The 72,089-nt window shown below is 38.3% G+C and overlaps 1 protein-coding gene across 1 annotated transcript; it reads left to right on the top strand.

The window, feature by feature from the left end:
• Positions 1-28,355: 28,355 nt before the first annotated feature.
• On the top strand, positions 28,356-68,773 carry LOC101743039 (protein patched). The gene is made up of 16 exons (XM_004930019.5): positions 28,356-28,820; positions 37,877-38,069; positions 53,456-53,601; positions 55,624-55,835; positions 55,958-56,165; positions 57,755-58,024; positions 59,299-59,439; positions 60,440-60,569; positions 61,003-61,250; positions 62,209-62,391; positions 62,727-62,867; positions 63,483-64,364; positions 65,028-65,210; positions 65,829-66,071; positions 66,958-67,284; positions 67,406-68,773. Exons 1-16 carry the CDS (start codon positions 28,668-28,670, stop codon positions 67,670-67,672), a joined length of 3,927 nt encoding a protein of 1,308 aa, XP_004930076.2. The 5' UTR covers positions 28,356-28,667; the 3' UTR covers positions 67,673-68,773.
• The last annotated feature ends 3,316 nt before the right edge of the window (positions 68,774-72,089 follow it).

The following is a 72,089-nucleotide window of genomic DNA, read 5'->3' as shown; positions in this document are numbered from 1 at the left end:
TCTAGTGACGGAATAAAGTATCGCTGGTTGATGATTGTGTTTATTTGCGCGGCGGGTGTGTGTGTCGGGCGGCGCGCGTGTGTGCATGCGTGCGAGCGGTAGTAGTGGGCCACCCAGCGCGAGGCCACACGCAGCGCCCACCCACGTGGCAGGGGCGCCGGGCCCGCGGCCCGCGCCCTCTTCATCTACGGCCTACTCGCCCTCGCGCCCGACCTGCTACCGATCGCGCCTAGCCACCGATACGCCAACTTGATTGACATCTGACAATCATTTGTGTGATCGATCGCGGCTTCCGGTCAAAGGAACATGACAATATCAATCAAAGCAGATAAAATAAAATAATTCTGTTTTTTTTTATTTACCAACATAAAATATCATCATTCTATCTCAACTGTACAACTAATTTAAAAAAAATATCCTCGTAAAGTTATAAATTAGAGAACCAGTTGCATAACAACTTACCACGTTACGCGCACTCGTCTCGCGCCGAAATCGCCAGCCTGTTCCAACATTCATATAAAAATCATTCAACTTTAAAAAGCTACTTATAACAGTGAATATTCAGTTACTCCCGGCACTATATAAGCCGCAGTGCTTATCAAATTGAGCGGATGATTTGATTAGCATCCCGCTTACGCGAAATATTTGAGCCGTAATAATGATTTTCAGATGTCTCACTTGTTCCGCGATCGATCGTAAATTGTTTTCTTTATCGCGAGTAAGACGCAATTTACATAAATTTCGAATTCATAGAGGTGCAATTTAGATACGAAATGAACATTAAATTGTTGCTTATTAACTACAGCGTAAATAGTGGTCTTTTGAAACAGCATTAATTCTTGTTATAATACGGTAAAAATGAAAAGAAAAAAAGAAAATCGAAATACTACAGAATTATAATGTGGAAATTTCTGACAGTAGGTACAAAAGAGTTATGTGTTTAGGACATCACCATGTAGTTTTATAGCGTCTTGTGTAAGCAAAATAAATTTATTCTTTATCTAAACGCAAAGTTTTTTAATTTATTTATGATGAGAACATAATTTACGTAGCTTCACATTTTAATTGTTATTAACTGGATGTTAAAATTCAAAGACACGTTTTTATTCCCTAATATTGCGAGGCATATTACTCTTAAGAGTGTATTCGAAAGCTGAATTCAAAGGTTGGTTTAAATGTTCTAAACAAAATTCGATTCAGCATATAGGACTGTCTATATGATTTGCATTAGACGGGGGACGAGCTCACACTCAACTAGTTTTAGGGCGATTTACGGAGCTCATGAACATTACGCAACGGGAATACAGTCTTGAGATATGAACCGGAATCAAATCAGAAATTTTCGCTTCATAACATCCACATAAGTAGTAAGCATTCTAAGTACTTCATCGTTCATGTATTACGAATTTAGAGTTGTTCTTTATTGGTGGAGAGCCTCGTGAGCCCGGACGGTACCACCACCCCGCCTATTTCTGTCGCATACAGTAATGCGTTCTGATTTGAAGAGCTTGTACTATAGAACTGAAACTTAGAACTTTTATCTTAGGGTGGGTAACGACGGTTATGTTGTTGATGTCTATTGACTCCGGTTACCACGTTATACTGAGTGGGCTCATTCACACATCTAAGCATTAATAAAAAAACCATAGTATCTTCGTCATCTTCTTTGTACTAACTTCTTGGTATCATGATTTTTCTAACTATTCATTACTAATTACATGTCGTGCGTGGTGTTATTACCCGCATTCTCCTCCGTACGTCATATTCCTCAGTGCTGAGGGTCGTGACCTTTACGGAGCACTTTTGTTAGGACTATGTTCCTCTATTCACTCCTGTCCTCCGCGCAGTGGATAGCGATATTGATGCTGGATTCCAAAGTCGTCTTAATTTGATTGATTTGATCGGACCAGCGCATGAGATTACGTCCCCTAGGTCTCTTTCCTTCCACTTTAATTTAACCAATAAATAGACGATGTTCCGATACTGTTCGAATAACGGCACAGTGCCTCAATTTGTGCCACTGCTACATTCACGCTGCAGTCTATGGGCTCTGAAGACCATACAATAATTGGCACATGCCAGCTGGACCTCAGTTTGGACATAGCGGCATCTCCCACGAACCTAAAACTCAACGCCTGTATGCTATCAACATGTAGTTCCGCTATAAACATTTAAAATGAACTTAAACACAGCTTAAAGTTTAACGTTTAATCTTAAAGAGGCTAGAAGACAATGTTGCGCTAATAAAATATTTAATTGAATTAAGCTCATTTGCAATATTTCATATTGGCCTTCTAAACAGTACTTTTTTATTGTCTTTGTAAGCAGTCGAGCGTACGGTCCACCTGATGATGAGTGGTTATCGTCGCCCATGGACTTCAGCAATGCCAGGGGCAGAGCCAAGCCACTGCAAATTTTGTGAGAAACTGTACTGTTTTTTGTGAGCTTCGTTCTGAAATTAAAGTATTTAGTATTTTCTTCGGTTTTTGCGAGTCGTACACATAGTTAACATTACTTTTAATCGCGCGTTTTTGAGTCAAAATTTAAAAAATAATATACTGTCATCAAAAGAGCGAGAATAAATAGTAAAAGTAATTTAATTTTTTGTACTGTATTTATTTACGTATTACGTATTTATGAAGGAAATAGTAATGCTCTGTAAGCGTAGGATTGCTTCTTTTAAATATCTTTAGTGCGTCCGGATCGGGTAGTTAATTGAGGGTTCTACCCCGCTTTCGTAGGGGCAGCGCCGCATTATCGTCACAAAGATAGGACCGGACATTTCGCTACCGACCTTTGTGACTGCGATGCTCGGAAGGAGCGAGTCCTGGCAGGCGACGCTTGATCTCCGTGAAGCAGTCGTGCTTTCCGGTTTGAAGGGTCTGTCGTTAGGCATTAAAAATTAAATTTCGCCCTCTGTTCCAAGATGACATTATCATTTTCATTTCCATTTGCTATTGCAGAACGACTGTGATTTCTTCTGGTCATACGAAAAAAAAACAACAATAGGACTACTTTCATCCAGTGGGGTATTCCGGGACACCAATAGCAGTGTCTGGGCGGCCTGACGGGCTGCCGTACCGAGACAGCTGACGTTTCAGAGCCTTCGATTCGCATTGGCGTGAGCTGCGCCGTCTGGTTGTAGTGTTGACCGCGGTAACCCCTTACCTCATCCGGGTTCTGACCTTCGAGGGGATCGGACGCTTGAGCGAAGAGTGCAGGGGAGTCGTTTTGTGGGTAGGGCCCGGAAAACATCCTTGGGCCCGCGGTCGCAGTCGGAGACCAGTCCCGAGGTCCGGCCCTCGGTCCGAAAAAAAAGAAAATAAATCTATTTTCATCGGCATTTACAAAGTGGGTCTACTTCAATGTGATAATGACTATAATATTAGTTTCTCTTTCTTTTTTTTTGTGTATCAGTTGAATCGTTTCGAGGAAGATAACATAATAGAAGCTGTCGCCAAGCTGATAATCATATCCACCAATTTTAAGTAGTAGCACAGAGTAACAGAGTTTTGTAGAGGTGACATTTGTAGGAATTTGTGGCGTGTCGTCAATTGTTTTCCCTTTGCTTTTGCTATGGGCTTAAATCTTAGCCTACTGTTATAATTAAGCAATAAACATAGCTTATGGTAGTGCTAGTAGGTTGCGAGTATAAGACTAGAAAAATACGTTTTTTTTTTTTTCATTTTACAAATTTATTTTACATGCGCGTTTCGTTAGATTATAATTGAAAACGAACTGACGCATGGGACATGCGTTCATGAAAGAACCTTTCCTTTCCATTGCCGGTTCACTAACTAATGTTTAGCTCAATCGGTCTCACTTATTTTAGGCGTTTAGCTTATGCCCTTTTTGGCTTCCTCTTTTTCGGAAATACATATTCATGTAATTTATGTATCTATTACAAACAGCTATCTTTATATGTGTTTGATGTCCTCTGCGTAGTTATTAAACCGATAATTTAAACAGAGATCATTTTTTCAAAACTTAATGTTCCGAATAAATATTTGTTTTTACGACCGTTGTAGAGAAAGTCACAAACAAACACCTGCATATTCGCAACCTAACGAAGTAACAGTAAGTAATTTTTATTTTATTTTAATGTAGCGTCTACAAAAAAAAAATCCGAACGAAAAACGTTTGGAAAAAATAAACATCACCATAGTCCCAAATTCTTTCTGTTATTGTCTCGAGTCTGTGACGTGACGATGTGCTGAACGTCCTTAGGGCTTTTAATGTCGCCGCTTGCTACCAAGAAGCGAGCCTGGGCGTGTCCAATCATGACCATCAATCCTCCCGAACCTATAGAGACATTAGCCTGAACACGACGTTTCTGACCCACGATTACATCGGAAAGCATTTCCGGCAATTTTTACGTTTTTTTTTTTTTCATGTCGTCACTTAATTGACCATCTTGTCTGTGTTTTGTATTACTCTAGGTGAGTATGGGAGCTCACGACACCGTTGTTGTTAAGTAGTTCCCGATGTCCATAGGCATAGCAAATTCACTGATGCTGCCCGTCGAGTCAGCAGTCTCACATAATAATAAGTGTTATTGGGTATTAAAATAGGCAAGGCCACCTATCCGTATAGGTTCCGCACACAGTGATTTTGCAAACTAATAAATGCTGTAAAAAAATTACTCTTCGTGTTTGTAGCATTTGGAGCACAAAATAATGGTGTCGAAATAAATAACGAAAAGCAACATTAATAATGATGAGATTATTTTGAATTTTCTTACAAAAGATTTCAACGAACTTTGCAGCATAATAAATGCATTCATCACAGATCCGTTATTTTTAATTTTTAAAAAGTGAGTTCACATCTAGCATGCTTAATTACTAAACAGCATTCAAAGATAAGAAAGACAAAGATCTAATTTTAAATGAACGCGAACATCCACGTTGCGTCTATGGACTCTGGTCTGGGGGACCAACCAATCACCAAATTCGTTCGGACATCTATTAAAAATAAAACTCTTATCTCAAGGCGGCATTTACATTGTAGATGTCTATAGGTTTCGGTAACCACTTACTTACTTCGTCTTTTTTTTTTTTTTTTTTTTTTTATTGCCCTTGTAGGCAGACGAGCATACGGCCCACCTGATGGTGAGTGGTTACCGTCGCCCATGGACTTCAGCAATGCCAGGGGCAGAGCCAAGCCGCTGCCTACCGTAAAAGCAATGCCGTCTTCCCATCAAAGCAATAAAAAAGAAGGGAAACCGAAGAGAATGGAGTGCCTGTGAAGAGACTTACACTCAGCATTAGGCGGACACGCTACGAAGTAGAAGAGAACTCAGATTCAGACTCAAAGAATATACAAATGGAACATTTTAACGCTTCCACCCAGGTATTCGGCGTAAGGATGTTCCCTTACACACCGGTACGTCTCTAAATTCATGAATAAAATTGATAGGACACGATACCGCTTTCAAACCTTTAGATAGTCGAATGAATACGTCTATGTATTTATTACGTCATGCTTTAATTTTCTTGTGCGAGTCTACATTAAAGTATTAACAAAGATAATTAACTAATCTATCGTTCTGGATCGTAATGGTGTTGATCCAGCGAGCGCAAAGGGGCGCATGTGATCACCATGGCAACGTTTCCGCCATCTTGCCAGTGTTTTTTTTAACAGCGGACCACCCACCGCGACTGGCTACATTATTTTATTGTACAATAAATAAATTTATGGCTCCATATGACTATTTATGTTTTTATTTATAAGGGTTTTTGTTACCGAAAGAGTTGTTAGTACTCTTTCGCGGTAATTGTGTTTTAAGCCTCATAGAAAGTTATAGCCAAACTCTAGAGTTATCTTTATGGTCAAATGTGACAGGACAATGTTTTACGTCCGCGGCGTTAAGCTCTCGAACAAGCGGGCTGTAATTTGATTTTTATGACTTCAAAATGAGTTTATGGATTTGTGATGTTGTAAAATTATTTACCATGTTCGTTGGTGTCGTTTTACTGTTTACATGTTTGTGTAGAATATTTAAATAACATAAATAGTGAAAGGTTTATGATTATTTATATTAATATGATTATATAAAGTCCTATAGATATTAAGAATTATTATTAAATATGAGGTTTGTATTGCAAAACATTTAAATATTATTGTTTATTAGTTGCCCAATTGACTGCTTTTAAAGTCACGTGACTAAGTCACGTGACCAGACAAGAGGGATAGCCGGCTGAGACATATTTAAAAGAGAATGCAGGCGGTCAGAGCACAGTAGTTGAATGAGACGCATCAATGTAAAATTGGTAGATTAAATCAGAGTCTGAATAAAGTTAGTCTGTTTAATTTATATGTCGGACACCCAAAAATAGCATTCTCGCTTTATTCGTCATACTTGTAAATTGTTCGTGTGCTTGTAGCATCGAGTTACCAAGGACCATTTAAAAATAATAAAATATTTCGTTTAAAGCAGAATACATTTTATTTATGTATTAATAAGTTTTACAGAGCGACGTAGAGCGATTATTGATCTAATGTTAAGTATTTACTAAACATCACCACGTAACTAAAGCTACCCACCCACCATTCCGCCATACCATCTTAGGACATATTTTTTTTATGATAGAAGCATTACCGGTGTTCCAGCGACCTCTCCAGTTTCACCAGGACAGTGAGGTGAGCAAAGGCTCAGCCAGGACGGTAGGACAAAGTATTAATTTTATGGTATAAAAATATTTGACATACCAATTCGAAGTTTAAATTTTTCTATTTTATGTTACGTAACAGCTGCGTACGTCACCAGACGACTATTCAGACACCACTATTCATCCTACTACCATTTGTATACAGATGGATCAATAGAAAATAATCTAAATATGGGAGCTGCTATATTTGACCCACAAACCGGAAATTGTATGAAATTCAATATTATCTCAGATGTACGAGTGTCAATTATGCACATAGAACTACTAGCCATTTTAGAATCTATATCATATGCTAGCTCAGTGGACTCTGATAAGTTTGTAATACTTACTGATTCTCGTAGTTCGCTGCAACACTTAAACCGATGCGTTTATGGTGTTAGGGGCAATCCAGTTGCTAATACAATTATTGAGCAGATATATAACTTAAAAACGAACGGTAAAGAAGTGATATTGCAATGGATACCTTCTCACATCGGTTTGTGTGGCAACGAAAGGGTGGATAAGTTAGCTAAGGAAGCTTCTAGTGATGGTGTACCATTGAACATAGTTCCTAATTATACCGATTGTGTCAACTTAGTAAGAGAGGAATGTTATCGTCTATGGAAGGTATATTTCGATGAAAGGTCTTTGGAAAAAGGCGTGTGGTACAAAACAATTCAAAGTCTACCATGGAAAACGCCATGGTTTGATTCTTGTAACCTTAATAGAACCACCCTAGTGACTGTTTTCAGACTTCGTTCCGGGCACATCCTACTCAATAAATTTGCTCATTTAATGGGGAAGGCTCCTGATTCCAAATGTTCAGTTTGTGATGTAGTGGAAGACGCTTTTCACATTATGATTGAGTGTGCGCGGAATGATGATTTGAGACAACAATTCTTTGCAAAACATACAGACTTCCGACAAGTTGGAGGTGTAAATTGCGTATTAGCCTTTCCGGAATCCGAAATGGCTAAGTCACTTTATAAAATAGTGTTGGTGGGCCTTCAGAGACGATAACAGTTTTCTTTATTTTTTATATAATTTTTTGTTACTATCTTTTGTTGCACAATGGAGTGACATATTCACTAAGTGAATAATCTCCTTAAATAAAGATTAAAAAAAAAAAAAAAAAATTCTGTATAATGACTGCACCAGCCTTCAAGAACCGAGGACTGATTCGCGGTAGAAATAGTTAGGATAGGATAGTCTCACAATATGACCTACCAATATTTTACACTCATATTGTTGAGTCTAATTAAGAATCTGTAGCTTTTGATTAAATAGTTATACCCACATGGTGAACCTATTGTGAGTGTGTGTGTGAGATTTTTAGGGTCATAATGCGGGGGTTTCAATGCAATTTTGGAGAAATTAATGAAAACAGCAGAACAGAGTCTAAAGCAAAAGAAACATACACATTTAACTTAATTGACTGACCCTTTGCCCTCTTTAATCAGCTTTCTTAATAGCTGTTTCTGTACTTAATACTGTGTTCACGATGCATAGAAAAATAACGTTGAAAAAAAGTTCATCTATCCATATTGCGACTAGTTAGTGCAGATCCAACGATCTGTCACATAAAAAAAAAACTGAGCATTAACGGTAGATAGCAATAAAATCGAAATATCGACGAAACATCATCCGAAACGAAAACTGTAATTTATTTGGAACGTTGAATATAATATTGATATGTTGATTATAAAGAAGGCGAAATTCAACCGTAAAAGTAGTCTTAATTATGTTCGCGAATCGCGAAAACCTAAGAAGATACTGAAATGTTGACTGAATTAATTTATATTTTTCCGTGGGAAGAGTTATAATGGGCTATAAATAAAAGTGATTGCATCAGTGAGAAGTGACAAACAGCCAAGAATGAATATTCTGAATTTAAGCTGCAATCAATATTTTGAAACCTTTCATTCTAAAAGGACGTACAGGCGTATTCGCGAGCACCTAAATCTTAGGCTCAGAACTGTGTAGTGAAAAGAGACGTAAGTAACAAATAAAATATGCATAAGATTAACAACGGAGCTGCTTATCACAGATCAACCAATTAACTCGAAGGCGATGTTAGTTTGTTTACCATCCCATTGTTTGTGAGGAAGACAATAACCCAAAACCATCGGACTCGTAATGAAAAGGTACATCTGTACGAAAGGATTATATCACAGATCAGGCAGGACTTTACTGTCATTGTAAACGCGTTTTTGCTTGTCAGGATTATTTAAAAGCAAAGCCACTAATTAACATTAACAATAAAAAGTAAACAAGACGCCACACAACCGGTTCCCAACTCATCAATAATTTATAAGGTTTTTTTTTGTGAGTTCGTAATTTCTATTCACAATATTCAATGTAGGTAATGATTAAAATAATTAATCTATCAGTGGATACACGTTAAGGGATCATGAACATTCATTAAATATTAATTAAGCTTGTAACCAAAAAAACCCGTTTCTGTAACCATTCATGGAAAACATCGGTTGAACTTGCATTATGGATGTTCTTCGTTAGGGTCGCCATCATTTTGTGGTTTTTCGCGACTTTTCTTAATGATATTATGAGTAGACGGGCTTACAGCTCACGTGACGCTACGTGGAACCGGAGACTATGGATACTGCGACGTTAAAGCCGCAACTTACTTCAAGAATCCGAAAAAGTCTCAATTGTATTATAGTTCCGTCAAGTCTACGTCAAGACTTCTACGATGACGGAATAGCTTGGTGTTATAAAAAAAATCCTAATTATACTGATATAATTTGCGGAATTGCTGGAGGTAGAGCGCAATATGAATCCACATGGGAAGGTACAATCAGCAACTATACTGAGACTTTAGAACTTATATCTCGAGGTGAGTGGCGCATTTACGTTGTAGATGTCTATGGGCTCCAGTAACTACTTAACACCAGGTGGGCTGTGAGCTCGTCCATCCATCTAAGAAATAAAAAAATAAAATAAAAAAATCAGCCTGCTGAGTTTACCGAGAAGCTGTCATACGTTCCATATTTAGAAGGGGGATATCGTATTCATAATATGTACAATTAAACTTTTCAACCGTATGTATAATGAAGAGATTGCGCTGTGGTGTCTACGGGTTTACTTAATGACGGGTTATAGGCTATGAGTTCACATCAACAGCGCTTTTCGCTTAAAAAAAAGACAGAAGCTTTCACGTCAATTGTTAATATGTATATATATATATATTTTTTTTTATTGCTTAGATGGGTGGACGAGCTCACAGCCCACCTGGTGTTAAGTGGTTACTGGAGCCCATAGACATCCACAACGTAAATGCGCCACCCACCTTGAGATACAAGTTCTAAGGTCTCATGTATAGTTACAACGGCTGCCCCACCCTTCAAACCGAAACGCATTACTGCTTCACGGCAGAAATAGGCAGGGTGGTGGTATCCACCCGCGCGGACTCACAAGAGGTCCTACCACCAGTAAAAAGTACATGATTTCAATTGGCAAACATACAAATTACGATAATTAAAGCAAATACCTCACAAGGTAATGCTGTCCAGAATTTATACATTCGATCATTCGTTCGAAACCCAATATGGTAAAACGGTGATATGTCCAGGAAACACGCAACAGCATGGCGACCGTATTACGGGGCAAATGGCAGATGTAGTGAATTATAAGGACATTTAGATGCACGTCCATGGAGCGGCACATAGAGACGTCAGCGGACCACCCACGGAGCGGCGGCGGTCGCTACTAGACATACTTGGAAATCGAGTTCTCGAGTCACCGCTCATACTAAATGATTGTAGCACGTCAGACACGCTCTTATTCATTCGGTACTATTGTCTACGGACTGCTTTTCTATTTAAGCCAATGAAATTTTAGATTTCAGCTTACAAAATAAAAAAAAATACATAATTTTTTAAATCCATAATGATTACTCTCGACGCCAAAAACTCAAAATGTGGTGAAATGATCGTTTCCTATATGACTGTAGAGATCTTTCACCAAGCGTGTCGCTACTCGATTGACGATCCAATGTTATTCTTAGCTGGGGTTCGTTTGACCAAGATTCCTTGAACTAATTAGGCTTTTGTCCGATTTCTTCTATTGACCAAATATAAACTATGACAACAAACTATGACGGGAAATTTTTGACTATGATTGATTTGCTTAGTTTAGGATATAGCTTGCTTAGTGACGTCATAATTCACGATACTAAGACATCTGGCTCTTGCCCTCCATGCCGTATGAGATCGCTGACCCCGTGTCACAGCTTTTTCGAACTAACTGTATTGCGTCCAGCGTAATTACAATAATAATAATAACACCTTTTTATTCCGAAGTCTATTCTCTTTTATAAAAGACTAGCGACCCGCCCTTGCTTCGCTTCGGAAACATTAAAACACACATGAAACCAAAAAATAAAATTTAAAAAAATAAAAAAAAAGTAGCCTATGTTCATCAGGGACAATGTCGGCTTCTAATGGAAAAAGAATTTTTCAAATCGGTCCAGTAGTTTCGGAGCCTATTCGAAACAAACAAACAAACAAATCTTTCCTCTTTATAATATTAGTATAGAAGTATAGATATAGATATAGATTGCACAAAGTGGGAATGAGTTGCTCGCTCCGGGCATTTCAATATTGCAATAATTGTTACGTTATAATAATCCTTGTAAAAATGAATATTTAAAAAAAATCTAATATTTAAAAAAAAGTCATGCCTGCTAAGTTTCTTTCCAGTTCTTCTCAGGACGAAGGCTAGTGTTTGTGAATTGGCGGTTGTATGTACTTTCATTTATGTTGAATAATTTTTTTTTGATTTGATTTGATTTGATAAATACCCTATTTTTGCTTAGTCTGTCTTCTGGCAACGGACTCCTGTAACATTTGCTATGTTTAACACGCTTTTATTATCTTGGTATTTATGCACACTTGTTTGTTTTTAACGGAACGTTTGACTCACTTCCGATTAACTTCAACATTGGAATACGCATCAAGAACCAATGAAAGAGAAATAATTTTGTAAGTTGACTCTAACATCGTGATTAATAACAGGATAAGAGATGAAATAATTGTTTGAAGTGTTAGTCAAATTAAACCACCCGCACAGTTTTTAAAAACACTTTCAGTTTTTATTGTCTTATAATATTATATTAAGAACAAACACATAGAAGGGGAAGCGGAAACAACAATAATAACAATAAACGGACTTCAACTATAAGCTAAAGTTAAGCAAGACTATGTGCAAGCACTGCGAAGCGGGTTAGCAGGTAAAATCATACGAGTATCCGACGGCAAGGCAGTTTACGGACTGCTGGTGAAGTGCGCGCGCGGGGGCCACCCGTAGCGCTTGCGCACGGTGCGTCATTGCTGACTATATACAAAGAATGTTTGTCCCAAAAACTAGACAATATTAAAAATCAACATAATTTTTAAATATAATAATTCTACATCTAATATTATTATAAACAAAGTCAAACTTATAATATAGTAATAATAATAATACATAGTTACACTACATCACCCCCCTCCAGAGACCGGGTTACGGGCGATAATATTGCGGAAACTTCACTCTACGCCCTGATCTAGTTCTCCTGATGACACCTTCATCGGCATCGAGGACAACTGGGTCTGTAGTATCAGGTGAATCTGTGTGAGTGTATGTATGTGTGGGTGATGGTGTATGTGTGGTATCTGAATCGTGCAGTATGTAGGCCGGCTTGATGCGGTCGATAGATACTGCGACGTTTTTACCGTTTAAGATTATCCTAAACACTTTGTCACCACGCTGTAAGACTTCATGAGGTCCAGAATATGCTTGTTTAAGCGAACCTCCCAATGTATCATCCCTCAAAAATATGTGGGATGCTGTTGCTAAGTCTTTGAAGACGAATGTACGCTTACCGCCGTGACGAGAGGCTGGTGTGGGTCGTAGGTCTTTAACAAACTTGCGAAGTCGTGCCATGTACTCTGTTACGTTGACGGTATCGCTTACTTCGGGGTTAAAAAATTCTCCTGGTAAACGTAGTGCTTCTCCGTATAAAAGTTCCGCAGATGATGCTAGGAGGTCGTCTATAACTGCACTACGGATCCCTAACAAAACAAGTGGAAGCGATTCAACCCAACTGTCGTTGGCATGACATATAATAGCAGCTTTAAGCTGTCTGTGGAATCGCTCCACGAGTCCATTGCTTTGGGGATGATAAGCAGTGGTCCGTCGGTGTTGAAATCCGGATAGTTGTGACAAATTTTTGAACAGCTCCGATTGAAACTGACTGCCACGGTCAGAAATAATGTCCGTTGGGCAGCCGAACCGCGATATCCATCCGCTAATTAGTGCTTTTGCAACAGTTTCGGCACTTATGTCTGGCAAGGGTATTGCCTCAGGCCATCGCGTAAATCTATCAATGGCTGTAAGACAATATTTATTGCCGTGTGAAACCGGTAATGGACCGATTAAGTCTATATGGACGAATGTGAACCTAGCTCGTGGTACTTTGAAGGCAGCGATGGGCGAATAAACGTGACGTGTAACTTTAGAGCGCTGGCAAGCTAAGCAGGTACGTACCCACTCTCTGCAGTCTTTCCGAACTCCAGGCCACACGTATCGCTCAGAAACTAGTTTCGCTGTCGCATTGGCGCCAGGGTGACTGAGTGAGTGTAGACTCTGAAAGACCTGTCGTCGAAACTGCTTCGGAATGAAAGGTCTCTGTACTGTCTCACCCACATCACAGTATAATTCTGTGCGTGACCCAGGTAGCTTCACCTTTCTGAGGCAAAGGGAAGAGTTATCCTCCAAAAGGTCTTTTATCTCGTTGTCTCCTTGCTGAGCCTTTGCTACTTGCTCAAGGTCAATGGGTTGTGCGATCTCTTCGATTCGGGATAACGTGTCGGCAACAACATTGTCTTTCCCTGAGATGTGGCGTATGTCTGTAGTAAACTGTGAGACAAAATCAAGGTGTCGGAATTGGCGTGGTGAGCAGTTTTCTTTACGAGAGTGAAAAGCATACGTTAATGGCTTGTGGTCCGTAAAGATGGTAAAATCTCGGGCCTCCAACATGTGACGAAAATATTTCACACTCTCATAAATGGCTAAGAGTTCACGGTCGTAAGGGGAATACTTGAGCTGTGTGGAACTCAACTTTCGTGAAAAGAATGCCAACGGCTGCCACGAATTTTCCTTTTGCTGCTGGAGGACTGCGCCTATTGCCGAATCAGAGGCATCCGTAACTAACGCGAGCTTTGCGTTACATTCCGGATGTGCTAGTATGGCGGCCTTGCATAAGCTTTCTTTGCAGGTTTCAAAGGCTTGATGTTCAATGGCTCCGAAATCAACGGGATGGGACCCTTTGACGGAGCCGGTCAGGAGGAGATTCAAAGGCGCTTGATGGACTGCAGCTTCAGGGATAAATCTGCGGTAAAAGTTTACCATCCCTAGGAACCGCCTGAGCTCTCTGACCGTTTTTGGAACAGGGAAAGTCTTAATGGCTTCCACCTTTGAGGGAAGAGGTTTAGTGCCCTCAGCAGAAATGCTGTAACCTAAAAATGTGATCTTTGGGACACCGAACACACACTTTCCTGTGTTGATAACCATGCCATATTTTTGAAGCCTGGAGAACAGTTGGTGCAGGTGCTTTTTATGAGCCTCTTCATCCTTAGAAAATATTAAAAGATCATCGATATAGGCGTACGTAAAATCTAGGCCCCGAAGCATTTCATCAACAAAACGCTGAAACGTTTGTCCGGCATTACGTAATCCAAACGTCATGTATGGGAATTCGTAAAGACCGAACGGCGTTGTGATGGCAGTTTTCGCGATATCGTCCTGGTGGACGGGCACCTGATTGTAAGCTCTCACTAAATCCAACGATGAAAATACTTTGCAACCAGCGAGACTATGACTGAAATCATGAATATGGCGTATGGGGTATTGGTCTGGTATGGTGCGTGCATTGAGCATCCTATAATCCCCGCAGGGGCGCCATCCATTATCTTTTTTAGGAGCGAGGTGTAGTGGTGAAGACCATGGTGATAATGACGGTCGACAAGTACCATTTTGCAGCATAGTCTCAAATTCAGCCTTTGCGGTTTTTAATTTGTCCGGTGCCAGTCTACGTGGTGTGCTTGCAATCGGTGGTCCAGGTGTGGTGCGAATATAGTGTACAGTGTCATGTTTCGGTGTACTGTGTATGCCTGATGGACGAGTGATGTCAGGGTAGTGTGCTAGTATAGAATGATAAACAGAATCACCTGATACAACCCGCACCGAAGAAATGTCCTCATGAGAATGATCGAGCGAAGCCGCGGTCGCAAGTGAAGTTTCAGCGTCAATTAAGCGTTGCCTGCGAACATCAACAATTAAATTATAAAAAGATAAAAAATCAACGCCTATTATAGCCCTTGTGACATCCGCTACAATAAATCGCCAAGCAAAGTCGCGGCGCAACCCTAGGTTAAGAACTAAGTGAGCGTAGCCGTAGGTATTAATAATTGTACCGTTTGCTGCACAAAGATCATATTTTGTTTTTTGACGGTTGTCTTTTAAAAACTTTCTCGGAAATACACATAAGTCACTACCTGTATCCACTAAAAATTGAATTTTAGTACGTTGGTCTGTAACGAATAAGCGACCAATACCTGGACAGTCGGTGGTCGCTACTACCGAATGCCCGCTGCGTTTCCCGAAAAATCACAAGGTTTCACACATGTCTTAGCCCGATTTCCAAATTTTGAGTGGTACCAACATAACGGGAATTTTCTGTAGTTTGAGTCAGATCTGGTCCTGGACCTGGAAGCGCGTGTGTGGTTCCGATGAAAGGAGTTTGATCTCTGCCTTGAGCGTGACATCCTGTCTAACTTTGTTGACAGTACCTGTACCTGGCGGGTGAGTTCCGCTATCTGAGCGTTAACGGCACTGCTCTCGGGTACTCCCACTGCTGCTACTTGTGGGCTGTTGGATACTACGTCGTGCACTTTATCTGCCAACTGCGACACGTCTTCGAGCGAGGCGTTGCACTGCGATGCTACAATAGCTTGGGTATTTGAGGGTAGACGACTAACCCAAATGGTGCGCACGAAGTCTTCTGGTACGTCTGCCCCGGCGAGGTCCCTTAGATGTCGCAGGAATTGCGAGGGTTTTCTATCACCGAGTTCCTCGTGATGCAGGAGTTGTTGGACTTTCTTTTCACGGGACTTGGAAAGACGGTTAATCAACTCCGACTTTAGTCGCTCGTACTTCCCACTGGCTGGAGGATTGGTGATGATATCCTCCACTGTCGAGGCGTAGGCTTCATCCAACTGGCTGCAGGTATAGTGAAATTTTGTCGAGTCAGCGGTGATGCTCGACAACAGAAACTGGCTCTCCAGCTGTGCAAACCAGAGCGCAGGTTTATCCGGGTAGAACGGTGGTACCCTTACACCCACACGACCAAGGTCACTACTGCCACTTGCAACTGTTTTTTCCACACTCATATTGCGTTCTGTATGAGAGGTCACCAATGAAGTGTTAGTCAAATTAAACCACCCGCACAGTTTTTAAAAACACTTTCAGTTTTTATTGTCTTATAATATTATATTAAGAACAAACACATAGAAGGGGAAGCGGAAACAACAATAATAACAATAAACGGACTTCAACTATAAGCTAAAGTTAAGCAAGACTATGTGCAAGCACTGCGAAGCGGGTTAGCAGGTAAAATCATACGAGTATCCGACGGCAAGGCAGTTTACGGACTGCTGGTGAAGTGCGCGCGCGGGGGCCACCCGTAGCGCTTGCGCACGGTGCGTCATTGCTGACTATATACAAAGAATGTTTGTCCCAAAAACTAGACAATATTAAAAATCAACATAATTTTTAAATATAATAATTCTACATCTAATATTATTATAAACAAAGTCAAACTTATAATATAGTAATAATAATAATACATAGTTACACTACATGTTTGTTTAGTTTATTATAATATATTACTAAAACGAATGCCATTGAAGTAAAATAAAAATAAAAAACTAAATTTAATAGGGAGAATGGATGATTTGTATTTATGACCTGGAATTAAATATATAAAATCCGTCGATACTCAGCACAATATAGAAATTTCGACGAAAAACAGCGAATCATTCGGGACCACGAAAACATTGAATTCTTCGAGAAGTCGTAAATAATAATAAACGCGAGATTAAACCGTAAAACTAGTTTTATTAGTAGTTAATTCTATTCACCTTTTTTTTGTTAAACTATAAAATATCCCAGAGATGCCAACAATCATTAGTATTCCTTTTTTTGTGTACGTGTTTTTAGCAGTTTGTGTGACAGAAAGTTCTTTTTTTTATAGCCCTTGTAGGCAGACGAACCTATGGTCCTTTTTTTATGATTGAAAGTTTACTGGTGGCCCGAAGGCCTTTCCAGTTTCACCAGGACAGGTGGGCGAGCAAAGGCTCAGCCAAGAGGGACGGGATTTGCTAACTACTGCCCGAGCGCCTCCGAAGGAGACCTAACAACTCAAGAGCAATTGCTTCGCGAATGAATCTACTACCGGATCGGAATCGCGGCCCGCTGAGAAGATCCGGGGAGAAACTCAGCGGGCTGATGCATGGGTTAGGTTGCACGTCGACCTCTTTGTCGAGTTCGACGAGTACGGTTACCGGAGTCCCTAAGCCTGCTCCTAGTATTAGAGCTGAAGGCGTCTAATGCAAAAGTTATTGGATCTGATGGATCCGTAAGGACGTGTCTTAGGGCGTCGACGGTGACTGGCTCCTGCATGATCAGGATTCGGGGAGTAGTCAGCGGCGGCAACGATAAGGCGATTATCATGACGCATAGCCTTATCGAACCGTTCCGACGCTGACTTCATGTATTTCCATAATTCCATTCCATATTTATTTTCATAATTGATTCGAGGCCCAGGTCGTTGTGTAGGTCAACGTTCCTCACGAACCACGGAGCCCCGACAGCTAACCTGCAAAAGCGGGATTGTAGGGATTGGAAGGTGTCTATGTGTGTGTGGGCCGCGTGAGCGAACACCACACTCGCGTAAGTCATGACGGGACCTACGGTCCACCTGACGGTGAGTGGTTACCGTCACCCATGGACTTCAGCAATGCCAAGGGCAAAGCCAGACCGCTGCCTACCGCTTAATACTCTCCACAAGCCTAGTTTGAAGGAGGACATGTCATAGCGCTCGGAAAACACCGTGGAGGAGAGCCATTCCAAAGCCTGATGGTACGTGTCAAACATGGTAAATGTACATGGTACGTGTACGTGGTAAATGGCAAAGTTCTAGTACTATACCTTAATTTTCAGAAATAATACACCACAAGCGTTCCCGAAATACTATGACCTCAGGAAAACATACGACATGCGGCATGAATGCGAATCCATTGCTTGTTTAGACTAACAGAATGGATCCCTGTGACTATGAGTGAACTCTCCATTTGCATTTCCATTTAGAGACGGATCGGAGCCTTAAAGCTATCCTGCATATTATTTTTGTTTCAAAAGGCAGTGGTTGACGTAAGTCCGTTGGTAATGATTTAAAAAAAACGCATAATAACTTTTTATTTAAATTTGAATTTTATTTTATTGAATTTGATCTTTATTGAACAAGGATACGAAAATATTCGAAATGTTGAAGATTTATAGTAAATAATTAAATGTAAAGAAATTTTATTACGTAAGAATTTTTTCATAATTTTTCGGCTATCTCATGACTAAATTAAAATCTCTCTAAAAATATTATACTTATGCATACATTATGCTCTTATTCTGGTTTTTAAATGGCATGAAGGATAGACGAATTCAAAGTTCATCCGATGTTAAGTGGTATTTGGAACTCATTTACTTCATAACTTCAACTACGAAATTGAAGTCTAAATTATTGCCCTAAAATAATCTCTTCTATTCAGGAACCTTAAACGCAGTAAAATGCAAGACTTATTATTTTCTCGTAATATTAAAATCGAATAGTTTTATCATAAACTCTAGAAAATACACTTTGTTGGTTATTATAAAAACTTGAATATACTTTTACTGCTAATTCCGGGAGTGTTTATAATTTTAATTTCTAATACTTATATTTTCCGCAAACAAATGAATAAAATCATAATAATTTACATTGAACTCGAGCCCGCGTTTCCCGTTTGTATCAAAATTAGCACGAACAGTGATCACCGCCGCGACATATTACGTAACACGAGACTAAAGCAACAATTTGTTTAAAATCTGTTTATCGTGCGCCTAAGCTCGGCAATTTATCCAATTAACTGTCCGCTGGAGCCGGACCACCCACGACGGCCCGCTATTAAACATAAATTATAAATAATTTGGTAAGTTTATTTTGGATCACGAACCGATTTGATTGCGGTTACCCGACTTAGCTAGCGAGTGGAAACGTAACCATAGTAACTGGGTAATTATGAAGAGATTCCAAACTCATTTCCTTTTGTAAATACGTACACGGTTTACGATGCAATAGCTGTTCGTAATTTAGGAAACCGCAAAACGATTAAGCTTTTATTTGTTTGTTTTTATTTAACGGCTGGTACGTCTATTAACAGTACGCTTATTTCGATTTCAATACAGATTCACATTCAGAAGAATTACATTCAGAAAAACAATTTGTAAGTATGTAAAACTAATTTTTGATGTGAAACATCTATAGCCGCAAGTAAAACCGATTTCTGGCGTTGCGACGCATGCCGTGGCGTCGCCACGCTATATGATGGTATATATATACAGTCTATATGCAGTAGTGTGTACGGTGTGGCGACGCGTCGCCATGCGCAACCGACTGTGCGATTCTCTCCCACTCGATCCGGCGTTAAGCCATCTCTCTCGCTACACTGAGCTCGGATACCTATAGTGTATACTCCGTAGTGTATACAGTGTTGTTTACTACAGTACACATAACCTGTGTTTTACTTGAAAACAAATTATTTTTCTGATAATAAAATGTCTGACCATTGTCAATGAAATGTCTGAATGTAATATTTTCAGATAATAAAAATCGTAATATTTTATTTTACATTTTACATATTTAGTTCCTATCACAATCTGTTCTTTTCTGCATATTACTTTTACAAAATAATGTCGATGTTTCACATCTGCCAGGCGTCCCGTGACGGCTCACATTTTTTATTAATATAAATTTTATTAAACCAATAAATTCGACCCTTAAACGACTTCATCAATGACTTTATTCAAACAAATACTTTAGCCTATATTTTTGTATACTCGAATGTCAGTTTTGTAATTATCTTTTTAATAGCTTCACAGTACATTTCTAAATTTAACTTAAAACGTGAAAGTAGTAATGACTTGCACACTTTTAAGACATATAATTTTGTACATCATTGCGATACATGACAGCCCGAACGTGTTTTGAGTTGAGAGATATTAGTTCCTACATAAAATAGAAATTATTTAAGCAAACACCGCTTATATAAAGATATACGACGTTGAAAAGTGATGACATTTTAAACAAAAAAAAAAAAGTAACCATTGTGAATGTTTAAAAAAAGGATTGTTAATTTGTTTTAATTTCTGAAAAAAATAAAAACATCATAATTATTAATGAAATTTAATCAACGCCCATTACAACGATGTTTTTGAAAATCGTAGTGTGGGGAAGTTATATCATAACATAGATGTCATAGCATAATATTGAGCGCCATTAGAAATGATACAGAAAATTCCTTGTTAGGTTCAGAATATTGGTAACGTTCTCAAAAAAATATACTGCCAATCAAATTGGTAATTAGTCCACAATTAGAAATGTGTTTAATCATAGCGAGACAAAATATACAGTTAAGATTTAATAAAAAAATAGGCAATATCGTGTAGGCAGGTACGTGAAACAGGCATCTACATTCCTATATTTCTCAGAAACTTTATAAGACTAGAACTATACCGTACGTAAAACAATTTACATAGAAAAGTTCCCAGAAGACAAATTAAAAGTTTCCAGCACTAACAGCTATAAATAAAAATAGTACTTTAACGAGTTATTAGGGATTGACCGACGTTGTCCCGCATATCGTTTCAGCAAAGTACAAAACACCGAATAATCGATTCTAAATTAAGTAATTTATTACCATACTTACAACATTATTTTAACGAGCCAATGACACGTTATCAAGATGTCGACAGCAAAAGAGGTGCGAAACCAAAAGGCGTGCAATTAAAATACTCGCCAAATTGATTTATTAAGCGAGGCTCTGACGTTTGACATTTTGTTTCGAATCCCGCGGAGTTTCTTTTTTTTTACTAACCAACGATAATTTAAAGAAAATTCGAATTTGGAATTAGCGTTTTTTTTTAATTCTTAAATGTACAAGTGACTTTTTGGCGGGAACGCGAGGAGTGAAGTTGTGTGATTTGTTTTATTTTGTCTATTTAGTGTTTCTTCAGGTTTAAATATGTAATAACGGTGGTTTATTAACTGTTTAATCTCTGTGAAAGTGCACAAATGTGGGAAAATGAAACAAAGCCGCTGGACGCAACTTCTCGGGATCCTCCAAAAAGTCCACTGAAAAAATCTTAGTAATTGACCACCATTTTACTAAGATTATTTTTCATTCAATATCATCTAGTTTCTAGTTTCATTCCAGTTGATTAATGTCTCAAATTAATTATCTTCAATTCATTTCATTTCACTCCATATTATCATTTTTCATAAAAATAAGAATATAAATTAAAATAAGACATGACTTAAAGGTCTTAGTTACCAGGTCATAAAATCACTTTAAAAAAAAAGTACAAGTCAAAAGTTCTCTATTTTCAAAGCCTTGTTTGCGATGTTTCTTCCCCTTCGCCAATAAGTTTTATTATTGCCTTCGAAGGAATACCCACACACTACCCATCTAATGTTGAGTACTTATAGTTTATTAGGTATATCTTTGGATTAAATAATACGATTCAGTTCACGTATAAATCAAATTAAGAATGCGGTCAACGTTCTAGGCACCACGCCTCGAGAATAGCCGTTTACGACTTAAACCTAATAAGGAGCAATGAGTGTGACTTAGTAACCATAATTTTCTTGTTGCTAATTTAGCGTTAATTTTTGTCACTTAGAGACAAGCGAGTAGTGATAAAGAATGAATGTTAAGTTGTAACATAATTAATTGGTAATTTAACAATATGGCTAACAAAGATACAGAGTAAGAAAAACCTACAGAGTGCACTTTTATTATTTTTAAAGATAAGTTACCAAATATTTTTTTTTGTGTGACTGGACTTATAACCTCAAACTTGGGACATGAGCTTAATTTATCACATATACTACAATGAGATAGCGGTTTCTGCAACCCTCAAACCATGATGCATATATTGCTACCAAATTATTTAAGGAACTGGTACCAGCCTGCTCACGATTTGAATCTTATCTATCTTGAATCTACTAAACCTACTACTAAACCTCACCAGTGGCTGTATTAATGTATATACGTCTTAATATATTTCTTTGTAGACTTTGACAGATATATATTATCTAATATAAATACCAAATAGTAAATAATATATTATAGATGTTAGGAAAGCTGTGACCTATGGTACGGCGTGATAGGTATGGTAAGTATACCATCTTGCCTCTTCCTGTCGCGAAGATATAAACAGGAAGTCGCGAAACGTTCTGCTTAAAAGAGCAGGACAAGCGTTTTACAATACCACTTAGTAACAGATGGGTCGTGTGCTCGTTTGCTCATCTAGAGCAAGAAAAATGAAAATTAATATTATCGAGTTTCATATTCGGGAATGTTATCAATCTCATCACAAATATAACTCTAAAAAGTGCAAACAAAGAAATATGCAAACTCACATAATACCGCTAAACACAATATCCTCACATTCTAAAAATGTAAAAAGTTTTCTAAATTTCAATACATCTCTTCGTGACGAAAAACTAATACCGAACTCGGGGGGACAGGAAAACATTACTAATTAAGTAGGTACTCAACGGCTGACAATCAAATAAACTTCGTCATTTTATTTACGGGGCTGCGCCTAATAACCGGTCTTCGATTCTAAATTCATCACGCGACTTGTTCCTTATTTTACGAGTGTAATAAAATGGTATGGAGACAAGCGCGTCAGATGCGAGCGGCCAAACGCCACATGTCAATGAAGCACCCCGAGGCTCGTAAAATTTTAGCTAGAAACATTCACAATCATATTCGATTTCCAAGTGTATAAATTTCATTTGCGTCATACATTTTAGCAGACGTTCGGTAAAGTTCTTTTAAACTTATATACTTACTTATCTATATATATAAAAATTGCTGTTCGTTAGTCTCGCTAAAACTCGAGAACGGCTAGACCGACTTGGCTAATTTTGGTCTTGAATTATTTGTGGAAATCCAGAGAAGGTTTAAAAGTTAAATAAATATGAAAATGCTCGGAATTAAATAAAAATAACAATTTTGTTTTTCCTTTGATGTGTCTCCCGTAGGACGGATTCCTTTTATTTGAGGCACTACGAAATCAGCCGGGTCAGCTAGTATATTATAATTATAAAATATTATAAAGAGGAAAGATTCATTTGTTTGTTTGTATTGAATAGGCTCCGAAACTACTGAACCGATTTGAAAAATTCTTTCACTGCTTGGAAGCTACACTATCCAGGAGTTACATAGGCTATATTCTTTTTTTTTTAAATTAAAGATCCTTACTAAAACTCTAACAATGTAACCCAAGTTGTAAAGAAATTACCTAAAATATTCTTTACATCGCGTGCGCTGCGAAAACTATTGATGATAGAATAAAATAATGTAAAAATAATGGCTTTGTAGAACACATTATTATTTACAAAAAGCCGGAGCGGGCCGTTAGTTATTACAAAAACGCACTTTTGCGTATTAATTTGAACGTGTGACGACTAAAATCGATTTTATTTTAAATACACTAAAATTAGACTTCATTTTTACATGTAAAATTTTTCCACATTTAAAAGTGATTTTTTTATTTGAATTATAGATAGGCAAATGAGCTCGCAGTCCTTTTGGTAATTGGGGTCGCTTGACACTATGGGAAAATAAGGAGAAGGGATTCACGTTATGTCTATAGCGTCCGGTGTCTCTTTAACACCAGATGGACCATGAGAATGGAATAAGAGTGGCACATCTAGGCTATAAATAAACATTCTAAATGTTGTCTATGTTTTCTTGCCACACAATCTTCAACATCAAAAGCGGAATGCTAACAACAATTAGGTTAGAGTCTTCGCGTTCGACTTGTAATTATGTTTCGTGAATTATAATGTGATTTTTGGGTGGGATTACACAAGGATGTGTCTGTTGCCCGATTTCGTGGTAGACGCAGCGCGACGCAATAAATTCATCAATGTCGCACGGCTCTTGCAAATTCGGACCGTTGCTATTTTTTATTAGTGACTCGTATTCGACGATCCTCGTGTTGAATTATGCATTTTATTGTTTTTAATTTTCTCGCGTTTCGTTTTGTGCAAGACATTAACAACCAATGCAAGGTGGATCAAAAAACTTTTGAAGGTCGCAGGAATCCTCTGGTTGCGGCCAGCGGTGTGGTAAGCTTTAGGCAAAACTGTGTCCATGATCGTGAATTACAATTGGAGAATAAAAGTAAAGGTATTTTACGCTAGTTTTTCTTACATAGTAGCTACGAGTAGCTATATATGTAAAGAAAAACCTTCATAGTCTAAAACTCTTTAGTTTTCTAAAAATGATTTTTCTTATATGTCATTCAGTGAAGTTTGACATTCAGTAAAAAGAAAGTTCAGTTTGTTTAAAAATATAAATTTTATTAGATTTATGAGCTTTAAATGTTGTTTTATAATGATATTGGGTAGGTACTCCAGAATAAATAAACAATAAAATACTTAATTGCGTTTTCTCTTTTTTGTATAATGAGGAAACAACATTTAAAGCCCTTAATCTAATAAAATTAATATTTTTAAACAACCTGAACTTTCTCTTTACTGAATGTCAAACTTCACTGAGTGACATATAAGAAAAATCCTTTTTAGAAAACTAAAGAGTTTTAGACTATGAAGGTTATTCTTTGATATTTTTGATATTTAAATTTCTTACATTAACCGGAAAATATGGTTTAACTTACTGGTTTTTTTTCTCTCGAACAATACGTGTATTTCCTGTAACTGCGATATTTCCTACAACATTATTATTAATATTTAACAATTGAAAAACGTTGCGTTCGTTTCTTAAAATTAAAACGCTTTACATTGTGGTCTCAATCCTGAACGTCTCGGATGATTCTACGAAGATGTATACGAGTAGAACGAGACGCCCCGCTGTGTATTTTAAAGTGTCAAAATGTCTAAAGTTACACCACGTTCTGAGATCGTCATGTTTTCAACGAACACGCAAAATACGACTTTAATCCTGTGATTTTAAATGGGTAGTGTAGTAAAATCGAAAAAGTTGTCATCTAAATTCAGATATTTGCGGTGTATTATAGATCGATCCACGTTGCATTCACGTTTAGAGTGGAATTGATTGAATAGGCCCGTTTACACCTAGCTCGTTTCTCGGAAGGCTGTGGAGATGGTCCGTGAAATCCGAACGCCATCAGGTGTGGCGCGCTGTTGTGATCTTAATCCGATTGCTTCTACTATTTTATTGCAACTTCAACTGTTATCGCAGACCGTTAATTGATACCTGGTCCCACTGAAGTGTGTATCGTGTTTCATTAGAATCGGCAAAAAGCTTACAATGAAATTCCTGTATGGAGAGACTACTTAAATTGTTTAATATCTGAAAAAAAAATTGGTAGAAGATTAAAATTCGAAGTATGATTATAGTGTCTGCCTATTTTATCCATTTGATTTCGTTACTGCACAGCACTATTAAAGAGTTACGTATCAATTAATAGTAAGTACGTACTGACGACTTCTTAGGCTATAGCCTCAAAAGGATGGCAACATTTTTTTCGTATAATCATGTATGTTCTTGTAATTTTATTTGATATGTATTTCTTATCTATGTATTTTGTATGTATGTATCTATGTATTTATTTTGGCAATACAGACTGTTAATCGATACCTGGTTCCACTGAAGTGTGTATCGTGTTCCATTACAATCGGCAAAAAGCTTACAATGAAACTTCTGTATGGAGAGACTACCTATATTGTTTTATATCTGAAAAAATGGTAGAAGATTACCATTCGAAGTATAATTATAGTGTCTGCCTATTTTAGCCATTTGATTTCGTTACTACACAACACTATTAAAGAGTTACGTACCAATTAATAGTAAGTACGTACTGACTTCTTCTTAGGCTGCGGCCTCAAAAAGATGGCAACATTTTTTCGTATAATCATGTATATTCTTGTAATTTTATGTGATATGTATTTCTTATCTATGTATTTTGTATGTATTTTTATGTATGAATCTATCTATTTATTTTGGCAATATAATTATAACTTGGTGTTCATTTTCCTCATGTCTACTATAATTTTTTAAATTATCGCCATGTATTAACTTTATCACAGCTACGCTCTTCTTGAATCTTTCACTTCATCAACGAGGGTTAACTGGAAGAGAATGCCTGCATGGCGTTGAGTTCGCCTTTGTACAATATTTTTTGTGCAATAAAGTTTTTATTTATTGTCTAGATGTGTGGACGAGCTCACAGCCCACCTTGTGTTAAGTTGTTACTGGAACCCATAGACATCTACAACGTAAATACGCCGCACACCTTGAGATATAAGTTCTAAGGTCTCAGTATAGTTACAACGGCTGCCCCACCCTTCAAACCGAAACGCATTACTGCTTCACGGCAGGAATAGGCATGGCGGTGGTACCTACCCGTGCGGACTCACAAGAGGTCCTACCACCAGTAATTACGCAAATTATAATTTTGCGGGTTTGATTTTTATTACACGATGCTATTCCTTCACCGTGGAAGTCAATCGTGAACAATTGTTAAGTACATATTTCATTAGAAAAATTGGTACCCGCCTGCGGGATTCGAACACCGTTGCATCGCTATATACGAATGCACCGGACGTCTTATCCTTTAGGCCACGACAACTTCGTATTTAAATTTTTCATTCATTCATATGTTCAGGTAGGTATGTACTATGTACATGGCTATCTTTCCATATATATTTCTTGGGCATTTTTTTAACCTTGGCTTGATAGATTTTATAAATAAGGCGTCGTTAGATACCAAAATAAATTAAGAGGGAGGAGAAACGAAATACTTACCTAATATAAGAATTAATTAATAGTTAGTAAATAGCTAATCAGAATACATAACCGTAAAAATTTAATCATACATAAATCCAAAAATAAGCTATGTACAATTAATTATTCTTCGAATACGTATAGCCTTATAAATGCATGTGCATATTAACGATCACTAACTTGTCTATTTAAAGATTGCGATCACATAGGAGCTAGATGCCTACCTAGAAACGGTAGGAGTAGTCGCATACTAATAATAAGAAACTTTGAATTTCAGCAAATTAAATTCAGTCAGCGTGCTCCCAAAACTGAGGAACGCATTGTTTTAAATGCAACTAACTTATGCTGCACATTCAAATTGAAACGGGACAAAGTGAGTCCATCGGCTCGGCTATACTTTTTTCTTATAATAAACAAATCGAATGATTTACTGGTGGTAGGACCTCTTGTGAGTCCGCGCGGGTAGGTACCACCACCCTGCCTATTTCTGCCGTGAAGCAGTAATGTGTTTCGGTTTGAAGGGTGGGGCAGCCGGTGAAACTATACTTGAGACTTTAGGAATTTATATCTCAAGGTGGGTGGTGCATTTACGTTGTTGATGTCTATGGGCTCCAGTAACCACTTAACACCAGGTGGGCTGTGAGCTCGTACAATCATCTAAGCAATAAAAAAAATCGAGGGTAGAAAGGTATAGGCATAGGTATAAAGTTATAGGTATCCATAAATCAGCCTGAATTCTGTAAATACAAGAGAAGAGTATTCAATGTGAAATGTTTGTGGTTAGGACTAGAATCTTTGGAATTAGTAATAGCTACTTTGTATCTGATTACGTTTCACGGACGATGAGTTCCAAAGGACAGGGTGGCGATCGCTCAGTTCAATGCGGCCGCTAAATAAATTCATTAGTTAAATCACCGTCGGCGGCGTTTTATGTCGGTAACATCAAAGGGCCGCCCGTGGTACGGTCAGGGTCGCGCTCGTCTAACTTTTTAGTCAGAAAACTCTGTAAACAAAATAATATGGTGCCTTTGAATGTTTGATCCTCTTTATTATCTGTATACCATTGACTGTATATTTAACTAACAAACGTTCTCTTTGTGATAATTGTAGGAACATAATGTTATATAAAATCCAAGTAAACATGAGCTTCAAAGAATTGACGACTTAAATTGACATTTAAGCAGTCTGCAAAATTACACTATCATAACATTTTATTAGGGTATTGTTCTTTATTGTTTCCATTTTTTTTAACTATGTTGTCGATAAAACTAAAATTTGTTGATCAATATCTATTTCAACTGTGAGTACTTAAAGTTAAACATTGAGATCGTTTCTAATGTTTAGATCATTACTTGATGACATGTCAGCTACGGCTTCATTCAATGTTTTTATTTTGCCGGCTTTAACCTCTCACTACAGTCCACTTCTGACCTCCTCCCTCTTGATATACACGAGAGAGAGAGGTATATCACGTGTGTGGTCTTTGATTTGGGAGCTTCGGACTGTTTCGCCAGCTTTCGGTTGCCTTCGTGTCGCAGGACGGCAACATTACGAATCCAACAACCAACAATAATGGCGGCTCGACAAATATTCAGTCCAGTCTACGCATTCGTTCGTAGAGTGAAGTGGCATGATTCAGTGTCGCTCGAGCCGTGCAGCTGGTAACACGCAAGCGCGCTCCGTATTATTTGTAATGAAACTCTGTGTTGTTTTGTGTTCGAATGATTAGTGTTTTGATTTAAAGTGACGTATTCGAGTGTGCAGTGTGTGGTTATGTGGCGGCAAGTGATATGACAGCGTGCGCCGCCAGACGGACTCCGGCCGTCTTCATGAGGATACTGGTGACAAGTTTGGCCCCGAGATCATGGTGGCTCCCAATTCCGAGGCTCCTTCGAATCCTCGGATAGTATCTAGTACACAGGAGAGTCCCTCTGCCGCTGAGGCGCGCCACAGCGCCGATCTCTACATACGCACCAGCTGGATAGACGCTGCCCTAGCACTTTCTGAACTCGAAAAGGTGTTGTGTCAATAAAACTGAATTACTTTGAAATTTTGTGCTGAATTTTACTTGTCATGTTGCACGTGTGATTGTTTTTCTGCGAATACCAATCGCGTTTGAGGAACTATGCAAAGAAACAGCGCCAACTAGTGTCAGTGGTACAAAACCTAAAACGCGCGCATTTTGCAGTAAACTGCAAGTTAATGATAGTTTTCTACAATCAAAAGAATTAAGATTACCAAAGATGTTTTTGATCAATGAGTTCCAAATATCTTATTAATTTATCTATTACATTTGAAATTGAACGAATCTATGAGTTTTTATGATTTTGTGGCTTATAAACAGCCATAAGATTTTTCATTCCAATATTTGTTTTGAAAAATATATATCTAATATATAAATATACATTTCTTATACATAATTAGTGATACCACAGCCATATACTACATAATTATATGATGCGGACTTATTAAATTATAACTTCTTAAACATGACCGTTTATGCTCTAATTTTTGTTCATTAAAATGTAATTTTTTAAAACCCATACTAATATCACTCACGAGGCGCAAGATCGTGTTAATCTAAAAAATGTTTTAAAATACCGAGTGAGTTCGGGGAAGGTAGCCCGCTTTCCTAGAAGGATAAGGTCGTCCCTGCGCGACGGTGGTCTTAGTTTTTAAATGAAAAAGCTTGCAAACCACTGTATTTTCTAAGATCACTTCAAAAATACCTGTGTTACAACAATAAAAAAAATAACAGATGTCAAAAACAACAATTTATTCAACGGACAGCTGATATTTTAAATATGGCTTCACTGTGTAACATACGAATAAGTGATACCTTAAAATGTAGGAACTTGATCGGTCGCATGCAAGATGAAGCAATTAAGGCGCAGCGGGTACAAGACGAGCAAGGGGCTGCGCACGCGCAGAGCATCGGCGCCGATAGAGACATCAACGCGGACCGCATAAAGCGAATAGAGAATGAATTGATACTTAATAATCAACTATTCTTGTTATTAAATTATTCTAATTATTAAATTAATAATATACCCTAACATTAAAGCAAGAAACATATAAGTTGCGGGTTATATGTTTTTTCTTCTAACAATTAAAATCGATTAAAAATATTACGACTGAGAATAACAAAAATTTTAAAGTCTTAAGTTGGCAATTTTCAATGGAAACAAAAATAATATTGTAAACCAATATAAATTAAACATGATTCATAATAAACAGTAACAATATCGTACGGTAAATAACAGATTACAAAAAGGAAAAGAATAAACGCTATTCTACGTATTCCTGAATCTGACAAGACCGCACAGAGCTCGCCTCGTGGAATTGAGACATCTTGTGGTTTCCGATCTCGCGTCCTTTTCTTGCTCGCTAATCGAGATAATTCTGTCCTTCTCTTTAAGATTTACACTTTGTCTCGTTTCAACCAGTTTTTCCCATATATCTTTTCTCTTCGTCCAAACATTACGCTTGCAGGCGATCGGCAGCTGCACCGGAGACCTATAAATGACTTCACATCTACAATTTTGAAGGCTCTCTTTTTTGGACAGACTGTTTTCTTTTGATCATATAAGTAATTACGGTCTTTTCGAGATTTTCTCAGAAAACTGCCATTTTGACTCTTATTTATTTATACACCAACGTTCTAAACGCGGCACTTCTCTAATTTAAGTAATGAAAAATAAAAAAAACTTAGTTTTTAGAATTCGATTTTTTACTGGTGGTAGGACCTCTTGTGAGTCCGCACGGGTAGGTACCACCACCCCGCCTACTTCTGCCGTGAAGCAGTAATGCGTTTCAGCTTGAAGGGTGGGGCAACCGTTGTAACTATACTGAGAGACCTTAGAATTTACATATCAAGGTGGGTGGCGCATTTACGTTTTCCAGTAACCACTTAACACCAAGTGGGCTGTGAGCTCGTCCACCCATTCCATAAAAAATTAAAAAAAAAAGATTAAAAATATAACTGAAGCAATTGAAAATACGGATAATCATTAATCGCCGCAACCACAAACATGGGTAGCTAATCGAAGTTGCTTTGTTAAACCGCAAATTATTTTCCTGCTTCTGGTGTCGAATGACTAGGATATTCTGTTACCGTCGTGCAGGCCTTTGAGCGCCACCACACGTGGCTATATGTACACGCACGATTACACATTCAACAATTTTACCCTCGATTACTCACCGTCTTCAGTGGCAGATGTCAAGATAGAATCGAATACCTATTTATAAACAAAAAAAACGAAGTTTCGCAATATTGATTTATGAAGCTGATTTTTCGATAATCCGACAAAATTTATTAACGTTATGAAATATACCTAATTAACGTAAACAAATAAAATGTCATTTACTTTATCTCAGTTATTGCGTCCATCGTGATTCATGGTCGTGGTTCTTTGATCATTCTGGCACGAACATTGTCGCCATCGATTCCGGTCCAATGCGTAACTCACAGAATCGTAGATTTTTTGAGCTGGTTCTTCACTTTGAATTTTTTTGTCCCTACTTATTCATTGCTAGCCTGAGGGTTATTCCAGCTACGTGCGAATGGATAGGTGAGCTACGGGCTCAACCAGAGAGAATTTGCTAATATTGCCCCTAGCAAGAATAGTGCTTCGCAGAGAGCACCCGAGAAACTCAGTTAGTACCTTGGATCTGGTCGGTCCATCGTGGTGATGCTTTGTTAAGTGACCAATAGCCTTCTGTATTTCCAATGACGGTTAAGATTTATTTTATTTATAACCACATAAATATTTTTATATAGTGCTTGCAAGATCGGATCGGATCGGACGGATCGGTTGGAACTTCTGGGCCTGCGGAGGGACTCCGGTTCCCTCTGTATTTTGTACCGTATGTTCCATGGGGAGTGCTCTGAGGAATTATTCGAGATGATACCGGCATCTCGTTTTTACCATCGCGCCGCCCGCCACCGGAGTAGAGTTCATCCATACTACCTGGAGCCACTACGTTCATCCACAGTGCGTTTCCAGAGGTCTTTTTTGCCACGTACCATCCGGCTATGGAATGAGGAGGGGAGCTCCACGGTGTTTCCCGAGCGCTATGACATGTCCTTCTTCAAATGAGGCTTGTGGAGAGTATTAAGCGGTAGGCAGCGACTTGCCTCTGCCCCTGTCATTGCTGAAGTCCATGGGCGACGGTAACCACTCACCATCAGGTGGGCCGTATGCTCGTCTGCCTACAAGGGCAAAAAAAACAAAAAAACATCAGTCCTAAGTGGACTACTTCTGAAATATGAAGTATAAACTATATGGGCGCCCAAACCTGTTTGTTTGTATAAATGTTAATCCTCGCCCTACTCTCTGAAAATGTTTGATTGATTCTTTCTTGATTTTCATAATGAATTAACAAACAAATTTCGGACAATGTTGTTAATACAAAGTGATTTCTCGCCTAAGAAATCTTTAGAAATTATAGTTTGTGTATGTACGTACCATCTTCGTGCTTATCTACCGCAAATTAGTCCAGCGTTCCGATTTGAAAAGTCTAACAGCCGTTATACAATAGAATAGTACCTCAAGCACGAAAATCTATCGAATCGGTAATGTAAATGTATCGAGTTCTCGATACGAAAACGGATCATTACATTAGGGCATGGACGGTAGTACTCGATAGCCAGCCTTCGAGATTTACGTTAACGTGTGTCAAAACAATTTTCGTGCTCTCGATTAAGAGTTTTAGTTTCGAGTTTCGAGAACGTGACGATGCGATTGCGAAACGAATGTCTTCTTCTATATCGTTCCCTCACTACTGAGGATCGCGACCACATGCGACGTACTTCCAATGTGCTCGGTCATGGGTGGCATGGACTGCATGGTGCAGACTACCACCAAGTGCTTCTCTTGCTAGATCTGACCATCTGGCTGGTGTTTTGTCCACGGCGCGCTTGCCCTCTATGCGACCCGTAATTATGAGCTTCTCTAATTCATGTCTGGGAGACCGCATGATGTGTCCGAAGAAGCTCATAACACGTTCCCGGCAGGTGGAAGAGTGCCTTTTTCGGATGTCTAGCTGCCTTAGAACGGACTCGTTTGTTCTCATGGCGAAACGAATGTAAGTAAATTAATTATTTTTACGGACGGTAGAGGTCGCTGTTTAAATCCTATAATTTTTTTCTCGAAAGCTACACGAATACTTTTTTAATAATCGTTCGAGCTCGCCCCTCTGAAACTCGTGTTTCGAGGTAGCATACTTGTTCCGTGTCTATCGACACCTGTGACCACACAACACTAGATGGACCATGAACTTGTACAAACAAATTACTAATATTACTTTAATTTGTTGCGCTCTGAATTGCGATCTCTTAGTTGGTATAAGCTAATTTAATAATTGAATAAACAAATCTATAGAATAATAATTTAAAGGTGAACTTCCTTGAAACCATGTACTTACTCTGCTTGCTTAGTGCGAGTTTTTAACGGTATCGATAGCGTAAAAGTTAACTCAAATTTCAAATTTGTACGGAGTCGGAACGTTTGCCTACGTTTGCCGCTAGGGGCGCTGTTATTTTGAATTAATTTGAGTTAACTTTTACGCTATAGAGAACGTTAAAAAATTCGCACTAAGCACACCGTACTTGCCAGTCATTCATTCCCACACTTCTCATTCGTGTTAAAATCATATAATTTTTGAAACTGTACAGGCAGTCTGAAATCTTGACTAAGTAGGTACTCCGAATGCAATCGAGAAACGTACATAGGTGTAATAATATTAAATTACCACTCATTAAAGATAATTGTTGACACTTTAATAGTGTTGAAACATGGATTAATAATTTTAATGACCTCTAGATAATATTTACGGGAATGTTGACCTTTCAAGATAAAATCAGGAGTCGGTAAACCGAATCGGGTGAAACTGCTATTTTAAGAAATACTTTATTTTTAACAACACGCAGCGACAGTTAATTGTTAAGTAATATTACCTATACATGCTTTACGTAATGCCTTTGTCGAAACACTTTGGAATATAATCCAATGTAATAAATCTACACAATATTATAATTAAATTCCTAATTCTAATCGAAGAACAAGCGGGTCGTATCGAATACATTTTAATAGCATAATGGAGGGGGTCACACCCACATTCTATTATATGCAGATATCAGAAACGTTAAAGGTCTACGGATGTCGGAATCAGACAACAGGCGGATGTCAAAGATCGGGGCAATCAAATGTCATGTAATGTGGAACAAGACGCGGATGATGTATCGTTTTATACTTGGTGTAGTGATGTCGGCGGTTTGAAGCTTTGAGACTTCGACTTTTGTTCAAGGTGGGTCGTATCATTTAGGTACTAATATCACGGGCTCCAATAATAATCTAATATTGGGGTTCATCAACATAAATAAAAAAACGTTCTAGGCAATAGTCCTAATAACTATTAATAAAGGAAGTCGAATAATTCTAGTGTCACTGGCTTTAGACGAGCAATTGAGACGTTTTTATTCCGAGCTTGACCTTAGATAAACATCGCCGCTTCACAATTACCGAATGACTTAGCAACTTAACAAAATAGTATTTTTTCTATGTACGATAAGCATTATTGTAATGACTGGTTATCGCTAAACGAGTGCACTATTCAATATTAAATTTCTTATATTAGAAGGTATAAAATGTATTTATCGCGGGAAAGGCTCTCGTGAGAACGTCCTGAGCTTAGTTTAATCTCTTATCTACAGGAAGCGTAGTCGCCGGCGCCACCGTTGCGCTTACCATAGAAGTTAATCCCACAAATCTTAAAGCAAGTGGTATTATCACTATTGTCTAACAACTTTCGAGTTATAATCGACTAAATTCCAATATGGCGGTTTAATAGGTGGCGAATGGTTCAACTCTTGCAAATATGATCTCGCATTACTATTGTATTGGTGGTCCTCAGGTAGTCGTTATTCGTCTATAGTTAATTAAAATTATAAGTTTGTACAGATTCTATTGTCAAAGACTATTATATCACAGATTTCGCCAAGACTACTCTTTAGGTAAATATTAATAAAGACTAATAAATAATATTTAGTCTATTCTCAATTTGACCACAGACTATAAACAGTAAGAAAAGTTTGACAATAAACAAATAGTATGCATGCGTGTTGTGTCTAATACATCGTAGTGTGTGTAATGGTTTTTTTAATTGATTTGATGTTTTTTTATGGATAATTTAAAAAATATTAACACTGCACTCCGATCTATACTCCCTAAAGTGTGGGAAATTCCATAATCCTCCGTAAGCGCAATTTTCGTAAAAATGGGTACAAAGTTTTTGCTTCACGTATTTAATATATAGATTATGTGAATGAAGATAGTAGATGCAATAGCGATGCGGCCTGCGTGAAGTCGTGTTTGTTGCGTACGCTCCACGTGGGCCGCGCGGATGATGGCGGGGTGCGGGAGGCGCGGGCGCATTCCGGCCGTGACGTCACGCCCACCCAGAGCGCTCGACATTCACCTCCGCTCGCCCGCGCCCTACCCGATCCTATGACTCGGCCAGTATGTGCCATTATTGTGATACGATTATTTATTTACGCTCGGAACAACTCTACTTCAACGGCAAGGTCCCGACGACGGTTCACCGAACTCTTTAAACATAGATCCTTACTTAGTTCTAAATTTAAGTTTCATTATCAATAATCTTGCACGATAAACGTTTGATAAAACAGTATTATTCAAGTATAATTTAAATTGCAAATCATTTTCCTTTAAATTCCTCGATTTGAAAATGGAATCTCAAGTGCATCTTGTCTAAAACAGGAAATGCGGAAAACAATTATTCATTTCTTCACAAAAACATTACATGCGCTATATAGAATATTTTGTTTTAAATACAAGCATTCCTGTATCGGAACACGGAAGCCCTGACTCGGAAACCTAGCTCGAACTGTGAACTATTTGAGAGCAGAGAAAATAACAATTCCAAAATAAACCTTCATTTCTACGCATCAATTAAACGCATGATTATTAGTTCTCTAAATATATGTTAAGGTTAAACCAAACAAAGTTGTCTGTCAACATGGACTCGGGTCGTTGAGATATTTACATTACGATGTTTATGTATATGGCAGTTCGTTTGTTTGTTTGTGTAATATAATAGGTACCAAATACTTTTTGGAAGAAAAAAAACTGTGTGAATAAAAAACAATGTTGTCGACCCCTATCTCTTCGCTGCTGTCGTAAGAGACGACTAAGGGATTCTTTTATACTGCCATAGCCAACTAGAACACTGCTGTTAGGCCGTATTGTAAACCCAAACGGGTGAGTGCCACCAGCCTGCCCATTTTTGCCGCGATTCAGTCATGCGTTGCGGTCCAAAGGGTAGAACAGCCATTATACAACACAATTATGACCCCAAGCTTCAAGGCATTACCTTGATGTCTATGGACCCCGCGATCCGTGACCACTTAACAGTTTGCTCACCGATCTACTCAATAAAAACATTTCTGTAACCTACATATCTCTAGAACATGTTAACATGTCATATTTATATAAATAACAAATTATAAAAGAAAAAGTCGGTTCTAAAATACTTTTCAGAAAACGAAGGACCACCAGTAGTTTCGTAAAAATAAATAAACTGGTTTTATGACTTTCTTTCAATCGTCACTATTCATAATCATAAATAATATTAATGTAGGTGTTTTAAGAATAGATAGTTTATCTGTTTGTTGGTGGTGATAAAATCTAAGAATAAACTGGAAGATACTTATTGGAGCCTCTGGGACAAGAAAGACTATCGGACTTTGTGTTTTGTTCCGTATGTTCGACGAGGAGTGCCGTAAGAAATTGCTTGAAATCCCGTGAAATGATTTTTGTCATCGCACCACTCACCGATGATGCATACATAGTTCATCCGTATTGCATTTTAAAGCATCATTTTTGCAATCATTATAATATGTCCTTCAAAGAGTCTCCGGCTCGCCTATTCCTCGGCGTTGCTAACGACCATGACCGACCCTAACACTTACAATCAGTCCGGCCGTAAGCGCGTCTGCCTTCGAGGACGATAAAAAGATACACGAGATTAACGCATTATTAATCTTAAAACAAGATACGTATTATTTTTTTCTCGAGAAAAATCAAGTGGGGTCAAAATTAATCAGAAGGTTCGTGTCCGAAGTCCACTCGAAATTATCGAACAAACTCGAAGCGATAGAAAAACAAAGCGCTAGAGAAAAGAGCCGTATATCAATGATCGCTTAATCGGTGCATCGAGCACGAGACGTCGATTGAGTTATTATTATGCAATTAGTAATCGCTTGAAGAGATTCGAGTGTGTCGGCTGATCTGTAGGTTCCCTGGCGCCACGGGTACCCGGTCCGATCGCCGTCCGCGCCGACCTCGCCGACGCCTCTCATTAATCACAATCAGCTCTGGAATTATTTAGACGTTAAAAACGGTTCCAACTTATTGTCTTACGCCAAACGATCTTATAATCTTTTGAAATCTGCTCTTTGTTTGTCTAGTGTCACGTTTATTTCGTTCATCTTACTTTAAACCGGGATTTATTTGCGATTTCTATTTAACGTCACCTAATTATATAAACGTGACTTTTGCCTGTCGATTTTATTAACAGGGCCGGTTTATGTTTGAGGAGTTTTTTTTCAATTGCACTTGATGGGTGGACGAACTCAAGATCCACTTGGTATAAATCGATTATGGGAGCCCATAGTGAACGCCGCCACCCACCTAAGACGTGAAGTCAAAATCTCAATCATACCTCGTCTGACCCAAAGTGTACTTAAAAATTTTGAACAAATTCGGCCGTGACTTAAAATATAAACTGGAGGTTAATTGGCTTAGCCACTGTCCCGATCAGTGTAAACAAACAAAACAAACAAGACTGTTTCTTGATTTAATTACATTTAAAAATATTAATTTTTGCAAGCACAGTTCCTCAACGACGATTGTATAAGATTAAAATAAGCTCCTTTTCCGAAATGATTTTCGTTATAATTATTGTCCTGTGAAATAATCACATGCTTTTTTTTTTAGTTTCGATTCAAACTCAAGGAATCACAAACAGAATCATATCAATGCCGTTTTTCAGGGTAACATCGAAGGTGGAAGGACGTCGCTTTGGATCCGAGCCTGGCTACAGGAACAGCTCTTTATACTAGGCTGCTTTTTGCAAGGAGACGCGGGGAAAGTGCTGTTTGTCGCAATATTGGTGCTCTCGACTTTCTGTGTTGGACTAAAATCGGCACAGATACACTCGAGGGTCGACCAGCTCTGGGTTCAAGGTACGTGTGAGCTCTTTATCAACTGCGTTCAATCAAAGAAGCGTAGGAACCGAACCATCACGACATTTGTGACACAGTGTGCATTTCTTAGACTACCAATGCACCGGTAACGAGCTCGTCTGTGAAGCCGCTTCCGTCTCGGCTCGACGTGAGCAGAATGTCACTCAGACTACACAGCGTGCCGCGATGTGTTACTGCCCTTATATTTACGTTAAATTGAATTTTAAATTCGTTAATCAGCAGTCCGTAGGCGCGCCCGCGTCCGGTGCGATACTCGTTTGACTTAAATTGTATTTCAATGTCTTTGCCTTTTGCGTTGATGCAACTCTTTATTTCCATGTAAATATGGTAAATTAATATTAATGCGACACCGGTTTGTGGTAATTGCGTCTCTTTAGCCGCGGTTAGTTTTGCGTAATGAAAGTTGTTTTGTATTATAATATTTTAAACATCAAAACATTTATCGGTGAAGTACAATCAATCACAATTGGCTTAGTCAAAATGACTAAGTATAAATTAAACAGTGTAACGTTAGACTGATGAATGTACGCCTAGGTAATTTTAGAAAGTGTCGTCATGCGTTGCAACAAAGTTGCATTGAAATATCAAACCTTATTCGTGTGCTATTGGGATTCGATTGATCGTTATCGATCGATATGCCATTCACGTTCTGTTCAGATTAGTTATTCCCGCAGAACAAGCGCAATGAAATTTACATTTCGTATAAAGATGGATTACAATGTTACATCATGTTACTGGATGTACGTTTTGTTTTTATTAAAAACTAGCGGCCCGCTCCGGCTCCGCTCGGTTCCTTAACAAAAAATTCAACGATATTTGACGTTTAATTTTTTTAAATAAAAGAACACTTATTGCGGCATAACTATAATAGTAGACATATGCTGTCGCGACACTTTTTGTAAACAATAATGTGTTCTAAGTCATAGTACATTATTTTATTCTATCATGAATAGTTTTCGCAGGGCACGCGATGTAAAGAATATTTTAGGTAATTTTTTACACCTTTGGATACATTATTAGAGTTTTAGTAAGGAAACTTAATTTTTTTCAAAAAAGATTATAGCCTATGTCACTTGACAGATTTTTTCAAATCGGTTCAGTAGTTTCGGAGCCAATTCAATACAAACAAACAAACAAATCTTTCCTCTTTATAATATCTTTATTAAAGAAAAGTTTGGCATTACGCCGCTATTGTCAGCCCTGGTTATTGACAAAGCTTACTTTGAATTAACCTATTGTTCTTAAATATTAATAGTAATTAGAGCAATACTATTAACTTATTACTGGTCTTATTGCTAGTTTGTACCTGATTTTGTGAGGTAATGTAAACTTTCCCTTTCACAGATCATTGGTTGGCGAAAGTTCTGTTTCAAATTCCATTTAATTTAACACACAGCTCAGAAACGTAATGGTGGTAGGGCGTATTATGAACCCGCACGTAAAGATACCACACAATTCGGCCTACTTCTGCGGCGAAGCAGTTATTTGTTCCGATTTGAAGGGTGGATTTTTTTTTATTGCTTAGATGGGTGGACGAGCTCAGAGCCCACCTAGTGTTAAGTGGTTACTGGAGCCCATAGACATCTACGACGCGAACGCACCACCTTTCTTGAGATATCAGTTCTAAGGTCTCAGTATACTTATAGTTACAACGGCTGCCCCGCCCTTCAAACCGAAACGCATTACTGCTATTGTTGATACACTACGAGACTTCGATATTATGTCTCAAGATGAATGACGGCAGTCGCGACGCTGTCTTTGGGTTCCGAAAACCATTTCAGGCCACGTGGGTCAAGGGATCATTGACCCGTCTACGTAAAAACAAAATTATACGAATACTGTCTAAGGACTGGCACATGATGTGTTCAGGGGCGCCGGTGGCCATATAGACCCGTGCGTACACTGCTCTAGCTAGCATTCCAGATCCCGCGGACCGAATGCTAAACAGTCGACGTCGCCCTAAGTACATCATTTCAGACCCTCCCGATCCACTAACGGTGCTTTTAGGTATCTCAAGCACCGGTCATTGTTCTCGTCGAACCCGTCGCCTGCTAGGAAGGGCTCGACGAGTAAATTAACCCACAGACTCTGATTCTGCGAAGCACTGCTCTTGGTAGGGTTATTATTAGCAACGTTGTCAGGTTTGAGCCCCGTGAGCTCACCTACTTGTTAGGGTTACGCTGATATAGCCTCTCAAGGATATCAGCTTAAATAGGAAAAACAAAAAAACTAGCTATCACCCGTTTGCCATATAACGTCACACCGAGAACGCAGTACACAGCTTCGGTAGGCAGCGGCTTGGCTCTGCCCCTGGCATTGCTGAAGTCCGTGGGCGCCCGTAACCACTTACCATCAGGTGGGCCGTATGCTCGTCTGCCTACACCGGCCATAAAAAACACATTTCATGTTAAATTTAATATTCCTTGTTGTTGTTCGCTTCACTAGCCTCAGGAGATACTAACATCATTGTCACTCTCGGTCAAAATTAAATATGTTCTTATCTAGATTACGTATGTTTTCGATAAAAATAAAACAGGAAACCGTAAAACTTGACCATTGACTTTTCAACATTTGTTTATTATGCTTTTAATTTCCGAAAAAAAAAACGAAAAATGGAGCTGTAACTGTGCTTTATTGTTTATCAAACAATATACATTTACATATTTAAAATTGTAAATTATCATACTATGATGGGTAGTCTTAATATCACTAGAAGGTACTTACGTAAATATAATAGGTGAATGGCAGCAATCATTTTTTTACGATAGCAGCGACAAACACTTACCATCGAACGGGCCGCGAATCGAACTTTCTTATGAAACGCATATATGTCTAAATCACAAGGGAAGTTTTTATGGAGAACGACACTCGATTTAGCACGTTGTAAAATCAATTTAATTGATGTTTGACACACCGTGACGTCATAAAAGGGCGGAAGCTATCAGGGAAGTTGATAAGTGTGCAACATCCGTTGTGTCTCCGCGGAATACTGAACTCAATAATCTGTGTCGGCTGTATACGAACGATATGAACTTTATCCAGTCGCATTAAAGTCGGAAATAGGTAGAGCTTATTTTTTGATGACTTAATAAACTGCATAAGGCAAGAGTTGCAGTTTTTGTACAACTGCATTAAATTTTGCGTCTCTAACATAAATGTAGTTTCCTTGGGTGATTAAGACCGAATCATTTATAGTGTCTGATGTTTCGAGTGTCACACAGAAACAGAGTTGTTTTTGACAAAAAACTAAAATGTATGTATAAATGAGAGTTTGAAATAGTGAGTTTATTTAATGTACCGATACGACAAAGATGTCAATCATAGTCTCTTGGTTGAATTCCCGGCCCTCAAACTAAAACGAATTAATTTAACCAGAAAAAAAAACACACAAAAATAAATGTACCTTTACATTTATAATGTTTATTTTTATTCAGAGAAGTTAAAGCCGCGGGAAGTAGAATTTAAATGATTTGTTATCAGAAAAAGGGTTATGCTCCATTACACTTTCTCCCTCTCTGTTATTACGAGTATATGGGCCCAAGTATAGAGAGTATAGAGATTATAGAGAGGTACGACTTTATAGTAAATTTTAATAAAACAATATTTCTCATGGAACATCAAAATACATATAAAACATTTTGATTACAGAAACCATTTTGATAATACAGAGCTTCTTTTCTAACGGGAGTTCCCAGAAAGCAACTTTTTCGTTTTATTTATGAAAAAATTAGTACGTGACTTTAACCACTCAGTCTAGTGATCCCAATATCAACAGATAAATATTAAAAAAACTTTTATGCGAAATCCTCAAAAATGTAGAGGACGATGTAAAATTTATCATCGCACTGGCGATGTGCACCGTCAACAGTGACACGACCCACTGCTGGGAGCAAAACTTTATCTTCGACACGATTATATACTCAGTACGGGACACTTAGGTACTTACTTCTGTACAATATATCATTTAAGACCGTCAGTGCAAAAGTGGCCGAAACCACAATTTTTCATATTCGCGCTTATATATTGTAATTTATTTAAAACATAACAAATTTTGATGCAAAACCGGCCTATCCCCATAGAGAACACATGGCTTTGTAAACATTATTTTTACGCGTATTGTTTTTGCCTACGAAACAGTGTAAAAGTAAATTTCGACCTCATTATCTCCATACTAACTATGATAAGCTTAGGACACTTTTGCGCTAACTGCCTCATGTACTTTACACTTTACACTTTATATTATATATATTTTTATATTTTACTAACAATCACGCCACGTTAACTGGTCCCGTGGTAAGTTCGTAAAGAACTTGTGTTACAGGTGCCAGATAACGGAAATAAATGTAAGATTTTTTATTATACACATACATATATTTAATATACATCCATAGCCCTGGAAAAGACATTTATATTTATCATACAAATATCCTCCCTTGGCGGGATTCGAACCCGCGACCCCCTTGTGTAGTGACCATGTCACTTACCACTACACCAGACGGCCGTTGTACATATAAAGATCATATCATGTAACATATAACGATAACCATTCCACTATTTTTTTTGGTAAAATCGTGTTGCTTTTTTTCCCTACCTAATCGTTGGTAGCCTAAGGGGCTATTCCAACTTCACGAGGACCGGTGGGTAGCCTCACGGGCTAGCAAGAGCAGTGCTTTGCTGAATCTACTACCGGATCGGAATCGCTACCCACTGAGAAGATCCGGTGAGATACTTAGTGGGTAGCGTGTTGCTACTGAGAAACAATAAGTAAAAACCAGACTAATTAAAAATATGTATATAAATTTAATAAGTACTCGTCATGGCTCCGAATTCAATTATTATTAAAACTATCATTCAATATTTTAATTTATTTTAATAAATTTCGCCATCTATGGCGTCTAATAATTAGAAAAAATTTTTCACGTCAAGCTGTATAAATCGATTTGAATTAATGTATGACCATATAAAACCTTTGGTTAGTTCCGCGATTCATTTGGCCCCGAATGACGTCACATGTTAGGTTGCGTTAGGTCGAGTTACGTAATGTTTGCGCGGCAACTTTCTCGAACTTTGAACTCATTTCTCAAAGTAGGTTTTTTTTATAAATTATCTAATTACATTATAAACTAGCGACGCGCCCTCGCTTCGCTTCAGAAACATTAAATTTTATTATTGATAAATGAGTACCGCGATATTACCCGCGGTTATTGTCGTACCGCGGGTGAAGCTGCGGGGTGAAGCTAGTCTAAAAAAAGTAGCCTAAGCTACTCCTTGTATCATCAGCTACCTATCAGTGAAAGTACCGTCAAAATCGGTCCAGCCGTTCCAGAGATTCGCCGGAACAAACAGACAGAGAGACAGACAGAAAAATTTAAAAAAATGATATTTTGGTGTATGTACCGTATATATATTCATATTATGTATGTAGTAAAAAGAGGCTATTTCAATACTACAAACAGACACACCAATTTTATTTATATGTATAGATTAGTTCCACTTGGTTATGGACACATCATTGTGAGAACGAATCTCGCTAAATCTACCCACTGACGAAGGAAGATAAAAGGGTTTTCGAGCGTCTTTATGTACACTGTTTAATCTTTATCACTTCTTACATTGAAACCTTTTGAAGATGCTCGAAGAATCTGATGTACTATGGCAGATGTTATTGCAATACAATTGAAACGTCGACCTCACGTCTCAAGGTTAAGCAGCGGAATTCACATTATTCCGCCTTTAGGCTCCGGACATTGAAAACAATGAAAAGAATCCACCGTTCATGCATAAACAGACAGGGTTTTTTTTTAGTTTTACTCAAAACAGTTTCTCGGTTTTCTTAATAAGCCGTAAACAATATATCCATTAGAACGTCAATTCGCTTAATGAAAATCAAAGCCGACCAGAACTAAAACAAAAATGAGTTAAGTTACGTGCTCTCCTGTCAGATCTAACTACCGAATGGACCGCGATCTCCTCTGTCTGTATGCCGTTAAAAAAAAAACAACTCTTCTCGGCTACTGTACAATAACAAACACTTCGGAACGACCTCACAAAAGTCATCGGGGCAGAGCTCTGCCTAAACAATGCCCAGAGTCCCAGCGTCGTCTAACAACTTAATTAGGTGACCCACGGCCGCCCATAAATATCCCTACGTGAAATTACGACCAATAAAACAAAACAAAAAAACTATAACATTTCTATTCAGTTCCAAAAAAAACGAGGAATCTGATTGTCCGCTCGGCTTTGTGTGGAGAAGTCTCGCTGTGAGCCGAACTGTTTCGATCCTTGGCCTTTTATGGGGGACCTCTGCAATCGTTAAGTTGTTCCTATAGTCGCATTCAGGTGTAGGTTTGTTGAGGTCAAGGAACACTGGCGTTCGACTATATAACTTAACTAAGTTTCAGCTCAGTGGATATAGGATTATTTGCGGAACATTAAAGGAATGGTAATGTTCGAAACGAGTAGGCATTTATAGGAATTCCTTTAGTAAAATAAAATTTGCGTCCTTATTAAAGACTTAAACGCGTATTAGACATTATATGCACAATAACATGTATTATAAGCATTTATTCAATGTCAATGTGTTCGTCGATATTTATTGCGTTTTGTAACACCAAATTTAATTCACAACATACAGAACCTCAACTTTCATACAGAACCTCGCGAAATTCGGTTTAAATATTGAGTGTAAAATTTCTTTTAAAATTGAATATGTAAATTTACTTTTTTTCCCTGCTTTATCTAGTAACCTCGAGGGGTTATTCTAGATTCACTGAACAAGGAGCTCACGGGGCTCAAACCGGGAGTGTTGCTAACACTGGCCCTAGCAAGAGCAGTGCTTCGCAGAATCTACCACCGGATCGGAAACGCGACCCTCTGAGTATATAAATTTACATTTACTGTTCAATACATACAATTTTAATGAATATTATATTTTGTATTATTGGAATGAAGTTCCTTACGGCAGGCTTGGAGGAGATAGGGATTTTGCTGCGCGACCGAACTGAAAAAAATGTGATAGTAAAAACCGTAAGAAAAAATCCGTGGAATAAGGCCTTGTTTTCCGCACAGCGATATTTCACCGCGCGATTTTTTCTCGTAATTCTTTTTTTTTTTATGTGGATCTTCGTTCCTGTCCGGTGTCCCACAACACCACACATCTTTTTTTAATATTGTATGTAAACACTATTCAGTAGCAAGTAGCTTATCCTATTGATACGACAAAAAATAATTCCGAACGGGCCTCGCTTTGTATACAAAACCGGCCTAAACTAGATCGGGGTCGTGAGTGTAAGTTAACACAATGCTCCGTATTATGCAATAAGTGTGTTTCCTGTTTTTAATTAAGCACATTATTGCATATGAAACGTCAAGTGTCAATAAATTAAAATTATTTTTGGATACGTATTTTAGCTGTAAAAAGCGTAAACAATATTTAAAAGGATGGGATGAGGAAGAAGAGGTAGTGTGAAAATCTCGTTATCTCTCATGCACGCCTGCACCTATAGACAGTGACGTCATGGACCATCTGTGCATCTTTGTGTTAAACTGCCCTCGCGATATGAAAGTTTTCTAAATTAGTAAAATCTAAACGGATTTTAATTGTCTTAATTGCCTTTGGCATAGACAATGTAATTTTTGGAAATATACAAAATCAACATCCCAAATTATACGTATCGTTCTTAATGAAACATATTTGAATAGTAATTTAAATCGAGAGTATGATTTGACTTATGCAATAGTTTAAATTCTGAATTCGAATGTAATACTATTTACGAGATCTGTGTTTAATAGGTTACTATAGGCCATATTCCTCGGTGACCGCAAAGGACGCGGCTTGTTTATTCCGCCATCCATCTGTTGTCTACGCTCCGGCTAATTTGCATAGAGGAGAGGCGGCTCGCGGGGCGCGGGGTAAAGACCACACGGGCCGAGCACGGCGGCGCGCGTGTGGCCACAACCACATGCGCGAGCGCACGTATCCCCTCCCCCAGCCGTCTTCTCACCCCCGCCTATGTCATTCATTGCGATTGTCCGTACTGATCGCTCGCTACCATCCAGTAGAAATATTGTCATTATTGAAACACGCATCCTGAATGCAGTCCGAATGTTCGCTTCGCAATGGATCCCCATGACGTGACGTGTAGATACCATACGTTCGGTCATTATTGCGCATTGTACTGTCAGAATAACAGATCGTTACGTTGATTTATAGTACGAACGATAGTAATTTTGTTTGTATAGATAAGGCGGTGTATGAATAAAGACGCCGCCGGAGACTGTGATAGCGCGAGTGTAAAAGGAATGCTCGAGCGGAAAGCCGCGATAACCTCGCGTGACCTTGCCGTGGATCTCGCGACCGCCGCCCGCCCTGCAACGATACGTTTCGATTTGGGTCTGAGAATAGCCTTCTCAGACCGGCACATGGTCTAACTTTACAATCGATTTATCGCTTGTTTGACATACGTTTGTTTCCTGACAAAATAACGGACTTTGTTTTGGCGTGTGCGGCGTCAACAACCCGGCACTTAAATCCTGCGTGGATAGTGGATACGTCGACGAGTGCTGCCGTCGTAAATCGCGCCCACGGCTCTGGTAGGTGTTAAAATAGAGGCGCCCTGTGCGGGCCCGCCGTGTTCGAATCCGATCCACTTGGTTTATGATAATCCCCAATATCCGGCACGAGGGCCAGCCCGCTTAGTCTGGATAGTATTAAAATGGACCGTTTGATACTTAATTCGGAATAGAAACGTAGTTTTGTAGTATTGTTTGTACTTTAAATAAGTTTTGAGAATAAAATTTTGCTTACTGTGAACACTAATTTTAATAGAATTTACTAAATTAAAAAAGTGTGGTAGTTATTGTAGACAGGCTATTACCAAGTTACTACAACAACTACTACTGCTACTAGAAATAAATGGCTTACTATAAACTAGTTCGCCCATTAGTCGAAATTAGATGATTCATTTTATACTTTCTCTTTTATTTTCTAATTATCATTTTTTCTTGTAACATTCTACGTTAATTTCCAAAAAAAGTCATATTGCTAACACAAAATCAAATAGCCACTAAAAAAAAACAATTAATTGACAAACAGAAGAGAATATGATACGTAACAGTTTTGTCTTTCCCTATTCACCACTTATAGGCAATAACCAAATAAAAGGATACATACAAAAAATATAAAAAAAAACGAGTTGCTGGGCAGTTTTTGCCAAACATTTAATGTTCTTCAGTCAGGTAGTATCTATCTACTGGAGTGATCTTGCAACATCATCATTTCCAGCGTCGGTCGCACAAAAACTCTTGGCACGTTTCGTCAATTTTTTTTCACACTCGTCTTGTAATTTTTAATGCGTATCAAACTAATTTACATACAAAGTGTTCTGCGAAACGGTTTCAGTATTATCATTAGTATTAAACAACCTTGTGAGAGCGTGCTTAATTACAAATGGTTTAGGTATGTTGTTTTCGTAGATTTTAATTCTCTTCGAAGATAATATAAAAAAGGAATAAATTTACTATTAATCATCAAGTGTGATGTATTTGACATTTACAAAGTCACACAAAACACTAATTATAAATTATACATTTAATCTACATCGGCTATTATCGACTACCCTCTATAAAGTTTATTATACATTTTTATATCGTTTATGCAAATTGTTTCACCAAAACTAGACTCTAGTACTCGTATTAAGTAGTTAGTAGTATAGGAATAATAAAATTGTTTTTGTTGCCTGTCAGCTCCAAACGATCCAAAAAAGAAAACACTGTTTAGGCCAGAATCATTTACACTTCTCTTTTCATTTTAGGGTTGACAGTAGTTTGTATACCCATAACGTCTCATAACATTTTATCAAATAAAAAACCTTTTTTTTTGTTGCCTGGTTGTTGACCGCAGTAACTCCCCTACCCCGTTCGTGTTTTGACTTTGGGGGGGATCGGATGCTTGGGCGAGAGTGCAGGTTAGTCGTTTAGTAGGTAAAGCCCTAAAATACCCTAAATGACCCTTGGGTCCGCTCTCAATATCTGCGGACTGTCAAGACCCACATACCCCGTGCGCCCCCTTGACGTAGAAACTTCACGCATGATGCTCGGCCCCCTGTCCGAAAACTGTAGATATTTTATATAAACACATTCTACGTAACTGTTGACTTATGGAACAAATTCGTGTAATAAAAATGAAACCCGCAAAATTATAATTTGCGTAATTACTGGTGGTAGGACCTCTTGTGAGTCCGCACGGGTAGGTACCACCGCCCCGCCTATTTCTGCCGTGAAGCAGTAATGCGTTTCGGTTTGAAGGGTGGGGCAGCCGTTGTGACTATACTGAGACCTTAGAACTATATCTCAAGGTGTGTGGCGCATTTACGTTGTAGATGTCTATGGGCTCCAGTAACCACTTAACATCAGGTGGGCTGTGAGCTCGTCCACACAGCATAAGCAATAAAAAAAAAAAAAAAAAAAAAATCATGTAAAAAAACATCATTTTTCTTACATTCTTTTATTTTTCATTCCTCTTGAAGTTGAAATTTGAATTATTGCGGTTGACCCTTCAAGCCTACAGCACAAAACGACCTGACATCGGTTACATACATAACATTCCCTGTTTCATTTTATTACATGATAATATTTCTTCACAATGACATGCACGTGTTAGTTTCAGACTCAGAAAATATTAAGTACATAGTTATTTAGAAAAGACGGTACCTACCGAGGATTTGAGCTTTGGCATTGTCGCATCACTCGATACGTGTTTTACTGGTGGTAGGACCTCTTGTGAGTCCGCGCGGGTAGGTACCACCACCCTACCTATTTCTGCCGTGAAGCAGTAATGCGTTTCGGTTTGAAGGGCAGAGCAGCCGTTGTAACTATACTTGAGACCTTAGAACTTATATCTCAAGATGGGTGACGCATTTGCGTTATAAATGTCTATGGGCTTCAGTAACCTTTGAAGTCGTCGTGGCCTAAAAGATAAGACGTTCGGTGCATTCGTGTTGAAGCGATGCGCCGGTGTTCGAATCCCGCAGGCGGGTACCAATTTTTCTAATGAAATATGTACTCAACAAACGTTCACGATTGACTTCCACGGTGAAGGAATAACATCGTGTAATAAAAGTGAAACCCGCAAAATTATAATTTGCGTAATTACTGGTGGTAGGACCTGTTGTGAGTCCGCGCGGGTGGGTACCACCGCCCTTGCCTATTTCTGCCGTGAAGCAGTAATGCGTTTCGGTTTGAAGGGTGGGGCAGCCGTTGTAACTATACTGAGACCTTACAACTTATATCTCAAGGTGGGTGACGCATTTGCGTTGTAAATGTCTATGGGCTCCAGTAACCATTTAACACCAGGTAGGCTGTGAGCTCGTCCACCCAATAAATTATTTAAAAAAAATTGTACACCAGGATTCTCACACGTTAGGCCACGGAATATGACGCTATCGATATGTTTAAGCAAGTTTATTTTGATCGCATGTTCACCGGTCCCCATTCTCGGTGCAACGTACGTTGGTGCTTCGTCACGCCATAAATTAGCGACCAAAATAAAATAGCATTCCTTACGTGTGAAGCGAGGGCGTTAACTGCCTCGGCAACGTAGACACGTGTTGTAAACTGGAGACACACAAATATACCTATATATCTCCATTGATATAGGTAGATTGAGATCCAGAACCCGACGCTCACCTTGAGATATGAGATCGTTGCTGTCCTCGTATGTAAGTAATCTGATGCTATCTGACGATGTCACTCAGTTACTCTGATTTCCATTTTGGTTTCCGTTCGGAGTCTTTACGATTTTGGGGATCTATTTCCGGCACCCAGAAGATATGAGAAAATGCTATCATTGGACCATTTAGTGCGAAACTTTAACTAGGTATGATCTTCATACTCACTGTTATCAATGGGCCGGTCACCGTCCTCGTCGAACCCGTCGCTTGCGACCGAGTAAATTAATCTATAGATACAGCCCACTGATTTTCTCACCGGATCTTCTCAGTGGGTCGCGTTTCCGATCCGGTGGTAAATTCTGCGAAGTATTGTTCTTGCTAGGGCCAGTGTTAGCAACAACACCGGCTCGAGCCCCGAGAGCTCACCTACACGCTAGCGTAAAGCTGACATAGTCTCTCAAGTCTATCAGCATAGGTAGGAAAAAACAAAATCATTGGGCTTGGATTATATTTAAGAATGCTTAGATATTGAAGTATGAGTTTGTCTAAATTATGAAGCCGGTTACATATCGTCCTTATATTTAAAAGAAATAAAATTCTTGACATTAATTACGACACTTCACGTATTGTTGCTATATTAAAATTTAATACAACTTACAATTTGTTAATAAGAAACACGTCTGTACTGACTTGATTTATGAAACATCAGACTAATTAGTGAAATGAATTTAAGTTAAATCAGATAAAATTTAAACTGCGCTCCGTTAAAATTGACAGCCGAAGTTTTTTTTTTTCTCACACCTCGCGATCCTAATTCTGCGCAAAAAGGTGACAAACCGGTAAGAATAAATCAACCGGTCCGGTGTTAATTGGAACGAATACTCGTGCCCTTCCCGACACGTACATGTCGACGAACCGAACGATCCGTTCGTGAAATATATCCTAATATTTTTTTGTACCAAGAAACCTCTGAACAGACAACCCAACTTCGAAAACGAACTACACTAATATAACGTGTCATGTATATGACATGTCCTTCTTCAAACGAGGCTTGCGGAGAGTATTAAGCGGTAGGCAGCGGCTTGGCTCTGCCCCTGGCATTGCTGAAGTCCATGGGCGATGGTATCCACTCACCATCAGGTGGGCCGTATGCTCGTCTGCCTACAAGGGCAATAAAAAAAACTTCATATAATCTACAGATTTTTAAGAACATTTTAACCGCACTTATAGAATTTTAATTATTATTTTTTAACTTAGCAACATTCATCATTATCCTGCCCTTCTCCCAGTCACCTGGGGTCGGCGCAACATGTTTTCTCCTTCCATACTCTTCTATCATATACCATTTCTTCGCTCACTCCCCTCCTACCCATATCGTCTTTCACACAATCCATCCATTTCTTCTTAGGTCTACCTCTTCCTCTAAATCCTTCCACATCTATATTTAACACTCTCTTAACAACCTCATTTTCATTCATTTTTTAACTTAGCAACGCGGTCTCATTTTACTTAATTTTTTTACCTAATCAACGGTAGCTTTAAACGGTTATTCCTTCTTCATCGGACAAGGATGAAAAAATACGAATACTAATTTAGTATTTTAGGTGTGATTAAAGAAATTTTGATGCTGTCTGCCGTTCTGGGGTGTCATTATCTCTATATTAATACGTGAAGCAAAAACTTTGTACCTCTTTTTACGTAAATTGCGCGGACTATGAAATTTCCCACACTTATAGAGAATATAGTGAATTTTTTTTTAAATTATGCATTAATAATACATTAAATCAACAAAAAAAACATTACACACACACATGTATGCTCTATGTTTATTGTCAAATTTTTGTTGCTTATCAAATTGAGAATAGGTTAATATTGTTTATTTGTCTCTATTGTATGTAGTCTTGACGAAATCTGTGATTATATAGGTATAATAGTCTTTGACAATAGAACCATAATAACGTTCAAACTTATAATTACAATTAATTATAGTCGAATTTCGACTACTGCGGGATCTCCAGTTCTATATAAATCACCGTCGTGATGTGTTAAGTATCGAGTCGACAGTCGCGCTCGTAACAAATACGTCGACACTCCAACAACCAAACGGGAAGGGTGGCCTGCCTAAATTTAGATAAATCGTATTTTTTAAGCACATTTAACGTATATAACTTCACATAATACTTTGTATTGGTAATGTGAACTGTTGATCGCTCGATCGGGTCAGTTATCGGAAACGATACTCGGCAATCAAATCATATGTATGTCGTTCAATGAAATCCATTTTTATTATTACTAGAGGTCCCGCAGTAGTCGAAATTCGACTATAATTAATTGGAGTTGTAAGTTTGTACACTATTATGATTGTATTTTATACTTCTATAATCACAAATTTCGCCAAGGCTACTCTAAAAAAATATATTAATAAGACAAACAATATATTTTAATCTATTCTCAATTTGAGCACAGGCGTCAAGAACAAAAGTTTGACAATAAATAGTATGCATGCGTGTGTGCGTGAAATAGATGTATGTAGTGTGTGTAATGTTTTCTTTATTGATTCAATGTATCTTTTATGCATTATTTTAAAAAAATATTAGTATTGTGCACTTCTTCTCTATACTCTCTATAGGTGTGGAAAATTTCATACTCCTCCGTCCGCGCAATTTTCGTAAAAAGGGATACAAAGTTTTTGCTTCATGTATTAATATATAGATGACAATTTTTATTATCATAACAATAAAATTTAGTTGCTTATCAATCGAATTCGATCTGTTTGTTTGTCCCTTCTTTGACGTCGAAAGAAGCTACGTACTGACACGTTTTTTTAAGTGGTAATTTTAAGTATGAGGAGATTGACATGGCTACCTATAACCCGGAAAAAAAACAGCTTATTGCCACGGGAAACTACACTGAAGCCACGGGCAATAGCTAGTAGATTAAAAATGCCTATGTTAATAAACCTGAACTTTAAAAGTATCAAGACCACATTCCTTATCGGGACACTGAATACGTACACCATTCATTAAACTCTTTATGTCTTTATTCGTGCTACTCATTTGTTATAAAAACAGCCTTCATATATTGTGCACTACTTATCATTAAAACACTCGAGAGAAGTCCGCGCGCTTGTAAATTCGAGCCCTTGAAAGGAATTACGCACGCAAACAGAAACTTGCATAATATATCAATTTAAATATCTCGTGTAGTAAACGAAGGAAACATGTATATATAAATTACATATTTTAAATCCATCAATTCTTGAAAACATGTTATATTGAAGAATCGATTTAAAAAAAACCTAATAATAAATCAATCGATCATCAAATGCTAATAAATCGAATCTCAAAATTTATAAATCTGTTCTGAGCCGCACAACTTGGTAGGTACCCTTTTAAGTTCGATAGAGAAGTGTGCATCATGCACCGAGATTTTTGTATCTTATTTTATAAAGCTTTAGATAGAGCTGGATAAATAATATTACTGCTACTACTGCCACTATTTAGTCAGTTATTATTATATAAAAAGTGACAATGTAAAATGAATCTTGAAGCATCAGTGATTACGGTCGAGTTTTTACCATCATCAGGCTAGAACTAACCGGCCTCAACTTTGTGTTTTAGTAGTTCTGTAAGGAACTTTAAGCAACAAAATTTATAGTCTATTTTGTAAATTTCTTAAGCCGTTTTTTTATTTCAGAGGGAGGTAGATTAGAAGCTGAACTGAAGTACACGGCAGAAGCGTTGGGCGAAGCGGACTCATCAACGCATCAGCTTATTATCCAAACGGCCAAGGACCCCGACGTGTCCTTATTACACGCGGGGGCTCTACTCGAACACCTAAAGGTAATTAAATTAAACAAGTTAGCTCCTCATACTTCATATTGGTAAATCCATTAAATTATAGCATGTGCTTAAGAGACAGGTGATTTTCTTCAATCGTCTCTATGTAAGTAAAAATGAGCACTTGTTTGTGTGTTTGTCTTTTGTGAATATCATCTTATATATATCGTATCTTATACCTTTAAACGAGCAATTCTTGTATATATATATAATCTGAATCTCGGAAACGGCTCCAATGATTTTCATAAAATTTAGTAGGTATACAGGGGATTTCGGGGGCGATAAATCGATCTAGCTACGATTTATTTTCAGAAAATGTTGTTTTATTCGTGTTTTCAATAATCAACTCTTCCCGACATCTTATTCTTCTTCTTCTTCCTATTCGTACACTCTTGACAGAGTGGTCGTGGTCATGCATCAGTCGGATCCTGCGATACCGACATCTATTGGCGAATAATAATACTATTTTTCTTAATTGAGGGCAACTAACCGCTTTAAAGACAACAAGATGGCGTTATCAAAAAAAAAACCGTCATCATCTAATATTGGTTAAACTCGGTGCGTTTGTTACTGGTACATCAGGGAATCGGTTTTTTCATAAACAATGTTTCTTTTTTATGCGCTAGAAAATATTTTCCATACGATTTTGATGACATTCGACAAACGCGTCTAGTTTCAACCTTTAGCTGTTTACAAATATATACACGTTATTGTCCACGTTCTGTTTATTAATAAATATTATGTGTTCTTCAAAACGGCTTTAAGAGAATCGTATGTGATTTCCATGAATGAGATCTGTTTAAAGTTTACACCTTTAGGCTAGTTTTAGGATAACGGGTGTTTCTCGGCGGATGTGGAATATCACATTCCGATTCCGTACATAAACATTTGAAGATAGCTCTGGGGTCTAACGTGACACGTTTTGTAGTCTTAGTCGCAGGCCGCGGTTCGTTCCTAGAGTGGGTACCGATTTATCTAAATAACTATGTACCTGACGTGTCTTCACGAATATCTTTCAAGGTAAAATGTCGTGTAATAAAACTAGTGAAATAAATTGTATTGTACTCAGGTTTCAAAGGTAAGAAATTAAAAAAAAACCTACCTTTATTTGTTTAAAATAACATTTTTACCGAAATACCCTCTAATGGCATTGAAACTTCAATCTCAACTGAGCGGCGTTTCATTTCATTATAGGTTTCGCTTAGACCCATAAGGTCAGATCTACCTTTTGCAAAAACATAAATAAAAAAGGGTGCGTGTATTTATGTACGCGCGTAAGAAGTTATACTTTTTTTTTTTAAATCTTAAATAATAAATAATAAATATTTAACGTAAATAATTTAATAATATTTAGAATGAATTATATTAAATAGTAATTTTGTCATTTATATTACTAAAAAATTTATGCTAATAACACTTTTTTTTACGAGTGTACATGCGCGAAAGTTCACCTGCGGCTATATTCAGACTCGCCAAGTTACGTCGGTCGTATGAGCGATTTAGTGGGCAACTTCATTTCTGTTAATTTTGTGTCACGGTGCGCGCGCATCGTAAAATTTCACTCTCATCAATTTTTCATTACGCGCCTAAAGAAGTATAACTTCAAAAATTGTGTTGGTATGTTTGTCTTCTACGGGATTATTCTTCCGATATTAATCGCATACTGCATATTAATGTGTTAGTACAGATATCATTTAATCATCAAATTTTGATGGTACTGTAGAAATGGTTTGTATAATAGTACCGTCAGTGGACGATGGATCATAGTAACGTTTGAAGATATCTATTTAGCTTTAATCAGACCTGAGTGTGGCCGTGTTTCGTATTGAATATTTAAAGTTTTTAGGTTCTCCATATTTAGATCATAAGCTTTAAGTTATTTTTTTGTTTGTTTTCAAACTGTCGCATCCCAAACACTATAACTTTCATATTTATCTATACTACTTTCATTCTCTAAAATCGAAATTTAAGTATTTAGGTAAACGACCTTATGATCTAGTGATTAAAACTTAAAATTGCGTACAGGTGGTGCACGCGGCAACCCGAGTGACGGTTCACATGTACGACATCGAGTGGCGTCTGAAAGACTTATGCTACAGCCCCAGCATACCTAACTTCGAGGCTTATCACATCGAGAAGATCTTCGAAAACATCATTCCTTGCGCCATCATTACACCACTAGACTGTTTCTGGGAAGGCTCAAAACTCCTCGGACCCGATTATCCTATTTACGTTCCGTGAGTATAAAAATATCGAATCTTGAAATTATTTTTAAAAATCGATTGTGGATTCTTCGAATTATTCGAAATTATTTGGAAGTAACAGATAACAAAACGTTCTGTTTTTTTTTCCGTTTCAGTAATCTCAAACAAAAGCTACAATGGACGCATTTGAACCCGCAAGAAGTTTTAGAAGAAGTAAAGCAATTGAAGTTTCAGTTTCCTTACGGGACGGTAGAAGCGTACATGAAGAGAGCTGGTATCACCTCCGCTTACATGAAGAAGCCTTGCTTGGACCCAAACGACGCGCACTGCCCAAAAACGGCTCCCAACAAAAAATCGCGACATGTAAGTGTTGTTTTCAAATAATAATCGCCACGTTCTATTTGCAGTCCTCTTTCTGCCTCATTGTTAACGAAACGCTTTCAGTTAAATTGCGAACATACTTCTCGTGTCTTTGTAAACATTCCAGTTAGCATATATTATTTTGTGTGTCGAATATTTAGTTCGCTACGCTTGTTCGAGACTCACGATTGATAACCATTACGAGAACCTCCGGTCCTTTTACGGAGACTTCAATTTACGACAGTTTTATTAGCGCATAAATAAAACGTGTATAGAGAACATGAAAAATAAAACATCTTTATCGAAGCTAAACGCATAAACTTTAAATACGTTCCATAATAATAAAATATTTTTGGAAACGGTAATAAGGCGGGATGAAAGCGATCGCCGGCGGGCAGACGCAGCGACTACCTGCCGCGGCCGGCGCGCCTCCGAGAAAGTTACGTTCGTCTCGCGTGTGATACGATACCATCACGCGGAAACTCTCGTTTCGCAATCGAGCCCTCACTTACTGCCCATCGATTTTGACGTTGCAGTTCAAAGAACGCGTTACAATTCATTTAGAAAAAAAAGCGGTCGCAAGTTGCTACGGATACAAAATGTCTGTAACTTTTTTTTCCCCGAACTATTCTGATAGCCTTGAGAGGCTATATCAGCTTCTTGACGTGTAGGTGAGCTCACGGGGCTCAAACCGGGTGTGTTGCTAACACTGGCCCTAGCAAGAGCAGTGCTTCGCAGAATCTACCGGTGGATCGGAAACGCGACCCACTGAGAAGATTGTCTCTAACAAACAGCGATTTCGGCTTGCATTGATTGGGGTTCGTTTTTTTGAGTGCGATGGCAGTGTGCAGCGTCGCCACCCACGTTCGCTCGGGGGCCGGTCGGACGCGCATTGTTCGCTGCGCCGGACCGCGCGGCATTATACGGGTGCATTGTGCACGCTTCAATGGGCCTCGTTTGCCGCCGCCGTACCCACTCACAATGACACTATTATATCAATAATGCTCACCACCCAACCTACCTACACCTACTTCCACGGAAACCTCATAAATTTCATTCCTAACTTTGTTTTCTTGGACTTGTCGTGACCGCGGACTCTTCATTTGACGACAAGTTACTCAGAATTTTCTCAAACAATGAATTATACGTAGCCCAGCGGGTACTAAAAAATGTTCGAAAAATCTTTTTTTTTTTTTAATTGGTTATAAATTATTTAAGATTCTTATATTGAACGCTTTTTATTTCCTACCTATGCTGATGGCCTTGAGAAGCTATATCAGCTTCGCCCTAACGTGTAGATGAGCTCACGGGGCCGAAACCGGAGTGTTGCTAACACTGGCCATAGCAAGAGCAGTGCTTCCCTGAATCTACCACCGGATCGGAAACGCGACCCACTGAGAAGATCCGGCGAGAAACTCAGTGGGCTGTGTCTATAAGTTAATTCGCTCGTCGAGCCCTTCGTCGCAAGCGACGGGTTCGACGAGGACGGTGACCGGTGCTTGTGGTTCCTAAAAGCACCGTTAATGGATCGGGAGGATCCGTAATGAGAATTGAACGCGTATTTTGATATAAAGATAACGTTATTGTTCTAGGTTCCGGATGTGGCAGCAGAGTTGTCTCACGGCTGTTACGGCTTCGCAGCAGCGTACATGCACTGGCCGGAGCAGCTGATAGTAGGAGGCGCTACCAGGAATTCCACTTCGGTGCTGAGGAGTGCGAAGGCCCTGCAGACGGTCGTACAGCTGATGGGAGAACGAGAGATGTACGAGTATTGGGCAGATCACTACAAAGTGCACCACGTTGGGTGGACGCAAGAGAAAGCCGCCGTTGTACTCGACTCCTGGCAGAGAAAGTTCGCTGCAGTAAGTTTAACGACTACATTAACTATACGAGTATTAACTATATTTAACCAAATTGACATTTGCTATAATTTGATGAAGTAACTAATTTAATATTTAACTTAATATATAACTAATTTAATTTTTGGTAGGCAGCGGCTTAGCTCTGCCCCTGGCATTGCTGACGTCCATGAGCGACGGTGACCACTTACCATCAGGTGGGCCGTATGCTCGTCTGCCTACAAAGGCAATAAAAAAAAAAAAAAAACTTCATAGCATTTTGTTTTAAGAAATTTAATTTAATATGTTGTCAAATGTTAGCTTACAAAAAAATAAAATGTAAAAATCGCAAAAGAACACCCTCTATTTCTGTCGCGAAGTGATCTTACGAACCGTAAAACTGATTATTACGACAAAAAAATGGAGGTAAATTATAAAAAATATTAAAAAAACATATAATTCGGATGGTACATATTACGTCATGAATGTGCAGATTATATGTATATTGTCACGAAAGCACGTGAAATATATAAAAAGACATGATTTTTATAGTCTTCATAGGCTACATTGTGTTTATTAAAACTTAGACAATCTAAATTCGCCCATAACTACTTCTATCTCAAGAATGAAATGAATTTGGTTTACTAAAATTTTATGTATTGTTTGCAAATTGACATATTGAAACCAAACTTTGACTTCAATCTCTTTAATCACGCTAAACACTAAATCTCATCAATCGGTTTGTAATTAAACAGCTGAACTGTTTTGAACTTTTTGTAAAGACGTAACAGTAATCTTCTAAATTATTTTACTATTTATTATTTACATATACTAGTGATGCCCTGGTAGTCGAAATTCGACTATAATTAATTGAAATATAAGTTTGTACACTATTATGATTCTATTGTTAAAGACTTTTATACTTATACAATCACAAATTTCGTTAAGACTACGCTATAGAAAAATATTAATAAAGACAAACAATATTTAATCTATTCTCAATTTGACCACAGACGTCAAGAACAAAAGTTTGACAATAAATAAATAGTATTCATGCGTGTGTGCGTCAAATACATGGTAGTGTGTGTAATGTTTTTTTTATTGATTTAATGTATTTTTTAGTCATAATTTAAAAAAATATTAGCATTCGACACTCCTTCTCTATGTTCTCTATAATTGTGGGATATTTCATACTCCTCCGTCCGCGCAATTTTCGTAAAAAGAGATACAAAGTTTTTCCTTCGCGTATTAATTAATTATTTAGAAAACGATGTGTTAATCGTTCACTAACATTCCAGGAGGTGCGTAAGATGACCACTTCTGGCAAAGTGTCCGCCGCCTACAGTTTCTACCCGTTCTCGTCGTCCACGCTCAACGATATTCTCGGAAAATTCTCGGAACTCTCGCTCAAGAACATTATTTTGGGATACGTGTTCATGGTGAGCTTCGTCGTGCACATACCGTACTGAAAACGTTAAGCTTTTACGGCAGTTCAACTTAATTATGAAAGGTCAAGGAATTTGATTGATTACATGAGATGTTGAGATCGTTGAAGGCTGATTACAAATGCCTGACAAAAGTCTAACTTTATGACGATAGCCTTCAAGGAAACACCCAAACACTTCATTCGATATTGATTTCAATACTGTCTGTACCTTGAGTTATTCATCATTATCCTGCCCTTCTCCCAGTTACCTGGGGTCGGCGCAACATGTTTTCTCCTTCCATACTCTTCTATCATATACCATTTCTTCGCTCACTCCCCTCTTACCCATATCGTCTTTCACGCAATCCATCCATTTCTTCTTAGGTCTACCTCTTCCTCTATATCCTTCTACATTCATAGTTAGCATTTTCTTACCAACCTCATTTTCCTCATTGTACCTTGAGTTATGATCTCGAATCTCTAGTATATTAAGGTATTCCTTGAAGTTCTACGTTTCTACGTATAACCATTGGGTACAATATATGTACAACAAAATTATTTTACAGGGAAAAAAGTTCTATTATATTATAGAAATCGATTTGAATTTTCATAGGCAGAAATGTGGAGGATGTTGATGCTTATCCGTACGGGCTTACAATACGCCCAGCAAAATTGTTAATCGAATAGGAAAATTATTTTTTTACTGGTGGTGGGTTCTCTTGTGAGTCCGCACGGGCAGGTACCGCCACCCTGCCTATTTCTGCCGTGAAGCAGTAATGCGTTTCGGTTTGAAGAACGGGACAGCCGTTGTAACTATACTGAGACCTTAGAACTGATATCTCAAGGTGGGTGGCACATTTACGTCGTAGATGTCTATGAGCTCCAGTAAGCACTTTACACCAGGTGGGCTGTGAGCTCTTCCGCCCATCTAATCAATAAAAAATTATTTCATATGCTTATAGTATTTATTAAATGATGTTTTTTATTTAGTGTTGTTTTTGTCGAATTTTCAGTTAGTTTATGTTTCGGTGACGCTGATGCAATGGAGCGACCCGGTGCGGTCGCAGGCCGGCGTCGGCATCGCGGGCGTGATGCTGTTGTCCATCACCGTAGCTGCCGGTCTGGGCTTTTGCGCTTTGTTAGGTAAATAATAAATCAATTTTGAGTCTAATTAAAACTAATTTTACGGTTTAATTTCGCATTTTTCTATTGTCTTTATATATTCTTTTTTACGTTTCGAATACGTTTTTTGTAAAATATTTGATTTAAGTTTTTTTTATCTGTGTTTTGTTAGTTAGTTTTTCGTTAACTTAAAAGAAAGCCCTTAACGAAATAATTATCACAAACTTTTGTATTTTATGTCTTGTCAATAATAATCATTAAATATGACGAAAACTAAGAACCTAGGTTAAGTTTGAATTTAAGTAGCTTCATCAAAATAAACTTGGCTTTTCAACCTCGCCTCCAATGGAATGCGTCGTCTTATATTGATTCTTAAATGACTACTTAAAAAACAGTTAAAATCCTCAGAAACAAACAAGTATACATAAGTTATGAAAGCATTGTATGTTAATAGGCATACCGTTCAACGCTTCGAGCACGCAGATCGTTCCGTTCCTAGCGCTCGGACTGGGAGTGCAGGACATGTTCCTTCTCGCTCACACGTACGTGGAACAAGCGGGAGACGTGCCCCGGGAAGAACGAACCGGTCTCGTGCTGAAGAAGAGCGGCCTCAGTGTGCTTCTGGCGTCGCTCTGCAACGTGTTGGCGTTCTTGGCAGCCGCACTGCTTCCGATACCCGCGCTACGAGTCTTCTGTCTTCAAGTACGTATATAGTATAGAGTATAGATTTTTTAAGGGTTTTTATGACCTGGTAACTAAGACCTTTAAGTCATGTCTTATTTTAGTTTTTATTCTTATTTTTATGAACAATGATGATATGGAGCGAAATGAAATGAAATGATGATAATTAATTTGAGACATTAATCAACTGGGATGAAACTAAAGGAAAATAGATGATATTGGATGACAAATAATATCAGTAAAATGGTGGTCATTTACTGTGATTTTTTCAGTGGACTTTTTGGAGGATCCCGAGAAGTTCGTCCAGCGGCTTTGTTTCATTTTCCCACATTTGTGCACTGTCACAGATATTAAACCGTTAATAAACCACCGTTATTACACATTTAAACCTGAAGAAACACTAAATAGATAAAATAAAAAAAATCACACAACTTCACTCCTCGCGTTCCCGCCAAAAAGTCCTTCAAGTACCCATATAGTATATAGTATAGAATATATTACATTGGATTCTTCCTCAATGTCGTGTGCCGTTTTTATTACATACATATGTCAACTAGTTAACCGTTGATCTTCAACTGTTACGTTTTCATGAGACGAGTTGGAAGTATTATTTGTGTAAGGCATGGTTCTTTTTTTCTTGTCAATCACACGGCACCGCATAACACAGAAAGCTCTAGGTGGTGAGTGAGTCGGTCACTTGCAATAGAAGAGTCGCGGCATAGTGTAGCATAGATTATGTTAATAATGCTAGCCTATAGACACAACCCATTAAGTTTCTCGTCGGATCTTCTCAGTAGATCGCGATTCCGATCTCGTAGTTGATTCAGCGAAGCACTGCTCTTGCTAGGGCTAGTTTTAGCAATTCTCTCAGGTTGAGTCCGTGAGCTCACCTAGCGCGCGAAGTTGAAATAGCCCCTTAGGCTACCAAAGATTAGGTAGGAAAAAAAAGGTTAATAAATTTTTTGTTATTTATTTCCAGGCCGCCATCCTCTTGCTGTTCAATTTGGGTTCAATGCTGATAGTGTTCCCGGCAATGATTTCGCTGGACTTGAGGCGTCGGTCTGCAGCGCGGTCTGACGTGCTGTGCTGCATCATGCCCGAGAACCCAGTGCCCAAGCGACGAGTCACCGACAGGACCAGGAACAGAGGAAGCAATACTAAAGTGAGTTGAACTCGAAATTACAAGTTTATGGGTGGCGTTCTTTTGTTTGATTTATTCTTTCCATTCCTTGTCTCGAATTAATGATTTTCGAATTATTCAAATGTCATGTCATGGTAAACTGCACATTAATTGCCAACATTACTTTTTAGCTGAAACGCAATGATGATGATCACGACTATGAATTTGATTAAATGATTGAATTAATTAACACATTAGTTCTCTTCTCTTTTCATCTTTAGGAACCACATTCTATAAATTTTCTATAAAATTAATAAAATCGAATTTTCTATTCGTCAGCATATTTGTCATTAATAAATAATTTGTTGACATTACAGAATAGCTGGAAAGACGCGACGCGACAACCGCTGGATCCTGAAGAAACGGGAGATGAATCCAAAGTGTCATGCATCAGTCTGTCCTTGACGAAATGGGCAAAGAATCATTACGCTCCTTTCATTATGAGACCATCAATGAAGGTAATTTTCATACAACATCTACATACATACTATTAAGAAAGTCAAACGATTTCTGATCAATTTAATACACATTATACACCGACACACAACGGTAGTTTTTAGTTATCTTCTTCTTTCTTTTACCCCACTAGGTGGGGTCGGTACAGCGAATTTTTTTTTATATGTTTGAGAGATTAATGGTGGCCCGGAGGCCTTTCCAGTTTTACCAGGGCAGGCAGGTGAGCAAGGGCTCAGCCAGGAGGGGTGAAATTTGCTAACAGCTGCCCGAGCGTCTCCAAAGGAGCGATTTTTTCTCTTAAATTCTCTTTTATCAACCGTCATCTCAACACTCCTCTCTCTCATGTCGTCATTCACACACTCCATCCATGTCTTCTTCGGTCGACCTTTTCCCCCTCTACCTTGCACTACCATTTCCATACATCTCCTAGTCACACGCATCTCCTCTCTACGAGTACGCATCACATATCCATACCACGCTCACCGTCCGCTTTATAATTTGTCAATCACCGGGGCTACTTTCACACTTCCTCTGATATACTCATTCCTTATCTTTTAACTATATAAATTAAAAGTAACTTTTTTTTTATTTACAAAAAATTTCGTATTCGTTTACAGGTAACATCGATGCTAGCGTTGATCGCCGTGATACTGGCCAGTGTCTGGGGCGCGACAAAAGTCAGGGACGGCCTAGACCTCACCGACATAGTGCCAGAAAATACTGACGAACACCAATTCTTGTACCGACAAGAGAAGTACTTTGGCTTCTACAACATGTACGCGGTCACAAAGGGCGACTTCGAGTACCCGACCAATCAGAGGCTGCTGTACGAATACCACGACCAGTTTGTCAGGATACCTAACATCATAAAGAACGACAACGGCGGCCTCACGAAATTCTGGTTGACTCTGTTCCGCGACTGGCTCTTAGATCTGCAAGCGGTGTTCGATAAAGAAGTGGAAAGCGGCTGCATCACTCAGGAGTACTGGTGCAAAAACGCAAGCGACGAGGCCATTTTAGCATACAAACTCATGGTGCAGACGGGTCACGTGGACACTCCCATCGACAAGTCACTGATCACCGCGGACAGAGCGAGCGGCCATAGACTTGTGGGCAAAGACGGCATCATCAACACGGACGCGTTCTACAACTACTTGTCGGCTTGGGCCACAAACGACGCGTTGGCCTACGGAGCGTCACAAGGCAATCTGAAACCGCAACCGAAAAAATGGACGCACTCTTCTAGCGACATGGACCTGGAAATACCCAAGTCGTCTCCCTTGATTTATACCCAGCTGCCCTTTTACCTGGCAGGGTTAAGTGACACGGAGAGTATAAAGGCTTTGATAACGTCCGTCAGGGAGCTGTGCTTGAAGTTCGAAGCGAAGGGATTGTCCAATTTCCCGTCTGGTATTCCTTTCCTGTTTTGGGAGCAGTATCTGTATCTGAGAACGTCGTTATCGCTGGCCCTCGCTTGCGCCCTGTCTGCTGTGTTTGTGGTAAGTTCAGGAAAATTTTATGCTATTATCTAAAACGTATGCTCCTGATAAAATCATTATTAAACAAATGATTCGCGATTTATATCCGCAATGAAGTACGCGCTGGGTCAATGCTCTGATTTGACGCGAGAGCGGTCAGTCGGCGGAAGTACGAACTTGTTAATACAACAAATGCTTAGCTAACAAAAATAAGTATTTCATTTTTAATAATAATAAACAAATAAATAACTGGGAACAAATCACACACGGTCATCCGGCCCCAAATTAGGATTCCCTGTGTTGTTTAAATATATGCATATATAGATAATACACACCCAAACAATGGGTAAACAAAACTGTTTGCCCGATGTGGGAATCGAACCTAAGGCCCTCAGCGCAAATAGTCAGAGCCGCAAACTTCTGCACCACCGAGTCAGTTAGTGATGTGTTAAATCAGCGGTCCGGGAACTTTTTAAATTATTACCCCAAAATATTTATTTCGAAAAGAAAACAATAACTAAAAATTTAAAGATTCTAAAGAAGTTTCACTTCAATATATACTTTTTAATCACAAAAGTTTTATTTTTACCCCCCAAAATTTCATTTTACCCCATTTGGGCTTAAATAATTACTTTGTCGAAATTATCATAATGATCTAAATTAAAAGCCTACGATTATTTTCAGGCTGTAATGGTATTGCTGCTGAACGTGTGGGCGGCGGTGCTCGTGACGCTCGCGCTGGCTGTGCTGGTGCTCCAGTTGCTCGGCACGATGGCGCTACTTGGCATTAAGCTGTCCGCCATACCGGCAGTCCTACTTGTACTGGCCATCGGTCGAGGAGTGCATTTCACCGTCCATTTGTGCTTGGTGAGTTCATTGACCTTTATATTTGCGTATGACCATTTATGTTATTTTTAATTTTATTAGCTTCAGACGTATGTATGTATGTTTGTAACGGAATCTTTGAACATGATTTTGACCCTCTTCAAAACGTCGGATTAACTCGAAATTTGGTATACTTAAATTCCATATTTTAAAAAAACTGAAAAAGAGTGAAAAATTGATATTCACTTAAAAAATGAAAAATAAATAATAGTTTAAAAAAACGTGTAAAAAGTTTGTAAAAAAGCGTGGGCCACTTTTCAGGATATTATCAAAATAACCCTTCTACTCATATTTGTTCATAAATTATTTATAACTACTTGTATAATGCACCCCACGCTTTTTTACAATAAAATCTTTTTTTCATACACTATTTTTAATTTAAATTTAATAAAATTTATTTTCTATCTTTTAGTTGAATTTTCTATAAAAGCGTATTTTGTTAGTTTTTTTCAAACTATTATTTAGTGATAGTTAGTAATTAATATTAGAGTTCCGAGAAAATTGACCGATGATAAATAAGCTATTATTAAAATTTACAAAAAAATATAATTATATTGTATTTTTGTCGACGTTAAATGAATTGAACGTGTTCTTTGACAGGGCTTCGTAACGTCGATCGGTTGCAAGCGGCGTCGGGCCTCGCTCGCGCTGGAGTCTGTGCTGGCGCCGGTGGTGCACGGCGCCGTCGCGGCCGCGCTGGCCGCGTCGATGCTGGCGACCAGCGAGTTCGGTTTCGTCGCCAGACTGTTCCTGAAATTACTACTGGCTCTCATCGTTCTGGGATTCGTCGACGGTCTACTGTTCTTCCCGGTTGTACTGGCGATACTCGGACCGGCCGCGGAGGTGTGTAACTTGAAAAACATATACAGAGTGTGATTTTTTTTTTACTAAGTTAACAATATTTTTTTTAAATATACAGAATTCTTAATTTTGGTATTCGTATACGTTACTGCTTACATGCATAAATCTGTATTTCAATAAGTTCATCTTTACCTATATGACTATCATCAGTAATCAATAAAATATGGAAAAATAATAAGTATTTTGAAGGAGAAAGACGTTTAATTATTACTTTAAAATGACAAGTATTGTAACGGATATGATATTTTTCCCATAAGTTTCCCATTTACTTTTTATAGAAATGAGACTTAAAACTAGCTGCACCCTTCCGCTTCGCTGGGCATTTAAAATTAACGTTATTATTTCTCACCCCCACAAAATTCTCATAATTAACGCCCCCGCAACTGGTGTAGGGAGTCCAACACTTATATAAATATTAGGCTATCCATTACGTAAATGTATTTTCTACATGGATACCAAGTTTCAAGTCAATCGGATGCATGGTTCAGTAGTTATAACGGAACATCCGTAAAAACCACTGTAGATTTATATATTAGTATATATTTGTATCGATCCTCTTTCTAAGGTTGAGTAAGCCTTAATAATAAACACTAACAATGCGAATACAACTTCTTTTGCTGTAAATAATGAACAAAACCTTAGAAAGAATCAAGAATACTAGATAAAGAAAATCGATTAAAATGTAGATTTTTTTTTATTGCTTAGATGGGTGGACGAGCTCACAGTCCACCTAGTGTTAAGTGGTTACTAAAATCCATAGACATCTACAATGTAAATGCGCCACCCACCTTGATGATACAGCAAACAAAACTTTGAAACTATCTCAAAAATCTCAAGTAATAAGGAGAGTATTTGTTGTCGTGTGCAGGTGAGGCCGCTGGAGCACGGCGAGCGGCTGCCGACCCCGTCCCCGGTGCGGTCGCCGGTGTGGGCGCGGCGGGGGGCGGGCGCGGGGGGCGCCGCCGAGCGGACGCGCTGCAAGGGCCCTCCGCGCGCCGCGCCCTCCCTCACAACCATCACCGAGGAGCCCCCAAGCTGGCACAGCTCGGCGCCCTCCGTACAGTCTTCCATGCAGTCCATCCTAGTGCAGCCAGAGCTCGTCGTCGAGACCACCACCTACAATGGCAGTGACTCCACTTCCGGACGCTCTACTCCCACCTCCAAGACTACTCACACGGGCGCCATCACTACCAAGGTTAGTTTTATCACTTTCTCTTCCCTAGTTAGGTAGATCCCGGCAATCAAACGGAATATTTCACTTTACTTGTGGGACTATGTACTTTCTACTAATAATTATGGTCTGGTTTATTCTCCAGGTGACGGCCACTGCAAACATCAAAGTGGAGGTGGTCACGCCGAGCGACAGGAAAACTCGACGCTCCTATCACTATTACGACCGCCGTAGAGACCGCGACGACGATCGGGACAGAGACCGCGACCGAGACCGAGATAGAGACAGAGACCGCGAGAGATCGAGAGAGAGAGACCGCAGAGACCGGCACAGAGACGAGAGGGAGCATCGCGCGTCGCCGCGGGAGAACGGCCGCGACTCCGGACACGAGAGCGACTCCTCTCGCCACTGACACAGAGAGAAAGAGGGAGAGAGATACTACTGGGTCTTGGTACCTGAATGACGCGGAGGCTATGAAGTTCGGTGCGCAGTGGGAGCCCAGCACGCGTCGAGTACGGGTCGGTACCGCAAACATTCCACAGAGGGCGGCGCTGGTGCTTCCGCATTGTGATTCGATATTTGAACGGTGCGAACTCTTGTTAAACCAAATATCCACTATGTAGAAGATCTAAACGTTTGTGTGTTCCTATTGTAAAGACATTTCTGTTTCGTCATCCGTTGCTCTTGTTATGTTTATTTATCTAAAGACTGTGGTCGATTATTATTAACTTATGCTAATTATTTATTTTACGTCTACGTTTTTTTTTTTTTTTTTTTAATTTTCGACACCTGAATCTGTGGAGTGCCTCAGATTAATTGTACAAATTATTTACGTAGTTTTAAACTAGTTTTAGGTCGCTATTTATGAGATTACTTAGTGTTTTTTTTTTTAAATATCCATAATGTATCGTTGTGATCTTTAGGTAAAAATTGTAACTTTAAAGACTGCATTTTTAATACGAATATACAGTATTTTCGTGTGCTGGATAGCGAGTGAATGTTGAACACACAACCGATACATTCGCTTACCTCAGAATGTGAAATTACAAAATGAGAAATCAAATGTGCAAAGTACTTAGTAGAGTAAATATATATTATTTATACGTAGATACGTAAATATGTACATATAGCTGTATTTAGTCGTATGATGTGCCGAACCAGTGACGTTTGGATACGAATGTATCATTAATTTTTATACATTTTTTTTGTACTGACATTTTGTCGAAAAACTAGATGTTAGAATGTGACGCGTTTATTAGAATATATAAGTTTACAAATTAACAAATGATTGTATCATATGATTTAAAAAAAAAAACCAATTTGCTCTTTTTTTTTTGTTTAATTTGACGACGATATAAATTGTTGAAGATCAAAGCACATTTTCAATATCGATGTTTGTACCGATTCATTTTATCATATCGTAATATTTACATACAAACGAAATTCTAATTTATTCTTAATGCCTATGCAACGAAAATGTCTGTATTGGAGAAATAATCAACATCGAATTATACTTTGGAATTTTATTTGATTTTCAGAATCATCATAACCGTCTGTCGTAAAATATTCGAGCTTTCCATTTTTTGAAAACCAAAGTAGTCTAGACCCAAGAAGAAATAGAGTTGTCGCGCTGACTATATTCTTATTGCATCAGTGATGCCAAATCATTCCAAGGATACACGACTCGACAGTCATTTCGGCGACATCTACTAATACATTATCCCGGGGCGAGATACATAATGAATCCTTAAGTCCTGAATTATAAGTCCTGAAAACTCATATTCCCGAGAACTGGTGAAATAAATTCAGCGGGCTAGTCCTTCATATTATTTTTATGACATGCATTTGTTATTGTTGTAAAAGAATAATTTAAGTTTAATTTGCCAAGCTATATGTAATTTAATTAACAGACGATTATCAGATGATTACCAAATGGATCCAGGTGGTTCTTATTTTTTAAAGTTCGGAAACTACAAGACACGGCCGAATTGAATTCAGTACCTGTGGCGTTATACGAAGCGAAAATAAAATACGATCTCGGTATTATAGACGTTTTAGAAACAAAAATGAAAAAAAAGTCTCCCGCCATTTTTTTTTATTTCTTTTCAATCCACTAAAGTAAACGAATATAGCGAAGAAGCTCGAAACATTTTGAAGCTTTGTTCCAAAAATAGAGAAAAAAGATACACAAATACAAAAAATCCTTAGATATAAAAAGCATTAATATAAGCTTTATGTAGGTATACACATATGACCACGTTTTTTCGTTATTTTTGGTCACAATGTAATATATTGTTGTGCTTAAACTATATATCCCACGGATATTTTGTGAAGCTGTAGTTTCCGCACAACACCAAAGGGTAACGAGGATTACTGAATTGCAGCGATGCCCACACACTGGACGGTATCAGCTAAGCCTTTTCTTTGTTATATTTTTCCTTGTTTACTAAATATTTATATTTGTCAGTGTAAAACCATATAATATTGTTTGTTTTACGTCATTACGCATTTACGTCGTAGATCTCTATGGGCTTCAGTAACCACTTAACACCAGGTGGACTGTGAGCTCGTCCACCCATCTAAGCAACAAAAAAAAAGAAGAACTGTCTAATATGGGGGAAAAGTGTCCAGCTGTAAGCAGTCAACTACGACTGAAAAACTCACCAAAACACCTCTAACCTTGCCAGCGGTATGATTATAGTATGATATGAATGTAGCAGTGCTGTAGGCTGAGTGAAATTTGCTGAGTTGGAAAGTTTAATAATATTCATAAATTTAATAATATTAAGTTATAATAATTTTTGGCGCTACCTTTGCAATGACACCACTCGCTATGGTAGCGCTTTCCTAATTGGTCGCATTGACATGCATTTTGCATTGAATGCATAAATTTTCACAGAAATTACGGATATTGTTACTCTTTACCTGGACCCTCCATAGGTAAACGTCAGTAATTGATCTTTTTATAGAGTTTTATCTTAAGCATGACATCTTGCGTTGTGATAAGTATTTAAATGCTGACTGCTATCCACAATGCTATTGAATAATTTCCAAAAACGACTTCTACAAGTGATCAAAAGTAAGTCCCACAAAATCTCTCGTTTATTACTATAATTGAAATTTACTGAGATATTTAAATCAGTGCGCTTTAACATCATGTGAATCTGCCCTTGTGAAGGCTTTTATTTTAATTAAGATGGCTTAAGTTTCCATTCACGGGGTACAGTAGGATTACACAATAGTCCCACTACGTGTCTGCGTCACGTAGCATTACCATCACAGATTAAATAGAGATAGTACACCACTCAGCCATTTTCATTTAAAACAAAACTTTTCTTAGTTTTTACTATATATATATATATATAAAGCCGATACTGCTTTGGAACATTTTTGTAAAGTTCCCGCGAGAACGAACTACGTATCGACGTATTTTTTTCTTAGGGCGGCTAATTAATAATAACAACTTTAAATGTACCTATCATGACACAAATTTTAATTTGAAAGAAATTCTGCATTTTTTTACATACTCTCTTTGTTTTTTTTGTCTCACATGACATAGCATCGTTACTGTTGGAAAATTAACATTAAAATTTTTAAGGGATATTATGACCTGGTAACTAAGACCTTTAGGTCAAGTTTTATTTGAATTTTTAATCATATTTTTATGAAATATGATAATATGGAGTGAAATGAAATGAAGATGATTAATTTGAGATATTAATCAACTGAGATGAAATTAAATGAAATGAGATGAGATGATATGGGATGAAATATAATCTCAGTAAAACGGTGGTTATTTACTGAGACTTTTTCAGTTGGCTTTTTGGAGAATCCCGAGAAACTATGTCCAGCGGCTTTGTTTCATTTTCCCACACTTGTGCACTTTCACAGATATTAAACAGTTAATAAACCATCGTTATTACACATTTTAAACCCGAAGAAACACTAAACAGACAATATAAAATAAATCACAACTTCACTCTTCGCGTTCACGCCAAAAACTCCATTAAGATTTTACAGATGATTTTAAGAAAGAGTGTATGGTTGCCAATAATTTATAAATTGAAATGAATTCTATTTTCAAATACAGTCGGCCAGCCTAGGCTAATCGCTCGTCCCCGCCGCTTCTATACGACAACCCTGAACCTCATACCGCACTACAGACGGTCCCTAAGCTACAAGGGATAAGATTGTAAGTTTGGCGCCATCCACCGTATTAACCTGACCTTGAGCTGACAAAAGTGGAACTTCTTGGCAGCGCAAAATTCAATACCCAATAGGCATTACAAAATGCATTAGAAGAGTTTTTTGGGTCCCGTACACCTGGCTTCTTCGAAAAGAACATTAAAAAATTTCTCTGTCCGATGCATCTATCGATACCAGCGGAGAGGGAAATTTTTTTGGATGCATATTTTTATTGATAGAAATAAAACAAATTTATAAAAATAACTTTAATTTTCTTATATATATTATAAACGACTATTTCATAGGCAAAGATCTGATATTTCGTTTAGTTAAATTTTATTTGAAGTCCGTTATATTTCGGACCGTGTTAAGACATCATTCATCATAGATACAGATTTAAAATCATTCAATCGCAAACTTGTCGTTGCCTGCCTGGTTCCGAATCGGCAACCTTTTAATTATCGTAGGTGGAATGGCAATAGGCCACCGGCGTGAAATCGAGCGGTGAATTACCCAGTAAGTTGCTCACCCTTTCAGGCTGAGTCCCGTGAGCTCGCTACCAGTCCTGGCAAACCCAAACATATAACCGACGGATAAGCAGGAAAAAAAGTAGAAAGATATTCGTGGTCACGAATTTAGTACGT

This window comes from Bombyx mori, chromosome 5, assembly GCF_030269925.1.
Source record: "Bombyx mori chromosome 5, ASM3026992v2".
Lineage (NCBI taxonomy): Eukaryota > Metazoa > Arthropoda > Insecta > Lepidoptera > Bombycidae > Bombyx > Bombyx mori.
Note: the sequence above shows the minus strand (reverse complement) of the source record. Positions and strands in the feature narration are given on the sequence as shown.

Coding starts and splice junctions, on each gene's coding strand:
- LOC101743039 (XM_004930019.5), top strand. CDS start 28,668: ATGGTGGCTCCCAATTCCGAGGCTCCTTCGAATCCTCGGATAGTATCT. Junction 38,070..53,455: donor CGACCAGCTCTGGGTTCAAG/GTACGTGTGAGC, acceptor TTTTTATTTCAG/AGGGAGGTAGATTAGAAGCT. Junction 56,166..57,754: donor CCAACAAAAAATCGCGACAT/GTAAGTGTTGTT, acceptor TTATTGTTCTAG/GTTCCGGATGTGGCAGCAGA.